This window comes from Nesoenas mayeri, assembly GCF_963082525.1.
Source record: "Nesoenas mayeri genome assembly, chromosome: 1".
In the NCBI taxonomy this organism is placed as follows: domain Eukaryota; kingdom Metazoa; phylum Chordata; class Aves; order Columbiformes; family Columbidae; genus Nesoenas; species Nesoenas mayeri.
The window spans coordinates 57,176,063-57,248,151 of NC_137541.1; the positions used below are offsets into that span (position 1 = coordinate 57,176,063).

Below are 72,089 nucleotides of genomic sequence, written 5' to 3' on the forward strand. Positions count from 1 at the left end.
TTTCATTTTGGGAGGAAGGGAAAAACAACAGCAGCTCTGCTGATGATAAAATTCAATTAGAGTTGAACTACCATTGATTGTTTTGATTTCATTTGTGTTTATCTTTTAATTAAGCTGTCTTCATCTGATTTTTATTTTTTTTTTTAAATGATTTTTTTAGTCCTCTTTCTTTACATGTGATTCAGGACCAGGTGTTCTGTGAGCCTGAATGGAAAGGTGGAGTGCTGCACGCCTCGCATACCATTCTGGATGGTGAAAGCAGCCTTCTAAGAAGTTAAGTATTGTTAAGAGATATATGTTACATTGAGGATGATATCCAGATCATGCATGAGATAGGCATGGCAGAGCCAGAGGCGTAGGTTCGTGGCCATGTCTGGGCTTCTTGAATAAGATATTTAGTCTCCCTATATACTCTATGGAGAGATTTAGGTGTGCTTTGAAGACCAAAAGCCTCTGCATTAATCATAGAACCATAGAATGCTTTTGGTAGGAAGGACCTTAGAGATCACTGAATGCCAACCACTGCCATGGGCAGGGACACCTTCCACTGGACCAGGTTGCTCAAAGCCCACCCACCCTGGCCTTGAACACTTTCAGGGATGGGGCATCCACAGCTTATCTGGGCAACCTGTTCCAGTGTCTCACCAACCTCACAGTGAAGAATTTCTTCCTAATATCTAATCTAAATCTACCCTTTCAGTTTAAAACTGTTACCCCTTGTCCTATCACTACACTCTCTAATAAAGAGTCCCTCCTCATCTTTCCTGTAGGATCCCTTTAAATACTGGATGGCCACTATGGGGTCTCCCTGAAGCCTTCTCTTCTCCAGGCTAAACAACTCCAACTCTCTCAGCCTGTCCTCACAGGCGAGGTGCTCCAGCCCTCTGATCATCTTCGTGGCCTCCTCTGGACTCATTCATGGCCAGACCTCAGACCTATTGGTTACAGCATTTATTCACCAGGGTGTGAGCCGTAAGTTTCCTCTGCTTGGAGGAAGATGGGATGCACAGCTCTGATATGGGGTAAGAGGGTAATCCCTTTACAGGCTGAATCATGGTCCAGGCAGAAATGCAAAGGCTGTGGGACCAGAAGGAAAGTCAATGTGAAAGACCCTGACCAGGACCTAGGTAGTGGTCAGGGTGATCTTCTGGGAGAAGCGGAACCAGGGTTTTCCTCCCTGATCAGCATCCTCTCCATGGAAAATGAAGACACAAGATTAATTTTGTTTCTAGTAAATACTTATATTGAGTAAGAACTAGTTATTGCATAACAGCATGATAATACATTTCCTCGGCTAGTGTGTGCTGCAACAGATCCGACAAGAGCTGCGAAGACTTGGCTTCCCAGGAGGAACTAATTTTCATAGCTCCTTCAGCACCATGGTTCACTGTAACATGAGTACAGATTTAACTTTATTAAAGCAGCGTATCTAAGGTAGCTCAGCTAAACACAGAAAATACGAGACACCACTACACGCTGTTGTTTTCATGAGGACAGAAGCTTTAATATTGGAGAGCAATAAATTGCCTGGAACGACATTATGTCCTGGAATGCTGTGCTGATGCTGATCTGCACTTGAGTAACTCCCAGTGCAACATCAGCGGGCCTCCAGCTGTAGTTTTTTTCAGTGAATAAGTGTTAAAGTTTTTTTCCAGCATACACCGATCTGGCTCTGCCAAAGGCAATGGATTTGGTTTCCTGTTTTGCTGCTGGTAACAACAGAGATTGAACCAGGCTCTCACAGCTACTCATCGTCCTTCCAGATCTATCCCTAGCACCCAGTTGAAAAAAGCTGAACAGCAGATTTTTACAAGGTCCAGATCAGAAGGCAGTGTTTGCCGCAGAGCACCCTAATTGCTTTGTGACTGGTCTTAAGAAATTATTTGGTTTTTGTGTAGTTCATGGGTTTCAAGAGTCAGCAAAGGCTCTTGATGTCTGAGGAGCATTTTGGATATTTGGGGGTTGAAAATGGATCTGCTTTTTGCATAAGACAGATTGTATCCACCTCAGACTTCAGTCAGTCCTCAAAGAGTCTGGGTGAAAAGTGGGGGGATTGCGACTACCCAGGGGGGCAAGTGTTTCTGCAGGATGAGGATTTATTCTGATTTTTTGTTCTGAAATAGGCATAGGGAGGAGGCTGTGACTGAAGCCTTTGCACAGAGGAGGAAAAGGATAATGAAGGTCATGGAGGGTTCTGGTGCCCAGGGAGACATCAGAACTAGGAGATGATGCCAAGGACAGAGAGATTGCCATTGAGAAATGACAGCCTGTAGGGTTGTTTGTATGAGCTGGAAGAATGCACACAACACAATGTGGAGCAGCACATGCTGAAATCATCCAGTGCTGATCATCTGAGCATTCACTGGTACTGGGCTGGGTGTTCATTTGGGGTTTGATCCAGTGTGGGCAGTTTTGTGTTATTTTGCTCCCAGTTTCTACAAAATAAGCAGTATTATCAGCTGAATTTATCTTTTGGCCCAGTAGACTCTAAAAAGTTTAATTCAAGAAATACACATGTACATATACACCCACATTTGAAAACACACCTACACTCATCAGATATAGCTATGTATACATTATTCTCTTGCTGCCTTTTAGTAACACATAATATAATTAGATAATCAAATACATCCTAGTCTGATCAAGTTCTTTCCATCAGTCAATGAGGGTTCATAGCTCTCTGCTCTGCACGGCATGAAGGATTCTCCTCACCACTCACCCCCTCACCACTGATGCTCCACACAACACCACAGGCAAAAGCTGAATAAAGAAAAAGCTATCAAGGTAGCTAAATTGGACACTGAAAAGGATAGAAAGCCCCAAGAGGGTGGAGTGAATCCTCAGCTTTGCTCCCTTTAGTGCTAGCATTGTGACAAGAGTCCTTAATTAAATGATTGCACAATGCTTTTTTTCCCTGCGGGATCAGACTTCATTGAATGCACAGGATGGAAGGGCTTACTGAAAAACAGGCCTTAGGTAAGACTTGTTTTATTCTCTTTATTATTAACTGTGAGCTTTCAGGCCTTAGCTGCTGCCTGCTCTGGTGTTAGAAGCATTCTCAGCCCACTCGGCTCTCTGCAGTGCTCCACGTTGCTGGTGTCTGGGCCCCACATACTCGTGTATTGCAGGGGTGTGCAATCCCTATATTGCAGACAGGAACTGGGGCACAGGCTGGCAAAGGCTTGGAGCACTCCTGATCTTGGCATGCCACTGTCAGATTTTGGGGATCTCATTTTTGCAGGCAGGCAGTGTCAAATAGTGTTGCACTGTGATCCAGCTGAGGCAGGCATGAGGAAAAGGAGCCTTGCATGAGAGAAACCTGCAGTTCAAGCCACCAGCTGAACATCCCATATAAAAAGGTAGAGCCAAACCTGCCCCTCAGCCTGCCTCAGATCTGCTCTTTGTGCAGTCCACTGCTCTTGTGCAGTCCACTGCTCCTCACCCATCCTGTCTCCATGAACTCACTGGTGTCACCTCTTGTCACACCTCCCTCGCTCCCCAGCAACATCTCCTCAACTAGCCAGCCCATTCTGCCTCTGCCAGTCCTTGTCCTATTTTCCCTCTCCAGCCACAACGTCTCCCTGCCACCCTACCTTCTCTGGGGAATTTGGTCCTGCTACTAGGCTTGGGGAGGTTGCTCCACCATCCTGATCCTGTCATTGAGGTGGTGGAGCATTCAGAAACCAGGGGAAGAGGGCTCTGGTAGCTGTCATGAGAGTCAGGGCCATGTGTTCTTCACAGCAAGCCAAGAACTGGACTTGTGGGGGAAACTGTGCTGAACCATGAGGCATTACTAGGGAGCATTGACTCCACAAGGAATGGAATTGCTATAAGCTGAAGGACGCAGAATAAGAATAAACTTGTGCAAATCAATACTTTTCAAAGACTTATACTTTGGCCAGACAACAGTAGTTGGTGACAATGATGACAAAGAGCAGAATTAATGGAAAAGGCCACCTCCATGCAAGATTTCAAGCTCCTGCTCCAAGTGCTGTTCACAGAATCACAGAACGTTAGGGATTGAAAGGGACCTTGAAAGATCATCTAGTCCAATCCCCCTGCTGGAGCAGGAACACTTAGATGAGGCTACACAGGAATGTGTCCAGGTGGGTTTTGTTCTCAAAAGGGTACCAGAATTTCGTCACCATGAGCAAAAAAGCACACTTCCCCCAGCCTCAAGGCTGAATTGCTTGGATTTAAGACATCGGCCTGAGGCAGACAGATAACACAGAAAAGTGTTAAGATTTGAAAGTTAAAATTCGGTAACATTCAAAGTGTCTGAGTGCAGGGGAATTGCCCTCAGGAGTACTGTAAAATGCCATAAATGAAAGATTGCCCAAACACAGGCTGAGATTTAAGATGCCTTGGTGGGGACCTGCTTTTCCTCAACTATGAGAAGGATTACCCTGGGAATCATATGGCAGACTGTGAACACCCAATGCCTATTTATTCCTCCTCTGGGCAAATGAAGGAGAAAGACTCTCCTGAGTAGCTCCCTACACCAGCAACCATTTCATGGCAGTGAGGGGGTGATTTGCACCATCTGTGAAGACTCCTCAACTATTCCTGCCTGGGAAATCCTGGCAGCATTGTATTGGACAGCGTTAAATTCAGAGCAGCAAAGAGATTAGTGTTTTTTTCTGTTAATGCATGGGGGAGACAAAGGAGAGGGTGAATAGCAAGGCTTCAGAGAGTGGAAAATTAGTGGCAGGCAAGGCTGATATTGCTGAGAGCCCTAAACGTTTTCCTAGCTCCAGCAGACACAAACAAAGCAAAAGGTACCGTCCCAGAGTCAGGAACATGCTTCCTGCAGAGAAAGAAAGAAGTGTTCAATTGGCTTTTCCTGTTGTTGAGGAGCAGACAAAATGGCTCTTTTCTGCTATTGGAAGCATTCGAAACCATTAAAAGCTGACAAGGACTGGGGTCTGCAAGGCTGTAAATAGCAGCATCTATATTTAATCAAAAATGATGAAGGATTCAGTGAATTTCTGTCCCATAAGCTTGACATCAGCTGTGTGACAAAGACAGGGAATGCAATGGCAGAAAATGTGACTATGGGAGTTTTGAAATGCAGAAAAAGGGGCAGCTGCTATGAATTCCTGGCACGCAGTTCCTGGCTGGTACTCTTTAATTCTTTAACAGCCTGCAGATTGTTCAGGTGGCCAACACGTACCACTCGATGTGCTGGTCCCAGTAAGGGTTATAGCGTCAACGTGAGCTACTCCATAAGGGGACATCCTCTCCCTGAAATGCCTATGAAAATGGCTGTCTAAATAATGAATCGTTTGCTACTTTAAGACATAGATTTTTTTTTTCTTTGAGCTGATTAATAAAAAATCTGTTTGGGTTTACTTTTAAAGCATTTAATCTAAACCCCCCTTGTGGCTTTGACACCAGGTTCATCTTTAATCAAACTCTGGAGTCCTTTCAGAAGCTCCAGATCTGAAGAGCTGGAATGAAAGGCACTTTGCCTTCCCACCCTCTCCACTCTTCTGAGGTTCAGGGGCTCAGTTTTTATTGCTAGCCACTTGAAAATAAAATTAATCTGTACAGGTATCTTTGCATAGACACTGTAAATGATGGATTTCAGCAAAAGCAAGAACATGTCATGGAATGGCATAAAAACTGGCCCAGGAACAGAGCAGGTTTTCATGAAGACACAAGCAAGGAGGAAGTTCCACAAGAGGCCTTCTAGGAAGAGCCAAGATTTCCTGGTTAGATAAAAGCCCACCTGAATTATTTCACCAACCATTATATTTTGAATTAAGCCCTTATTTACACCCAGTCTTGGTTGATCTCCCTGAGAAGCACCAGATGTGGGCTCATTTGGTCCCTGAGCTAGAAGTGATAGTACTTTCTCATAACACAAAAATACACCAAGCTCAAAAGGGCAAAAAACAGAGCAAGAAAATAGAAGGCGGCATTTACATGAGACCTGTAGTCCAGGCTAAGGGGAGATGTGAGGTAGCAGAGGAAGGATACTTTGCAGTTGCTTTGCAAAGTCAGGTCAGAGCACAGAGTGGGAAAATGATGGAGAACATGGTCAACAAGCATGAAGAACCAGATGTTTGGCTGCTTTAAATCACAGCTTTTTTTGACCCAAGGTCTAGTGCATACCTGTTTGGAATTGCAGAGCAGGCAGCAACGTCTCTGCATGCTCTCCTTCTGACTGTGATCAGAGCACATGGTAATCGCAGGGGAAAAAAAAAAAAAAGAAAAAAGGAACCTTTTAAAGTAAACAACCCCCTCCAAAGCCCAGCTCTCTTTTCTAGCCTCCCCTACAAAACAACAGCAGCAACAATAACAGAAAAGCTTTCTAGAAGCCCCTGGGCTCTCTTACTGTGATACAGTTAAAAGACATCCAATCTGGAAACTCCAAATAAGATTAAAAAATACCCCCCATATGAGCTTTTGATCAGAAGAGCAATCATTGCACATGTGTCTTCTTGCTCAGCCCACTGGTATGCACTTCAGTCTGATACGTAGCAAATTTTCTGCAATAAATTGTCTAAATAAGAGTCAGACAGCCTCATATCCATTTTTTATGGATACCCTTTTCTAAAGCTCAGATTTCCTCCTGTCATGCCCTCCTCCCCTTCAGTAGGCTCCTTCTCCCAGGTAGCTGATATGTGGACAAAGCTGTTCCCAACCCTGCCAACTTGCCACCCTCTCCATTGCCATCTCTTTGGACTTTGTCTCAGTCTCCGCCCTCTTGATTGGTGCTAATTTATGTCGGTTCTCGGACCTTGGTCATCCATCTAATTGTTTTGAATCCAATTGAGAATTTTGCCCTCAATATCTATCTCCCAGAGGGATTTACAAGGAAAGATTAAGGACATCAGATAGGAAGGTGAGCTAAAGGACAAGCCAAGGAAGTCTGAGGGCTCAGAGGTTTCTGTGGTGTACAAACACCATCATCAGGATTGTGTCTCCCTCGTGTTGAAGAGGACTAATTTCCCTGAAATTGATGGCGTGGCTCACTGATAAAAGTCAGTGTGAAAATGGAAATCAGGGCCATGAACCAGGGGGAGGAATTGTTCAGGTTACAATGGGTTTTATGGGAGATTAAAAGATGAAATTGCCATATGGAAAATGCAAGTGGAACATCATGGAGATCTGTGAGACTGCAGAGGGGTCTCTTCTGAGAGGTCTGTAAGCCCTGTGGTTTAAGTCACTTAAAATTAGGTGACGCAACACCTCTATCTACCATAAAAAATGGCTCTTCATTTTTGTCATGGAATAAGACAGGGGGTCTCCTGACACTCATTTCTGAGATTCTATTAGGCTAATGTGATCTGATCCAGCACACTGTGGCAACAGCCCTCCAGGATGTCCATCGATGGGGACCATGTAGCTCCATGCTGTCACCTCTCATTGTTGCTGCCTTGGAGAAGTGACTCAGGTCCACTAAGGGAGCTAAATGCTATCAAGACAGGATTTGAGGCTGAGCTCTCTGTCAGTTCTTTTGAATAGAGATGACAACCACACATTTGCATTTGAGAAGTGGGATGAGTCTGCTGAGAGGTGGTCAGGGTGTTTCTGGCTGGGACAAGTGTAGCTTGTATGCCGGGATATCTCATGGACTGGTTCTCTCTGAGGCAGCACAGCCAGAGCCATACGCTGGTTGTGAGAAATCTGATTCCTTTTTTCCCCAGCCACTTACTCATGGGATACCGTGAACACCGTAGATAATTCCTGTTGTTTTTAATCAATTAGGTGCTTAAAGCCCTTTGCTGGAGCTGAAATTTAGTCCTGTATCTGACCAGAATGTCCTTCAGATGACAGATAAGATGACAGGGATGAAGAGGATATAAAAGCCCAAGCAGCTGTAGTGAAAAGGTCTTGTGTAAGACCTATAGCAGGAAGAACACGGTATATCTGCCTTCTGCTGAACAGTTATACAATCATAGAATTATAAATAGTCCTGAGTTGGAAGGGACCCACAAGGATCATCGAGTCCAACTCCTGCACCTGCACAGGACAACCCCACAGTTCACACCATGTGTCTGAGGGCTTGTCCAGTCTCTTCTTGAACACTGTCAGGCTTGGTGCCATGACACCTCCCTGGGGAGCCTGTTCCAGTGCTCCACCACCCTCTGGGTGAAGAACCTTTTCCTAATGTCCAACCTAAACCTCTCCTGGCACATCTTCCTGCCATTCCCTCTGGTTCTGTCTTTGGTTACTAAAGAGTTCGGTGCCTACCCTTCCTCCTCCCCTTGTGAGGTACCTGTAGACCACAATGAGCTCTCCCCTCAGTCTCCTTTTCTCCAGGCTGAACAAACCAAGTGACTTTATTTGTGGCCTGGAGAAATGAAACCCATATAGGGTAGAATTTATCTTTTCCCCTACAGTAACCAGCTACTCCCTGGCTTACAGGTCTCCCAAACATGAAGTACATGGAAAGCTGGTATCAGCCAGACAACAAGACAGCTATTGACTCGCTGCAATCTATTATGTAACTAACAATTAGCAGCTAGAAGAAGTCTGAAGTCCTGGCAGCTGCAGTCTGGCCAGAGGGATTTCTTAAGTAAGCAACCTGTTCAGAGTCATTAACCTACCTGCACTCCCATGTGCACAGGACAGCCTCCCCAGCAAGCCTTTGGGTCACTATTTCCTTTAATTTTGGACTCTGTCATGAATGGCCACCCTTGTAAGTGATATGCCTGGGAGGGAGAGCACATTTTAATGGTTTAGCTCAGTGGCTTCCCTTGTCAGTGTGCAGTATGTGCTGTGGCTGCAAGACAGTGCAACCCTTTAAACAGTGCTTTCCAACATTGCTTCTCATGAAAGTCAGGGGAAACATTAATGGAAGCAGAACTGGACCCTGAATAAGCATGAAAAAAAAAGCACCATATGTCAGAAGGAGATGAATATTATGTAAACAATGAGGCATACAGACATTTTGTAAGTGGGCAAGTGGATCTCATTATTGATCTACAATTAAACTAAACTGTGGGGTCATACCATCCTATTATCTCTTGCAGATTAAACTCAGGCTGTCTCTTTTCATTATTGTTTCTGGTGGGGTTTTTGAGTGTTCTTAATTCAGGTCAAAAAATGAGAGGCTTCCTCATAAGCATTTTAATTAACCAGATGAAGAATTCTCTTTCCCCCAGAGACTCATGATACCAAATCCAGGACTCAGCACTGCTACCCCTTTCAGACTGTTGTATTTCAGCTCAAATTGTATTTGTGCCCCTTTATTCAACTCAAAACCACAGACAACAGATCAAACCCAACCCCCTCCTTCATTGACTACTTGGGAAAAAAAGTATCTTCAAAGTTTAATTTTTTTGACCTAAACATGTGCTTTGCACCCCGCAGCACATGAGGACCAGAATGTATGAGGAAAGCGACCTAAACCTGCAGAGGAAAGACCTTTTTGGCTGTACCTTGGAGCTACACACACCTCATTGCAGGCATTTTGCCTGCCCCAAGCCACCAGCTCAATAGGGTCATCCAGCGTTGCCTCAGGGCTAAGAAAAACCGTAGTCCTTTTTCAGGGCTGTTGGGTGCTCCATCCTCCCAGGGAGAGGATCTTAGTTGATCGGTTGGGTTTCTACAGAGCACGCTGCTCCTTGGGCAGATGGAGAGCTCCTTCCTGGTCCATGGTGACTCTTGCCCATGTTTGCCAGGCTGCGGTGACTTGTGGTGGCACTCCTGCAGCAAGCTGACCTCACACCACAGACCACCCATCCTCCCAGGAGGCTTGTTTGAGGAGAGGAACTGCACACGCCCAAAATACTCACGAGTGAGAAAAACATGCCCCCAAAGTCTCCCACTCCCCCATATCCTCCTCTATGTGGAGCTGGCGCAGATACTGCTCCTTTCCAAATTGTGGGGTAGTGGTGTGCCGTAAGAGGGGAGGACATTGAAGAGCAAGTACGGTTTTGGGAGAGGCAGCAGCTCCAAGTGGTGGGGGACGAAGGAGAACGTGCTGGGGAGCCAGGCAGTTGTCAGCTGCCCTTGCAGCGGTGAGCAGTATCCCACGGCAGGGATGGTAGCAGTGAGCTTTCTTGGCATCAAGCTAGGAGCCTTTCAAGAATAAAAATGAAGTCTCAGGTGAATCAATACAGACTTTTAGTTAGATACAATTTACGACCAACCTTGTTTGTTTCCCTGGTGCTCGGTAATTAAGAAGGAGAGTTTAGAATAGACTCCCTAAAACCTGGTGATGTGCTGTCACCCAGGAAGCAGGGTGAAATACCTTTTGTTTTAGCCATGGAAAAACTCCTGACAGGGAAGAGTCTGTGTGCCAGATAACATTAACTGTCCTAGACTTAGCAAGGACATGGATCAAGGGCAAAAAGCACTGGTCAGCCTGGCAAGGCTGGACATTGTAAAGAAATACTGGCTGTCTATAAAGAAGCATGGCTTTATAGTTGCAAATGTGATATTTCTTCCCGTTTAGGAAATTTCTGGTGGTAAAGATTTTGATCCAAAGTGTGATTCATGGTAAAATGGGGAAGGATCATCTGCAATAGAAACCTCATGTCATATTCGTAGAACAGGTTTCATTTCACGAGAAACACTTATTCCTAAAAGTGTGTTATTTGACTTCATTTTCTGTGATTTATCTTCATCGTATTGCCATTTTTCTCTTTTTCCAGTCCTCCTCCTCTGGCATAGTCCCATGTGAAGAGGTGACCTGATGCAGGATAATGCTCTCTCCCTCAGTGCCTTTATATGTAGCTTCTGATACTCACTGTGATATCTGACTTGGGAGCAGGAATGAAGTCAGCTTCTGTCAGACACTGAAGGCCACCAAAGTTGCCAAATTTTTCATGTTTCCTCCACTTTGCTCGCTGGTTCTGGAACCAGATCTGGATACAGGCAAGAAAGAAAAGGCCCAGAAATGAACAGGAGATGAAGGAGGAACCACTCACATCCAGCTACCTTCCCTACTGCCTAAGTGAGCATCAGAAAACATTGACCTCCAGTTCAGCAGAGCCAGGGACTGAACCTGAAGGGAAACATTGGGTTCAACACAGCACCTTTGCATAGCTTGTGGGATCTCTGCACTATCATGACAGCCTCTTTTCTCTCGCAGCTCCCGGAGAAGCTAGGATCTCCTTGTTCAAGGAAAGACAGTGGGATGGGGTGCAGCAGGTCTTCCAGGGCTCTCCTGGGAAAGCAGACCCTTTTGTGGTCAAAGCTTTGCAGCAGTCAAGGCACATGACATTCTGCTTTCCATAGGAAGTGTGATTTGTTGCAAGATAGGACTCTCTCAACCTGTTTCCCAAGACTGGGAAAAGACCCACCTAGATGTTTTGCATCATTCATGGAAATGTAGTAACAGGATTCTTCCTATATTTAGCTGGTAACATTTTGAAATCCATGTGAGGAATCTAAGCAAAAGACTCATGGAGATGCCACCTTCTAAATCACTCAGTAGTCTGAATATGTTATCTGCCATCTCTTTTCCACTGGAAAACACATAACTAATTTTCTCAAGGGAGTTTCTTTCATATGGCAGCTGATTTGACCTGTCTGGTTTCTGGGTGAGGCGCTCAAGTATTTATTGTACAGCCACAGTAGTGCATCTTGTTGCACTGTTGTGAAAAGTTGAATCCCCCTTTCATTGTAGTTTTTAGCTGGCTTCAGAACTTACTGTTTGAATGTAAAAATTTCTTTCTAGGCAAGTGATTCACATGAGCACAAGGTGTTATTGATCAAAACCAGCTGCTGCTGGATGTAAATATGTATGTATCTTAAACCCAGTAATGAGCAGCTCAATTATTTCTTCAACTCTTGCCTAGGAAGTAATGGGAATGTCAGGAGCTCTCTGTTATATTGCTGGTAGTTAGCAGTATCTGAGGTTACTGAAAGGACAGTCCTGTTTATCTGGCTTTGCATGTGTTTGAGAACTGCTTAATCTGTATGAACTGCTCCATTCCCTTTCTACCATGCAGAGTGAAACAGCAGCATAAAAATGACTCTTTAACACCAACGAAGTGATTGAGGGCAGAGGGGGGACTGAAGCCAAAATTCAGCCTCTGAAGTGCATCTTCCAAAGTCTGCACATGGAACAAGTCCTCACTTCAGGGATTTATTTTATTTATTTATTTATTTATTTTTAATAAAGGAAAAGCTGTGTTCACAGACCAAAATGCTCTTTTTTTCTCAATCAGATCTCCAGCACCCTTACCCCTAAAATGATTTCTCGATGCCCACTCTGAATTTCTTTTACTAGGATTTAAAACTATTCCTCCATGCTCTGTCTACCACAGATAACAGGGTACTGATATACTTTATTGTCTGCATGCTACTAATCTCCATTTTTCCAGTGTTCCTGAGCTATGGCACTGAGACAGAGCACAGTATTCCAACATGTGTTCATGAAAGTCACACCACTACTTAAGCCAGGGACAAGTGCTTGCTTAATCCTTCCTGAGATTTCACAAAGGCTCCTTTGTCCTCCCAGTAGTCAGCAGGTTGTCCAAGGAAACAAGAACTAAAACAGAGTGCAGAGGGAGGCTGGTGTGCCCCATGTTGTAGGAACTGCCACCATTTTTCACTCTGTAAGATTGCCCCTTTGCTGTTCTCTTGCAGACACATGACCAATGATCTGGAACTTGCTGTACTAAAGAGTCAGCCTTTTAGTTCTTTTCCAGTCCCATAATCTTCTTACCATTTCATTGCACTATCATTAAAGATTTTACTGATTATATAGTCCAAATTCACCTTTGTGTCAGTAAATGGTTCCTGTGAGACATCACTTTTGAAATGTCCTCAGTTGCAGTTGGACACCTGTTGCAGGCCTAGCATTTTGTCTGCTAGCATGTGCCATCTTGATCTGCTCTGTTTTCTTGATCCAAGGCAAGGTCCTTACAGTCACATGCCATGGATGTTATTACTTTTGTCATCCAAATACACAGGAACATAGAACTATAGAATCATGAAATGATGTGGGCTAGAAGGGACCTTTTATAGATTGTGTTCAAAGCTCTGTGTAACCTGACCTTAAACACTTCCAGTGACGGGACATCCACAACTTCTCTGGGTAACCTGTTGCAGTGTCTTGCCACCCTCATTGTAAAGAATTTCTTCCTCATAATCAATCCAAATCTATCCTTTTTCAGTTTAAAGCTGTCGCCAATAATCTCATCACAAAAACATGAGTTTAACGACATCTATTTTCCATACACCAGTGTTGATAAGAATTAAATGTATTACCCTTTATTTAATTATTTGTTAAGTGAGACTCATATCAACTTTATCACTGCTTTGCCATGTTTGGCTGACAGGCCAGTCATTATCTGGTCATCCTGTTTACCCTTTAAATACTGACATAATACTAACTTTCTTCAAGGCCCCTGGAACTTCTCTTGTGCTCCAGGACTATTAAATAGCAACAGTGATGACCCAAAGTGCTTCTCAAGTAGCTTTTTAACAACTACTAGAAGCAAGTCACCTAGATGTCTGGGTTTAAATATACCTGTCTGTAGCAGCTGCTGTTCAACATTGTCCTTATGGAAAGTGTTTCATCATCACCATCTGATACTACCACCTTACCTGACATATTTCCAGGGATAGAGCAGAAATTACGACTGAACATCTCTGCCATTTCTACATTATCCTTGACAGTCTTACTGTTTCTATAAAGTAACAGATATATATATATAATTGTTCACTTTTTTTGGTTTGTTCTTAATGGACTTTTATTGAGTTTCTGATGATCCTTAATTTTTCTTACCAAAGCTTTGACCTGTATCCTGCTGCTTTGCTTACTCATTTTTTATATATATATTTCTTTTCCTAACATTTACTCATTCATCTTTCTTCATTTTGTGTTGCATGTAGGGATGCACACATGCAGGGATATAATTCCATCTACCCACTTAAACTATTTCACAGCAATCATAGCTTTCTTTCTTGATTGGAGGACATAACCTTTTTGCACAGTGAAACATTTCACTTGGGTTGCCCAAGGGCTGCTCACTTGTTTTTTTTTTCTCGGTTAAATTATCTCTCTGAAGTAATTTGACTTATACTGCTTTTTGCTTTGTCAAAACTATTATTTCAAAGTACAAAGAGCATATACAAATTCTCTGCACTCTGTTTCATTTATATTTGAAAAATGCAATCAATTAAAATACAAAAAATTGCAACTTGTACCATAGCCACTATTAATTTTTAGTTCTGTGGTCAGTTTATCAGCCAAGATGAGGTCAAATGCAGAATTTCCTATGTCGTGCGTAACACTGTCTGAATTGGGTATTTGCCATCTGCAATTCATACACAAGGTGCTTTTAACTTCCTTTGTGTATATCTGAGGTTGATGTTTCCCATGATAACTCTTTTTCTCCCCCCTCCCCCGACTTCAGATCATAAAATACTTTTTCAACAGAAGATTGTCCTTGTCCTGTTCTTTCATGTGGTTTGCTGTTCTCTTTGGAACTCTGACTGATAATCCAGACTGTGCTTTATATAATTGGAAATGCATTGTGGGTGCACTGATATCACTAATGGGCATATTATGGGTATGCTGTTCCAGTTTTCCCTGTCACCTAAGTATGACGCAATATCACCATGGTTAGTCAATTGACCCAGGCATGTCATAGTCAATAAACTGCTCTATGTTGAACTTTGATTGTTTGAGTGGGATATGTGCATTGAAGTACATCGATGACTAGCATTATGGCAAGTATAGAAACAGCCTTGTGCAAAAATAATCACAATAGTGCCTAGTAAACAATACCAAGTCCCAATACACAGTTATATATATCTATATATCTATATTTATAGAGATATATAGATATGTCAATGTAGCAGATTTCTTATGTGATGAACATTTGGGGCCAATTTTGAGCTCAGTCAGCAAGACTGCGTTACAGCTGGGGGGAACTGAATAAGTTTTCATGTACTGAAATTACAGCCAGGGCATTTATAGTCTGTGATATCAAAATACAGAACAGTAAGCAAACATCTTCATTTGGACAGTTATTTTCACCTTTTTTGAGACCCTGTAGAAGATAGATGTGGATGACAGTTTGTACTGGATGTACATTAGTCTATAAAAGGTTGATAAACGATTAAGAATATATTCATAAATGGCCGCTCTGTCACTACAGAGTCCAACAGGTTGCTCATAGCCATCTGTAACTCATATTTTCTCTGCATTTAGTATGCTTAGAGCTCCTGTTAACCCTTTGATGGATCCCATTTGACTAGTTCCAGCTGGGTGACAAATACTTTTTTCCCTATGTGTAAAAGGAGAGCGGTGATACTGACTCCTGTAAGGTAACAGAGAGGTCATGTATTTCATTACCATTGTCACGAAGGCATAAACCGTTAAGAGTGTACTCTGAATGAAGAATTGGTATAGTAAGCATTTGCAGACACAATGTACCTGAACTCTGGCTTCTGGGAGGTTTATCTTTGCAGCCAGTTGATTGCGAACATGGATATCTGGGTAGTGAGTCACCTGGAAAATCTTCTCCAGTTCCTGGAGCTGCTCTGCTGTGAATGTTGTCCGAATTCTCCGTTTCCCTTTCCTTTCAACTGTGGAAACAAGGAAAGGTGTATCACATTTTTTAGGAAAAGGCCACAGGGCCACAAGAAGGTTCAGATATCCAGCATTTTCTCTAAATTGCTATGCAGCTGGAATGGCACCTCCAACGCTTTCTAGAAATCTACTTAACATAGGTGACTGTCTCCTGACCCAGAAGTGAATGTGAATTAACTCCTCTATCATTCAATGTGTGAGCCAAAAGTGCCCATTTGCCCCATTAATCCGCTGTGTGTCAACAGCTATGAAACCCACACTAGCAATGGGTTTGTCGTCAAAGTCTTTTAGCGTTGGACCAATCATTGACCCCTTTTTGCTCTTGTCTGTCACATGTACACATCTGTTGTTATTTATAATCCCTTATTAACTATTTGTGAAGAAACCCTTAGTGTAAATGAAATGAAAGAGAAGATACTCCATTCTGTCTTGGTGCTGTTCTCATGCCTATAACGAATCACCATTTTTATTCAGCTCATAAATTTTCCATCCCTATCTTTTCATGTCACACTGTTCTTACTAAGCTTTCCTCAAGCTCTAAGGTATTATCATATTCCATTGTCACTCTATTGATTTTGACAAATTTACTCCTCCTCTATGCCAGCAAGATCAAAGAGTACCCGAAACATGTGAACGCTGTGAAGTGAAGCCAACCATTCCAGCCTGACTGACTGCTGCTCTCTTCCCATACCTTCCTTTGACAGTATTTAGGGGTAGCCAGCAGTTTCACTGCAGTGTGACAATGGCATTAAAAATGTTACCTTACAAAGAAAAGTCATGGTACTCCCCTGACTGCACCGTTGTGGTGTAGTGATTTTCTAAACAAGCTTAACCTTAAAAGCTACAAGGCCTTAAAACCTATGGAGCAGAATATGGGGAACTTTGGGTGCTGTGAATTACTAAGGGGGGTCTTAGATTGCTCCATTCTTTCACCTACTGTGAAGCAGAATACAGTCTTCCTTCAGCACTCCTACACTGTTTTGAAAATGCCGTCCTAGACCAGGGTATTTTATTTAGATCCTGAACTCTTTATGCCACTTGGTGTAAGTTAAAATAAGGTCTAGGTTGCTCTGAAATGATGCTGAAGGGCTGATGTCTTGCAGGAAGGAGAAAGGAACAGCAGAAGTGGCAGCTGTGATAGCTGATCTGCAGAACATGGAGTTCAGCCTTGTCCCAAGGCTGAAATCCTCTCTGGTGCACATATGGAGTATCTGCCAGCTGACACTGAACGACCAGTGCAAAAAAGCCATGGCCCAAGCATTGTGAGTCACAGGGTTTTTTTCTACTGGCTTGGAAAACTGCAGTCTGATCGGAGCACAAAAATTCTAATATCAGTAATGACTAGGATAAGCTTGCTTCTCAGTGACCTGAAGTAATTGGCAATGACATGATGTTGCTCAAGGAAATGACCTTTTGATCTTCACGGTCTGATGACAACTACCAGTTCATAGTATGTAACTAGATGCATACACTTCCTAATAGGAACAGTTAACAAGAAGTTAGCTTAGCCCCTCAAAGAGACTTGCTACTTTTTCCCCACCTTTTGTTCAACCATTAGCATAAACTTTTCCGTTTGGGGGCTGAATCAGTGAAAAAAAGTAACTAAACACCTTGCCCAGTATAAATTGGGCTCTTTGCCAACCAGAAAATGACATTTTTCATTCTGTAATCAAAACCTCATTGTGATTCTGTTGACACAGAAAATGAGGACTAAAAAGCTCTGTCCACTGTCTTGGTAGGAAGATGCCTAGGACAAAATATCTGGGGACCAGTAAGTGAATATATTCCATTGTGAATATCTCATCTTTTCTAAACCTTGCTAGTACTTTGAAATGAAACCAGCCATGCAAGAATAACTGGGGAACGTCATTTATCGTAAACACTGTCAATACTCCCATACCTCAGAAACAGCCTAATAAAGATGATGTCCAACACAGTTAAATCCATGCCATTAAACTCCTCACCAGCTTATCAAAGTACTACTCATTAGACTGCAGCACCAGCTTCAGCCCCAAAGGAAAAATGTTATTTACATTGAGTCTTGCTGGCACTACTGGGGCAGAGAGCTGAAATGAGAAATATTTTTGTGTGTTTATGCTGAAGATAGCAATGGACATTCTCTCCTAAGAAGCCATGATTTCAAAATTGCATCTACTTGAACATTCCCAAAAGATGACTCTAAGGGGGATTTATTGTTACATGGATTAAGAGGGAAATATCAGTGCTGAGAATATGAATCTCAGAACAATACATCCCCTGTAGATATGGTAAAGCTAATGGTTCATAATGGTGTCTCTTGTCTTGAATATTTTACCCTCACACCTTTCTGTGGAGGCTGGCCTCCATATCTTCCTGGGAGATGCTGCAGACAGGTGAGATTGAGTACCAAGGTGATATCTTGTTGAGCACATCATGTTCTGTCATACATTAATGAATCTCTCTGCTATATTTGTATCATTGCAACAGATGGCATTTATATTTCTCTAACACAGGGTAATTCATATAGCAGATCGCAATAACAAGTGAAGTTTGACCTGACTTTGTCACACTCTCAGAAAAAGGAGGCCTCCCTGAGATATTCTGTCTCCCTGAACACTGAGCTGAGCTCTTGCTTCGATCTAGGGTAGAAGACCAGCTCCACAAACCTGAGAGAAGGTGCAGTCCACCTCCAAAATTTCCTGAGTGGAGCAAGAGATCCAAGCTCAAACCATGACCACATCCCTGTTCCTGTAGTCCTAACTGTATATCAACACTTGGGATGCCGTCAGGGTTCTTTTCCTGCCATGTTTTGTATGCCCAGGCAGTTTGTGTACCTTCTAGCAATCAGAAAGCCACCAGGAGAAAGAGAACAAACCTGCCTACCTCCTGGAAGATTTCTGAATTAGCAAAAAATGCCCCATAGATTTTCTAAAATGGATTACATTACTGAACTGAAATATAGTTTCATGACTATGCAAAGGAAGAAAGAAACTGTTCACATTTTAAAACCTCAGATGTCCCATCAGAGATTTTTTTTTAAAAGTGTATTTTAGTATTCTATCAGAGTATAGCAAATAATGATTTAGCTCAGTATAAACTCTTCTGTCTCATACATTATATAGACTCTAGAGAAATGGTATGACTGAAGTGGACCATGATGGGATTGAAGTGAATGCCAAAGACCAACCGTATCAGATGTCATTGCAGTAGGCACCATACAAACAGCGATCATTAAGTTCTTGCCTGTGAGCACAGAAGATGACAGCTTCATAATGTGGAATCAAAGCCAAAGCCAAGACTTTTAGTGCCTAAACCAGAGAATACTACCTGGGTTAGAAAGGAGTGGTTTGAATTATTAGGTCATATTAGCTGCAGGACTTCTCCATAGACAATGTGTTCATACATACTGGAAACACAGACGACACGGTGAGTATCTGTCCTTGGCTACCAGCTTAACTAGTTGTGGGTGCTGGCAGGACACTTAGTGCAGAGTCCATTGGATTAGTCAGCCTAGATAGACTGAAGAAATCAGCTGTTAGAAACCATGCAATACCATCTACAGGGCCAAAGTGTGGTACACCTTCAGTAGCCAAGATCATGAGTCTAGAAAGAGCTGCATTGTCTGTCCTACAAAGAACAAAGCTGGTGTAAGTTTGGGAAGAAAGTTTTAGTTGAGCTGGGTCATCTTATGGTACCTCTGAGCCAGATCCATTGCCAGGCTCACTTGTGCTAGAGATGGGATGGGGACTGGGTCTGCCAGATCTTACTGTACTGTGTCCACTGGCAGCTAAGAAATGTCCAGGATTAGAGAGCATGGCTTCAGAGAAAATAGGCTTGTGAGGTTCTGGTGTCTCATACCAGCTTCTTCGGTATGAAAATGACCCAGAAAACTCGATGATGGGCAAAATAAACTCATTTTCAGTTCACTCTTACATCCTTCACGTTTTTCCTTCTTGAGAGGTGAACTATTTTATAGACAAAACTCTTATGTAAGGGAAGGATCTACACAGTGCTCAGAAGTGTCAATCTTACTGAAACCAGATTTTTCAAAGCTGAAACTCATCAGATTAAACAAAATATAACAACATGAGGTCAGCTATGGGCCAGTAGAGACTGAAGGACAGGCTTTGATTTCAACTGGAATGAAATTAAATTGCTAACAAAATAGACTCCTGTGACCTAATCAAGGCTTTGCCAGTAGGAAATGTAAAAGAGCACATATATTTTTTTTTTTTCTGTAAGTAATGAGTAACTCTATTTTTTTTCCCCAAAAAAAATCTATGAAAAAATACAAAAAATCTAGGGCTGTATGTTAACATTTTCTCTTGCAAGATGAAACTTTCTCTGACTGTAGCTTTGATACTTCCCTTTGCCTTGGGACCTTAGCTTAGAGATCCCATAGCAAACAACAGCATTCAGAATTGCAGTCTAATAAAGAATGTGGGTGGAAGATATAAGGCTAGAAAGTGTTGGAAGTGTAACATTGGCTTTACAAACGTGGCTCTATAGTCTCTGGGGAAATAAGACTCTGTCTGAGTTTCTTGAGCTATTTTCTATGTAAAAGCTGGGGATATTCAAGTGTGCTTTTATGCTCTGTGGAAGTCATTTGCAGGTTAGCTGACTGCTGAAACCAAGCCTGAAAATACCAGGCAGCTAAATATGTTAGCATTTGCAGATGCTTAGAGATACAGCTGTCTATACATTGCCTTACTGTTGGCATTGGAAGGGCCAGATTCTTCATGTTGATAAGGCAGTATAGCTCCTTTAAATTCAGTAACAGGTTCCATTTGTCCTCTGCAGATCTAGCTTTATTACTAGGTCAGACTTGGAGAAAGTTGAAACACTGGAACTTTGTAGAAATACAGATTCTTCTTGAAGGTGTGAAGTGAAAGGATGAGATCGATGGTTACAAGTTGCAGTAAGGAAAACTCTGATTACATAATAGGAAAAAAAGTTTTCACCATGAAGGTAGTCTGACTTGGGCCTGGAGAGGCTAAGTCTCCATTCTTGATATTCTAAACTTGACAGGACAAAGGCCTAAGCAACATGATTTAAGTTGGCCTGGCTTAGAGTTGGGGTTGCACAAGACGATCTCCAGAGGTCTCCCCTAACTTACTTTATTATGTGATCTCTAACCTCCAAATATCTGCATGGTCTGAAAGTCCCTCATAATTCCTTTCCTAAAAAGGGAATTTAAGCTCGGGGACCTTGATTTTCAATTGCTTATTTACACAGTTTTAGCTTAGTATATTAAAACTTATTTCCACTGTCCAATATAACACAATCACAAGATATTAGAGGAATGAGCAAATCAATATCGAAGACTACTGCTTGTACCTGAGTTTGCTATGTAAAACATACCCAGCTTCAGCAATGCCATACTTGGGCAAATTAATTCTGGACTGTAGTCTGTTGTAGTCAAACAATAAAATCATAGAATCCTTTTGGTTGGAAAAGACCTTTAAGATCATCAAGTCCAACTGTTAACCTGACATTGTCAAGTCCACCTCTAAACCATGTCTCTAAAAACCTCATCTACATGTCTTTTAAACACCTCCAGGGATGGTGCCTCAACCACTTCCCTAGGCAGCCTGTTCCAATGCCTCACAACCCTTTCTGTGAAGAAATTTTTCCTAATATCCAGTCTGAACCTTCCCTGGCACAACGTGAGGCCATTTCCCCTTGTCCTATCACTTGCTACTCAGGAGAAGAGACCAACACCCTCCACGCTACAACCTCCTTTCAGATAGTGGTGGAGAGTGAGAAGGTCTCTCCTCAGCCTCCTTTTCTCCAGGCTAAATAGCCTATGGTACACCTTGCAGGGTTGTTTTTCAGCTGCCCCCTGTACTTGAACCAGTAGACAAATGCTACCTTGGTGAGATCTCTGCAATTGCATCTCCCATTTGCACTTTTGTCAGGCTAAGACTCTATCAAGCCCGCTTGGTGTCTCTGCAAATGTGCATACACTGGAGGAATAAGGAACTAAAAACCCAAGAGAAGGGCTGGAAGTCAGTGCTGGCACATATTTGCTTTGGAGTATGTAATCTAGGTAGTTGAAAACTAGTGGGATAAGTTTACCTTGCTGCAATCCTCTGTCATTTCTGCGCAGACACCCTCTCATGGTATGCGATAACTAGATCCAAAGATTTTGCTTCTTCTTTGACAAGAAGAGAGAATGCAGTCATCTAAGCAAGTGGCTTTAGCTACATAACCTCAGAAATATATTTTTCTCTGTGTAACAAAGTTGACTGTACCATTTGTTTCTCAGAAAGAAATTCACGGAAATTGAAAAAGAGCCTCATTATATCTGGTTAAGTTCTGTTTTTCCCTTTTAGCCCCTTTAAAAGAAGTTCCTCTCCCCTTTTTAATGCAACAAATTACAGGTATGTGGGCATCCCAGGCAGTTCCTTCCCGTGGCTTTTTTGAATATTATTCTGTAGTGGTGATATTCTGATTGTGGCAGCCAAGCCCACAGCAAAAACAATTGCAACTTTATAAAAGAATTATTATAGAGTGCTGATGGCATTAGGACAAAACATGCTTGTCTGTATACAGAGATGTGCCCATGAAAGTCCCTCTCATAATTAAAGAGATGGCTCCCAGTTTGCAAAAGAGCTTCTGCTTCAGTATTTAGGTGGGAATGTGGTGGTGTGGCTAATCTTTATTGAAGTGCTTTTCCAGCCTTTGTTAAGAAGGACTGGCATAACCAGCAAGACTGATCCTGCTTGGATGGGTACAGTGTGCTCTGGATAGAGCCTCCTGCTAGCCTAATGCAGCATTTAGCATCCAGCTGCTGGCCATTCAGGCATTGTAGAAGTTAAGACAGAGCGGCATGACTCAAAGTTTTAAAGGCTTGACTTCCATCCCTTCAGTCCAAAACTCCTTGATGGAGAGTTGCTTCCACCCTGGTGCAGAGTTTAGTGCCTCATTGCTTGACAGCAAGGCTGAAATGCAGAGAGCCACAGACTTGAGGCAGTGTGAGCAGGCATGCTAAGAATATCAGGCCAGAAACCTGTTAAAACAAGCTGTGTGGCAGTGGCCAGGGGAATTTCTTAGTCTGCTTGTCAGAGGAATCGTCAAGGAGTAGATGGTATGTATGAAACCATTCATGTGGACAGTTCGTTGCGGAGGAGGGTGCTCACCATCAATGTGAGCCCCTGATGAATTTGACCCTTCCTAACTGCCAAGAGAAAGATAACAGTTTTTGCAAACAGTGCTGCTCTGAAATGGTGGTGTGCATAACTCTGGCACAGCCAGTGGTCTGTAAAATATCTGGAGGAAGAAGCATGAAGGGCATGGTTTGAGGGACCCCAACTGACATGGGCCTGTGTTAGTCTCCATCACCCGATATCTGATCCGTACTCAGGCTAAATGACCTGCACCTTCATGAACTCCTTCAGGTCAAAGTGCATTTGGTGTAGGTCTATGTGTAGTTTCCCCATTCAGCTAAATCTCATGCTCGAAACTTACTGTCTGTGAATGTTCATCCACTGCCCAACTTCACCTTAAACATGAGAGACTAGTGACCAGCCTAATCCAATAACAGTTTACACTGAAGAAAAGAGGGTCCCCACCACTCTCCACATGCTCTCTAGTCAACCAGCTTTGTCGAAAAACAGCCATTTGCCTGTGGAGAAAGCTGAGATTATTGCAGGTTGCACAGACAGCTTGTTTTCTACTTAATTCCTGCTCTTTGTGGTTATTTGTTCCTGCAAACCTCTAGACATCAATCAGGCGTGCTTGTTTACATCCCTGGCTCAGAGTCTGTGCTCCCTCCAAGAAAGCATAATTCCATAACTACTTTAGTGTGTAGTCTCTGCTATTTCCCATTTCAGCGTAAAGTGCTTGCTAATACAGTAGGTAAAAGGTCTGCCCTCAATTTTAAAGAACAGTAATCAAAAGTATCAAATCTCAGGGGTGTAATGAAAGTTCTCAGACAATTTAGGAGAAGCCAATAAGTACTTGGAAGACCTTTGAAATAAGCTTATCAAGACATGCCATCAACTTTACAAGTGGTCACATTACACAGATTTGACTAGCAGGAACAAACTAACCTCTGGGTTCTGTGTAATTTACCCTTTGGATCCAAAATTCCTGGGAAAGAAGGGGCTGCTGGAAGAAAGCATTGAATGCTAATATTTGCTTTTAAAATATAAAAAATGAAGAAGCAACAGAAACAGAATTTATGATAGTTCCCTCCAACTGCTGACAGCTTTGCTTTCTTCAGTGCTTACATCAGTGAGACTTTGTGTGAACATAGTCTGAAGGGTGGGAGTAAAGGAAGTGGGTTTCATGCTTTTCATTTCATATCCAGGGTGTAATTATAAGCAGACATTCTTCAAAGGAGGAAAACAAAGAACCAGCCTTCAACAATGCCCCAGATAAACCCACCAAAACAAGGTCAATGGTCTGCTGCATTTCTAAATGTATATAGCAATACTGCACTTCAGAGACAGAGGGCTGCAGGGACTATTCACACTGACAAACAGAAGACTGCTAAGACAGCTAATGGCAGCAAAATTATATATATATGCATTTATTTTTTCCTCCCACTTTCTCTTTTCATTTATTATTGCTTCCTTTTGTTATGCAGGACAATGGGATGCTTGTGCCCTTTCTCTCAGTCCCACTAGCATATTCTTGGCAGCCGATATTTATCTGGGACTGTGAGCTTCATTGTCTCTTGAGTGTTTTATAAATGCATTAAAGTAAGTCAGCATATTGGGGAAAAGACTGGTCTGCAAGAGATAAACCATTCTGTTTCACAGGGATATATGGATTTGACCATATTGTCTGCAAATGAACAGTACAAATGAATTTATGGCTTCAGAGAAAACATAAACACTAAGCTAAATATGCCTGCAACTGGCATCAATACACAGGGGACATGACTTATACTGGAAATTCTCCAGGACTGAGACGATCTCTGTATTTCCTTTTGTCTTCATGATAATTGCCACCAGAATTTGTTAATATGCTTTGGGATCAAAGATGCTATAATAATTATAAAACTATTAGATTAATAACAAGATTCTCGAGCTCTCAGTCAGCAATGTGCAGAGGATTTCTGCTATGGAAATATTTGGATGATGTTAACTCATTATGGCAGCCTCCTATACAGTGAATAATGGAGATATGAACTTCAAGAAATAACATTGTCCAGCTGTTTCTATGGCCTGAAAACCCCAGTTTCTAGTGGAATTACTAGCCAGCTCCATTTATGGAATCCTGATCTACCTTGCACTTGAATTACTGTCCAGAGAAGAAATCCCACAAGACGTGGCATCTGCTGGTGTCTTAAGGTGATGCTGCTATCTGGCTTCTCCAGGGCACTGACTGCTGGAGCAAGGGACTGGAACCATGACCCATGTGCAATGCTGGGCATACTTATCCACTGCTTTTAGATGTAAATCATTACAGTGCACACACACAAATGTGTACAATCAAACTCAGCTTGTGTAAAATACACTGCAAAAGAATTGCCCATGAGGTCTGAAGTAGGCTGGGATCTTGTACATGGCAGTCTCCAGCCGGAGCTGCTGTAGGTCAGGCAGGCATGGGGACATGTAGCCCTTTCAGGCTCCAGTGCTCAGCTCTCGTGAACTGGTCAAGTCCCAAGGGCATCACACAGAACGGAGAGAAGGAATTAAAAAGAAAGTGAGAGTTGAGTACTTAATTTGCAGGTTTACATGGATGTGTTACCGTGATGTCAGTAGTGGGTCCAGTCTTGTTTAACCTATTTATCAATGACCTGGATGAAGAGACTGAGTGTATCACCAGCAAGTTCGCTGATGATACGAAACTGGGAGAAGTGGTTGATACAGCAGAAGGCTGTGCTGCCATTCAGCATAATCCGGACAGGCTGGAGGGCTGGGCAGAGAAGAACCTGATGAAATTCAACAAGGGCAAGCGTAGGGTCTTGCACCTAGGGAGGAATAAGCCCAGGCACCAGCACAGCTTAGGAGTTGACCTGCTGGAAAGCAGCATTGCTGAGGTTCTGGTTGACAACAGGTTGACCATGAGTAAGCAATGTGCCCTGTGGCCAAGAAGGCAAATGGTATCCTAGGGTGCACTAGGAAAAGTGTGACTAGCAGGTCAAGGGAGTTTATCCTGCCCCTCTACTCTGCCCTGGTGAGGTGGCATCTGAAGTACGGCATCCAGTTTTGGGCTCCCCAGTTTAAGACGGACAAGGAACTACCAGAGTGTCCAGCAGAGGGCTGCAAAGGTGAGTAGGGGTCTGGAGCATCTTTCTTATGAGGAGAGACTGAGAGAACTGGGTCTGTTCAGCCTGGAGAAGAGAAGGTTGAGAGGGGATCTCATCAATGTTTATAAATATCTCAAGGGTGGGTGTCAAGAGGATGGGACCAGACTCCTTTCAGTGGTGCCCAGTGATAGGATGAGGGGCAACAGGCACAGGCTGAAGCACAGGAGGTTCCATCTAAGCGTGAGGAAAAACTTCTTTACTTTGAGGGTGCCAGAGCACTGGAACAGGCTGCCCAGAGAGGCTGTGGAGTCTCCTTCCCTGTAGACATTCAAAACCCACCTGGACATGGGCTGGGGGCATGGGCTTACACTCTGCCACGGGAAATTTAGGCTGGATATTGGAAAGAAATTCTTTACAGAGAGAGTGGTCAGGCATTGGAATGGCCTGCCCAGGGATGTGGTTGACTCACCGTCCCTGGAGGTTTTTAAACTGAGATTGGACATGGCACTTAGTGCCATGATCTAGTAAACAGACTGGAGTTGGACCAAGGGTTGGACTTGATGATCTCTGAGGTCTTTTCCAACGCAGTCAATTCTGTGATTCTGTGACACATTCCTGTGTGATCTGCTCTGGGTGAACCAGCTTTAGCAGGTGGGTTGTACTCGATGATCTCCAGAAAGCACCCAACATTCAGAACAAAGACTTTGAAATTCAAATGGGGGCTTAGCAAAATTAAATGTTACTTTCAGCATATCTCTAGGGCTTTTTTTTTTTCTTTTTGCTTACAATGCAGCCTATAAGTTCAAAGTGCAAGAGGCATTGCTTCCTATAAATGATTTGTGATAAGGGCATAAATCTGTTTAGTTTAAATGACACTACATTTCTAAACTGCTTAGTCACAGAAGCTGATTTGTGGGAAAATCAAGCTTTTAGGAGCACTACAGTGTTACTGGCTTGCCTGGAAATATGCTCCAAATAGACACTCAGAGTCACAGTCAGGTGCTCTTAGTATCTCAATATGCCCATGAAGGGCATACTGTCATGGCCTCTTTATCATCTTTCTGCTCCTATCCAAAAAAGCACAAGACAAACCCCAGCCCTCCTGCCTTCAAGGTGATTGCATAGCACGCTTGATTTCTTCTGCTCCCTGACAACTATACAGATGTGTATGCTTAGTCAGAGCCCTTCCTCACAAATTATGTAGGTGTTTTAGATAGATGGAGGAAGTCTGTGAGAAAGGGATGAGGAGCTCTCTCAAAGCTGAGGTTTGTGTCATTTCCCTGGGTGCATGTTGAAGGCATCCTCAGTGTGGGCCTGAGGGAGGTCTTGGGGTCACCTCCATGGCAAATGCTGTGGGCATTTGGGACTGCCCGGGTGCCTTGTTAGAGAACCCACAACTGTCCCATAGCCATCATGCAGAAAGTACCTCTGAAGCACTGCAGAGTTGATGGACATGGAAACGTAAGTTCATTTGCTACCAGCTTGAGCTCTAAGGTTTACAGACTGCTCCCAAGGATGGTGCCAGTCTACCTCTCCTGCAGGCACTGCTGCCAGCCTTGTCCTGGGAAGGTGACACCAGCCACAGCCAGAGGCAGGAGAAAAAGAGATGCCAGCTCTTCCCCTCTAACACAAAGTGGAAGAAGAAAGCTGAAGCTTATGATGTTGGAAAGGATTTTAAACCCAGGCCTCTCGCTTTCTGCTAAGAATGACACAGTGCATGAACAGGATCTGAAACATCATTGTTTGTGCACTGTGGGGAAAATGCCAGTCCAGTGCTTTAGGATCCTCCCCCCTCCTTCAGCCAGTTTCTATCAAAGGCTCAGTGACTGCGGGAACCAGTAGCCTAGAAAATGGCAGATCATTAAACCTCTGCTTGGTTTCAAAACCCCACTGCCACCATGGAACAGAGGGATTTTGTTTAAAATGCCTTTAAAATATAAGTTGTCATTGAAAGCACCTGCTCGGCTTGGCTCAGTTTTGTGCAGATAATTACGTTTCCTCCCCTGCTTTGCTGATGAGGCTGGTATCGACCACTGTGCTGGTCAATGAGGCTAAGTGCTGAGTTGGGACAACCACCTCCCTCCTCTGTCACCCTGGGAAAGCCACCTCCCATCTCTGGTGCAATCTCTGGTGTGACTCCCTCCTACATGAAATATATTCCTTTTTAGCACTCACAGGCTACCAGATACATACTGCCCTGGCTCTTCTGCAAGGAGGCACTGTGATACTGCCCAGCTGCCATCAGCTGCCTGCAGCTTACAGGGCAGAGATAGGCTAAAATGTACAGTTATCTTACAAGGCTTCTCTCTGCATCAAGACAGAAATAATCTCCTGCAGGAGAAGGTGGCAGCAGCCTGTTACAAGGCTCATGTATACTGTAGCAGCAGCAGGAACAAGGCTTTTGTTTCAAATATATTTCCTTTGCCAACTTGCAGAGTATGGGCCAAGTTAGAGGTGTGGATCACAGTGAAACCAGCTGAGTAACCCTGCATCTGTGGTCTCATGAGCCCATTAGGACTCTTCAATGGACTTAATTGAAATAGCTTTTTCTTTTTTTTTTCAGAATGAAGTAAATAATAACAAAGTATGCAGGAAACACCTTACTGCCGCTGCTGAGAACCTGTTTTCTGGAGTGTAGTACAATCGTCTCAGTATCACAGTATCACAGTATGTTTGGGATTGGAAGGGACCTCAAAAGATCATCTAGTCCAATCTCCCTGCTGGACCAGGAACGCCTAGGTGGGGTAGCATAGGAACATGTCCAGGTGGGTCTTGAATGTCTCCAGAGAAGGAGACTCCACAACAGCCTGTTCCAGTGCTCTGTCACCCTTACTGAGAAGAAGTTTTTTCTCAAATTTAAGTGGAACCTATTGTGTTCCAGCTTAATCCCATTACCCCTTGTCCTATCATTGTTTGCCACCGAGAAGAGCCTGGCTCCATCCTCATGGCACTCACCCTTTATATATTTATAAACATTAATAAGGTCACCTCTCAGTCTCCTCTTCTCCAAACTAAAGAGACCCAGCTCCCTCAGCCTTTCCTCATAAGGGAGTCTCTATTAGCCTTTCCTAAAACTCAAAGTACTTAATGCAGTTTTTGTCACATGCTACTAATAAATTGCAGTCTGTCTATTAGGAACTTGTCTTATTCAGGTACCATACATCCTTCTTAGCTCAAAGTCTCTGTGCAACATATTGGCAAAGTATGTTTATATTGTCCCTTGCTTTGGCTAAGCAATAGACTGCTGTTTATTGGTGCTCATGACTAATGAAATTAGCAGACCTATTAACATGGCCAGGCTTGAAAATTGTGCCTGATGCATCCTGCGTGCCAGACCTACTGTACTTCAACAGTTTGCCTGTGCGCATGCTCATGACCTCTTCATCACCTGTGCAGTGGGTCCAAGGGGTACTGAACACATTGAGCTGATTTGGCATGTTCAGCAGCCTCACTGCCCAGGTTGTGCAATGTCCATTTCCTGGTAAATCGGCATTGCACAACACAGGGACCAAGGCTGCTGAACATGTCAACTCCATAGATTGCCACCCCAAGTAGCAGGGCAATAAACACCCAAAGCAGTCTCTGTCACTAAAATCGGTAGAGTTGGCAGGGCCGAGCTAGATCTTTGGCTCAAAGAGTGGGTCTCCATGTTTTTGACGATGGGACTGAAGAACCATCCCTGTAACTCAGCTAGGAGCTTAGCAGTAGAAATATGTGTGATGTCTGCTGGTAGGTATCGCCACGTACACCACTATAAGATACCAGCTGTGTTTTTTGATACTCTGGGACACAGAGGCACTCACCGTGAGGTGGATGGTCCACTGGGAAACTGCACAGCTGATCTTCCTCTTCCTCATGTTTTCTTTTGCCTTCCAAGTGTTTATGTCCTGTGTCCTCACTTAGGAGGGAAGCTGAGCTGTCACTAGGTCTCCTGTAGTGAGCTGCCTGCCCTTTCTTTGCCCTGACCGTGGGTGTAGCACACATGGCAGGGAGAAGCATCTTGGCTGAAGGTAACTCACAGTCTAACTGACTCCTGCTGCTGGAATCTGCAAAGGACACAGCACAAGACAGCTTTGGATAAAGCAACTGTTGTTTAGCACACCTTTCATTTTGTGTGAAAAAAGAAGCACGGGTGTAGTCTAGACACTTTACCATTTAAACCTGATCATATGTAAAATGGCCTTAAATCTTCTGTGCTGTGCATCAATGCCAGGATGACCCCATATTGCAGGGGCAAGATCCCCAAAATCTAGCCTGTTCTCTGCTTCATTCCACCGTAAAACTTTGAATAGTCCTTGTGGGAGATTTTCAAAAAAGGACCATAGAAGTAAGGAGACACAATCAAATGACCAAGAAAGCTCAACTTCTCTGTCAGTATCCGAATTGGTGGCTGCCTTTTCTGAAGAACTCAGAAGGATAGTAGATGTGGAGCTGCTCTGAAAATCTGTGGTAAGATCACTGTGGAATTTGCTGGATCCCAAATGCTTTTAAAAATCTGTTTCTTTCTTAAATATCCCTGTAGGTACATCTATCCTATAGGAAGATAGGCCAGAGAATAGGCTAAAGGTCAGTGTCTTCTCCGATTCAGGTCTATTTGTTTTTCTACATCTGCACTGCCTGATGCTCAGATTTAGACATTAGATAATTTTAAAGGCAGCCTTTTCCTAGGCTGTCAATACCTCCCATCTGCCTTTGTGACAGGTGACATTGGTGATATCTAGGAGCGTACTGACAGCCAACTCATCTTCATGAAATCACCTGCACACTCTTGTTGACAGGACAAACATAAGACAAGTGCATATTGGCCCATTTTAATGAAGTGCAGCCATAACATTAGTTTATATTTGAGCATGGGCATTATAAACCATCTCATTGGGAGCTGAAGGTCACCTTAGCAGTAACCAGTGGTGACATGTGCTAGGACACCTGGCCCTGTCTGGTGATGAAATTGGTCACAGAAGCCTTGGCCACTCTTCTGCCATGCTTATTACTAACACCATCATCTCTATGTGTAGCAGGGGCATCAAAAAGATTTTTCAGATTAGTTTTATGCCCTCATTAATATAGTGTGAGTCCTTATTCTTCCTTATAAAGGCAAGCAGACCTTGTGAAGACATTTACTGAGGTATAACATGCTGGGAAGCCTCATGGTTTAAGGCAGTGGGTTGTCTGTGGCTCTTCGCATCCCAGGAGAGGTATACCAAATACTCCATTTCTCCTACCCACTCTTTTCTACATAAGCCCCAATCCTTAGTGCTTTATGCTCTGCCTTTGGTAGATGCAATCAAGCCTCAGGCTTGATTCTTCAGAGACAAGATAATTGGGTCTATGCTGCTTCAATGGCACACCTGGAATTCGATCTAGTTTTCTTTCATGCCTGGATTTCTTTACTTGGAAAGGTAGAGTAAGAGGCAACACATAAGCATAATCAGCCCACTGGGGAATTTAGGTTCCATGGTTAGCATTACCCCGAAGAAAATGTAACAGCACAGGTTTCTCTGCTATTGTGACCAAAGAAGATGAGAATCTTAATGCAAGAATGGACTGCACTCCTGAGCAGTCACCCACATTTAGGCTCTGGGATTTGCAGCACCTGTGGCTGCCGCCATTTCCCCTCTCTTCTCTAAATAGCAGCAGGTGTGAACCCCAACAGGTTGTAGTGAAAGACACTCCATTTTTTTAACATATATTTTACTTCCGGTGCAGTATCTAGAATTGGCAAAGCATTTAACATTTTAGGGTTGCCAGAGTTTTATTTTCTGAAGAAATAACAAGTTCTATTTGTAAACAGCCTTGGAGCAATGATAATTACAACATCTGGAGATAAAGTGCACTATTATGCCCTCAGTAAAAGCCCACACAACAGGATTTTTATGGAGGGTTGACACTGACATCAAGAAAATGCATCTATGAAAGCTCTGGAAATTAGCCAAAGCCTCATGCCAATAAAAGATGGTTGTTCAAGTGTTATCTTTTCAAATTATCACCAATCATTGTGTAAACTTTTAAACACAATTGCATGTGTCCAGCCATGCTGAGCTTAAAAAAACCTGGTATGAGGTCTACCTCTGTGTTTGAGGCATATTGTGCAAAATGAAACACATTTAATTTCTTTAGGATCAACTGGGTTTGAGTTTTCTGGTGGGAAAGCAGGTGAGGTTTTGAACAACATTTGTGGGCTAAAGGAGGAGGACAGACAGAATGGTCACTAGCATGGGGCTGGGGTTAAATGATTTGCTCAAGAACTCAGAGGGTACCAGTTTTAGTGTAGGTTCTGAACCCGGGATTTCTATCTCAATCCTCCATCTGTAAATTAAGGACTAGTTGCGCTGCCTTGTTAGATGGGATCCTGCGAAGATGAATATGTTGTAGAACTGATGGTGCTTATATCCTGAAGTCATGTTTGCATTGCAGCCTGCTCTATTGGTTGCTGTCCTGAACAAGCAAGGAGACCATCTGAAGTGGTAGTTCTTTAGGCCAGCCATTTTTTTTGGTGCATATCCATGTGACTCTAGCAGAGAGCTCAAAAAAATACCTATGAATTGCCATCTGGTAAAGTTTCCTCCAGGGAATGCAGGGGTTTTTTTTTGTTTTGTTTTCAGGGGTGGCAATGACATTTCAGCCTGGCACAACATGAGATATTTGTTACTATTGTGCATAGAAATGACTTTGGCTTGTGGCTCAAAATGGTCTTTTTGGCTTGACCTTCAATTGTATAGGAAAGCATGGGAAGTTTCAGGCAAGATAGGAAAATTTCTTTTTGGAAGCAAGAGGTTATTTGAAATGACCTAAGTTCCATTTAAGCCTTTTTGTGCAATCACTGGAGAGAGACAGACCTATTGTAGGCATAAGGCTTATGATTTTTAGGGTATTACTAAGGCTGTGAACAGAATCTGTCACTGTGAAGTGCAAACAGCTTTTTATTGTGCTGTTTTTCCCTTGCTTCCCTATATATATATATATATAATTTTTTTTAAGGTGGGTTGTTTTCCATTGTAATAGGTGGGGTAAATTGGTGATATCAGCCAGGTGGTATCTGTTCAGTTATATTCTTTCAGCTGTTTCCTCTTTTGCAATAAAGCTGGGTGGGGTGTTGCTAAAGGTGAAGTAAACAATCACCATATCAACATTTGTGTGTGAAGCAGCAGTTATATTCCTATTAATTTGCATACCCTTAACATAATGGAGCATAACACAGGCAGAATGATAAAATGTCTGTATCTGTTACTGCTTTTGCTATTAATTTCCCAGGTGTAACTTCCTCATCCCAAGCTCTTCTTGACTTGATAAAGGACCTCCTGTTGGTGGAACCTCACTGGCAGAAACTGGGGGAGTAATGAACAATTATTTCAGATGTACTTTCAAGCACATTAAAATCAAGTTCCCAGGGATTTCAGAAGAAGTATTTCTTCTGAAATAGGGTTGCTAGTCTTCTCTGTTTAAAATGAAAGAGTTGGCACTAGGGAGATCAGCACTTGCTGGGTGTTTATTTGTGTCCCTTGTAAAGGCCATGGTTACCCTTTCTAGGGACTGTGACAAAAAGAAGAGAGGAGAAAGCATAGACTGAATACTAATATGTCTTCTTGTTCAGTATTCTTTTTTTTTTAACTTGGTAAGAGTCTTTCAAAAACTCAGAAACTTCAGTAGACTTCAGATAAACAGCTCTAGTTCCAAGTCCTCTGGTAGTTGTGTTTGTGCAGTAAATTCACAAATGGCTAATGCTGCAACTGTGAAGTTGCACACTCCTAAGAAGACTGCACACTCCTATTCCAAGTCCCACTGGAATTACGCTCGCAAAAACCTGTGGCCTTAGGAATCAGACCCAGAAATCTTTTCATACACGATCAAGTCCTGCTTCAGTTTCTGTGAAAGGCTAGCACTGTACACAACATTTTTTTTGGTTGGTTTGTTTGTTTTTGTTAAAGAGTCATAAAATAATGTAGGTTAGAAGCAACTTCTAGAAGTTATTTGATCCAGCATCCCTGGGTTTTCTTGGGAAAGGACTGCAGGCTAAGTTTTGTCTCTGTCCCTCATTTCTGATAATCTGCATCTTCTGGATCTCTGGTCCTACCCATCACCTCAGCATTAAATGGCTAGATTTAGACTTCAGGACAATCATGATCTTGGTATATAGACTGCCTAGATCAGTAGATGAGCTGGATGATAATTTCTGGCCTGGGTATTCAACTTATGGTAGTCACGAGTATGTATGAGGTACCAGGTCTTGCTCTCATGTGGATCACAGCTAGGCTCAGATACATACCATATTGGATGTGGAAAATGTTCTTAAAATCCATAGTAAGATATAACTCAACCTTGACCTGTAGTACTTCCTTCTTTGGTGCTGCTGAACTGTTCTGGGAAAGAAGATGAATTTGTGGCCCATCCTGGAATTTCCAACAAGTTCCCGAGCTCATTTCCGTTCACTGACTGAGCCAAATTAGATATGGCTGACTATTTACTCAACTTGTTTAATGCCAGTGTTATATGGCATGAAGTTGCATGACTTTGATGAAATGCAGCAATTATCCCAAGATGTACAGCATACGGTATTGCACTTCTGAAATAAATAAACCTTATCTGTAAAAATTGGCAGTTCTGCTGAGAAAGTAAAGGGTAATAAACTTAGGTATCTCTTTGGTGTTAGTAAGAACCCAACAGCAAAAAATCTTCATTTTCATTCTCTTGTTTAAACATTCTTGGTCAATGGCAAAAGCAACACACAACGACATTTTGGAGTATTTCTATGGCTTTCCTGTTCTCCCAGCTCTACTGACAGTTCGGTGATTCTCCATACTATTTTCATTAGTTAACATTTTACATTGTCTTAAGTATATTAATCCAACTTTGCTTTCTAGCAGGGGAGAGAAGAGTCACTATAATCCCTTGCTACAGCTACAGTTCTCTCTCTGGCTAGGTGATGAAGTCAAAGGCAAGGCTTGGCTGTTCTGCCTGCATCACTTTCAAGGTGAAAAACTGACTGTACTCTCAGGTGGAGCAATTTGGGATGAGACAGCACTAGCAGTGCAGTAATGCAATCCTAGGAACCTGCCACATCTTGCATTCAGATTTGTCAGGCCTTGTTCTTGGAGCAGCATGCTTAGCTGAGACACGCAGTGAAACAGGGCTTCAACATATTGATCGCAGAACAGACTTAATATAAATAGGTCCTATCTCTGCCACGCTTCTCTGTTGCCGGAGAAGAGACTCCTGTTGTTAAAATGCAGCTCTATGGTCCATGATATGAACAACACTGACTTCATTTTCAGTGGTGTTATCTGTCTCACTTTGGATCCAGTGGCACAAAATAACTGCTGTGAGCTCTCTGAAAAGGACTTTCAGCTCACAAAAGCTCACTCCCATGGAGCTCACACCAGCATTTTCCCCCCTTGGCAACCTGGCACCTGGGCTCCATTGGCATATGGGCCCTATTATGCTTGCACCAGTATCAGCTGTGTCCTTGTCTGCCTCTACAAACTACCAAGCTCTCACTTGTTTCAGGACTGTATTCAAAACATGGCTTGGGTCTGCTGTTCAGGTGTGATCTGCAGTGGCAGCTTTAGGAAACCTCTAAATGCTGCAGTCCTCCAATAGTACCAGGGGTGAAAGAGCCAAACACGACTGGCTGTGGCTTTCAGCAACATTGGCTATCATTGAAACTGCCCTTTCTTTGAGCAATGGGCTGGACTTCCAGATGACCTCGAGAGGTCCCATCCAACCTCAGTTATCCTATGTTTCTGTGAAAATTCATCATCACCCTGTCCCTTTTCCTCATACACGTTTCTGTGCAAAGTCACAGGTACTGGCACAAAGGCAGTGCTTGCATGCTCAGCCCCAATGCTTGGGGCTCCCACAGTTGTGAGATGTGCTGTGGGCTGATTCTGCCCCATGGTCAGGAAACAAGCTCTCTACAGAGCAACTGAAGTTACTCTGCACCCGATGTGAACAAGCAAGTGCAAATGTCTTGCAAAGTATGGCTGAGAGGCAGCATTAGAGGGACAGGGCTCAGGCCCAGCTGGTGACTAATGTTATACTGGTGAGTGTGGTGCTCACTTCACTGTAGTTTCCTGACCAGTTTAGGTTTTGCTTCTCAGACCAGGTTAGTATCCAGTTTGGACATAAAAAGACCTGAAACTATCCAAATAAACAATGGTTACTTGTACTGCCAGGTTTTTGGAAAAAGGCTCTCTCCCTTACTACTGGATGGTTCATCCAGTCTGCTGGGAAATGGGGTCCTGATCTACGAAAACATGTCTCTGTGCTACAAAAAATAAAGTGTAGCATTAAACTTTGTTAAAAGCAGTTGAGTGAGAGGTAAGGGAAAATTTTCTGTCAAAACTACAGGTCATTTTTCAGTTAAGTGGATGTGTTTACATACATAAACCACCCAATTTTTCATGAAAGATATAGATTAAAAAAGAAGAAATACTAGATTTGGAAAATTTTGGCTATTGGTCTTTGTTTAACGAAAAACAGAGACAATTTCTGTGAAGGTAAAAGTTCACTCAGGGCCGAAGTAACTAAATTGAGGAAACTGAAGTCAAAAAGGCTAATGTACTTATTGGTTTGCTAAGACTGAAGATATGCTAGTTTTCTACTAGCTGGTTTTATTTAGTTCATGAAAGGACCTAGTGTCCCTGATGATAAGGAGAAATGATTAAACACAAATGCTTTCTCTTTTCTTGTTCCAGCAATTGAGTTCTAATGCTCCTTAGCTACCTTTACCCTTACAGACCATTTCTCCTGCTTAAGGATGAGTGGTAGAATTTATCAGAAAATGGTAGTGATATCACTGTAATTCCAGACAACGGTCAGCTCTTGATATAAGTGAAACTGCAACAACTTCATTATGTTGCAGCAGTTTTAGAACTGCTTCCTGAATTTGAATGCCTGTCCTTCCTTCTTATGACGGGTTGTTGTTGTTGTTGTTATTATTATTATTATTATTAAATAATGAGAGTATTGTTTTTAAAAGGGAAAGACACCAGGATGTTGATATGTTTACAGTATGCACTTCTCACTGTTACTGCAATAACATTTCAGGTTGCATACCCACAGCTCCAATGACACTGGGGCTTCGTAATGTACAAAATGCCACCAAAGGCTGGCAGCAGAGTCCAGCCTACTGTGAGGTTGAAAGCAAATTATTTGTAAAGATTATTTCTGTAGATATAATGACTGATTTGTACCTGCTAAGGGAAATCCCAGGTTTTTACAAAAGTTGAAGTCTAAAAATTCTACATAATCATGTGGGATAGCTTTAGGAGTTAAAAAGAAAGGAGCATTTTAACTAAGTGTTATAACTGGTACTTACCAAAGGCCAGTGGTGACCCTGCTTTTAGGGCTGGAGGTCTTTCAGCGTGGTTACTTCTGTTCCTGGTTTCACTGCTCAGGGCAGTGCTGGCAGAAGGTTTCTTTAAGATTTCCTCAATGGAAAAGGACAGGCTGGGCTTCCCCTGGCCAGCACATGCCTGAGGGTCTGTCATCTTCCTGCCAAAGTGGCCACGGGGCCGACAGTCCTGTGCTCCTGCTCTCCTGGCTCTTGGTGCACCCCAAGAAACATGCAGCTGGGAAAGTGCGCGTCTCTCCCCACCCGTGCCCGGTTGACCTGCAGGAGCACCAGGAGGAGAAACAAAGGCAATCCACAAGTGAGCACACAGGTCTGCTCCCCTCTGCTGATCAAGACCTGTGCTCCCGTGTCTAGGGAAGGCAGCACTAGAAGTGGGGGTGAAAAGTCCTATCAACCCCACCCACTGCCAAACATCCCCCAGCCAGCGCAGATTTGCGGAGCTCTGAACAATCACATGGCCATCCCAGGAGGAGGTGTGCTCTTCACAGACCCAAGTGAAAAATGCCCTGGGAAAGGCTGCTTCTTGTTGGCAAATCCTGTTTGTGGGGCAGTTATCCTCCTTTTCTGCTGTCAGGGTGAAATCTGTGGCAAGCCCTCTGGATTTGTACTATTATGGAGTTAAGAAAATAATTGGCAGGATGAATACTTGTCCCTCATGCCATTTACTAGCAAGAGAGACACCCTGTAAACTTCTCTTGCATACAAAGAGGTGTCATACATGGAAACCTCCCTCAGCAGCAATTACCCAGTTATTCTTCAGCCATCCTCTCCAGCCATCAGCTTTGATTCAGATTCAGATTCTCTTTTCTTCTACTTTGGAAACCCTCTGAATTTTCCAAACAGGTGCTTTTCAACATCATCCCATCTTATCAGTCACAAGAGAAAAAGAGATGACCCTTGCAACATACTTAGGAATAGGAATTAGTGCCCTCTACCCCCCACCTATCCTCCTAAAGATAAAACATTTTCTTTCTCTCCTGAGCTATGAGGCAAGCTAGCTTGATAATCATCCCACCAGTCACTGCAGGGGGACATGATTTCCTGCATAATGTGGATGAATACCAGTGATTCCTCTCCTGAGCCACTTTTATCTTCTCGTTAATTTTTATTTTGGGAAGAATGTGTGGTTAGATACGCTCCCGTTTCTTCCCTCTCCCTGCCCCCACTGGCACTTCTTGCCTTCTTCTGGGATTGCCCCATACCTTTTAAATTGCTATGGTTGTGTCTCCCTCTCCTGCTGGTTCTGCTCTGCGCCTTCCTTATTGGGCTCTCATTATTGTATTGGCAGGCCCTGCCTTATTTGTCCAATGAACTGACAATTCTTGAGCTGATATCCCATCATATGACCTCTTCATGGACCGGAGACCAAAATTACTGTGTAACCAGGGTGCAATAAACCACACCTGATAAGATGAAAGGCTTTCGGCATTTTCTGAGTTTGAGATACTGGAAAAGTGGTGGGGGTGGTGGAGGAAAGAACAATGAAAAAGGTAAGAAATAGTGCAGCCAGTTGTAATGAAGAATATTTAATTCCCTGATTTTATTAATCAAGCTTCTCCCCAGGTGACAGGGTAGACAAGTGAGTGTCTTTCACACTGATGAAATGCATGGGGTAGAGAGTGGGAAGCACTTTTCTTTGTTCCCTTTGCATCCCTCTGCCCAGTGGCTCAATGGAGCCCTTTGTGTAAGGGAGGATCTCATGCCTTCCTGATTGTGTGATGAGGCGGCAGCTGTTGTGTGGGTGCAGAAGGTCTTGTAGACCTCTCCATAAACAGAGGACAGCTTGCCGTTTCAATCAATATATGCAGAGGGATGCCGCTCTGGCCAAGCCGCCCTCTCCTGCTTTGCTGTCAGTGCCTGTAATTCCGTCTGTGCACACTGAGAGGGATGTCCTCTCCTTTTCTTAGGCAGGAGAGAGCTGGTATTTTACAGATTGAGAAGAAGTGTGTCATCTGTATGCGAAGGGAAGGGAAGGGAAAGTTGTTCTGAATCTACACCCTTAGTGAAATCTGCCTATTTAATAACAACACTCGTCTTTTTGCTTGTGATTTTTTGATTCAAAAACCAGTTTTGAATTTCATGGAAGATGATGAAAAAGCAAAAGGACAAACCTGGTGCATTCTCTTACAAACACCTTACTTTGCCTACTCAGCTTGCCCAAGGCACTAAAAAAGGGTCCACTTTTCTTGCTTTTACTGGCTTTTTTTTTTTTTTTTACTTGCTCACTTCTCAGATGTCATGAGTTGACATGAGTTGAATGTGCTTGATCCAGCCTCCGGTGTTACAATTTAGCAGATATGACAATGTCTGGACTCTATATTTACTGTGCTACCTTTTATGTGAAAGCTTTAAGGCACAGGGTAACCAGCTCTAGGGACCGGGAGCCTCTATATTTTAACCCTCTCTGCTGTCCAGTTTTCCAAAGGCTCTGTATAAGTGCAGGAGTGAAGTCCATGGATTTATTTGCTTCAGTGTTCAAGTGTAGCCTAAGAGAGAACACATTTTTCCTTTGCTGTGGAAAGCTTTAGCCTCTTTGTGTTCGAGCAACTAAGTTCTTGCTGTGGAGGGAGGAGATGGATTTCATGGGAAAGTCTGATGCATCCCAACACTCCTTATGAGAGGACTCCTATCTTTTGTGGGCAGTGGCTGGGTAAGTTAGCCTAGAGACTCTCAGGGGAAAAAATACACCTCTTATCCCTCCTCTGCTCCAGCTCCATTTTTGCTGAGTTATGCACTGTTCTGAAAGGAAGAAATGTAGACTCCTGGCAGTTATGTCTCTATGAACATTCACATCAGCTCCCAAAGAAAGCCATGTGCCTCCACATTATGATTTTTCTGAAGAGAGCTGAGGCAGGCATGCTCTAAGTTGTCATCTTGGTGAAAAACCTTTATTCAGCGACCGCGTTGACAACACGTACCAAGCGAAACCAGAGCATCTCTGCCTTCAGAGGGTATGCGCTACCTGTCTTCGCTGCCACCAACTTTGCTCTGGGTAGACACCTGCTGAGACGATGCTGTAGTCCCATGTCACAAAATCAAACAGTGCATGTTTGTATAACTATTCTGCCTTTGTGACTTTAAACCTTCCTGCTGCTCGCAGGGACAAGTTGATTTTCTGTGTGTGTTTAAATGAGATGTGCACATGGAAATTTACAACTTGAAAGCTTCCTTGAGAAGGCTTTATTTTTGTTCTGTCTTGTTGTATTGTACTTTTTATTAAAACTGAAGGCAATGCCAACTGAGAAATATATTTTTGTTCTTCTACACAGAAAAACACAACAAGCACTAAAATAGGAAATAGGATGAATAAGTGACAACTCTTGAAAGGGAATTAGAAAGCAGAAGTGTAATGATGCATAAATCTCATGTTTTGCATACAAAAGTTTCTTCAGAAAAAATCTAGATTTGATATTAGAATGTTTAAGTAATACCAAAAGACTTGAACATTTTAATATTTTTTTAAAAAATACAATATAATACATAATACACTATTTCACTAACTAAAAAAATTAAATACTTTCCTTAGAATGACTGCTAGCTTGGAATTTCTTTGCTTTGTATTATGTTAAAATAAAGATGAGTGACAAAAAAATAGAAGCATAGAAGCTTGAAATGCAAATAAACATTTTGCAAATTAAAGTAGTTCAGTTGACCCCCTTTTTCAAATGATTGACTTGCTGAAATGTAACAAATTATTTATGTTCAAAACAAGAAATGCTTTACTTCTAAATTACCACAGAATGAAGAAGTTATTTTTCTGCCAGGTTCTAAAATGATGGCTTTTGTAGGGTAGTTTTGGGGATATTTTTACATTTCTGCTTGACCTGGAAATGCAGATGACTCTCATTTGTTACAATTATTGTCCTACCTGTCTAATTTAGTCTATAAATTCCCCGAGGCAGGAAACACATCTTCCCTTGGGGTTGCTGAGCTCTGAAGGCAACTCTTTATACCAGAAGGCAGCTGTCTAGCACACAATCATGCCATGTTGATTTTCTCAACTCGATCTGCCTGTGCCAGGCAACTCTAGTGGTCCACAAAGCCTGTGAGGTTTTTAAAATACAGTGTGCTTTCAGAAAGTAAAAAACGCTGGACTTGAAATCAACTTGGGATCAATACTTGGGAGTTTTTTGTCCTATATTGCCTGTCTTGAAGAGGAAGAAGAATTGTATTGATGCTGTCAGTCGGGAAGTTCCTGCCCCACTGGTCTCTTCCTCCAAATAAAGATGATAAGGGGATGATATTCCACCCAATGTCTCTGAAACATCTCCTTTAAGCTCCCACTTTCATATGAGACTCAGTGTCAGAGCTCTCCAGTGTTTATGCACAGGCTGGATGCTGCAGCTCTCAACACCTCATCTCCAAGGGCTTGTGCTTTCCCAGATATTCTGAGCAAGTCTATGTGCTCAGGCAGTCAGAGACACCAGTACGTAGGTGCACCAGCTGCCGCCAGTGATGGTGCAGCTGCAAATTGCCCACATCACCCCTGGAGCTTCATGTCCTTGTACATTGTCTTCTTTCCTTTCCGCCTTACTGGACTGTGACAATGTCCCCAGTGACAGCTGAGCTGCTCTGATCTTCTGAAAGTTCAACAGCTGGCAATGATCTAACAGAACATCCATGCAGCCTGCCTTCTGGAGTCCTTTTAACCTCAGATTTATTAGCCCTGTTTTCTCTGCAGATTTCACAAGAACCTCATAAATTAGAAATATTAATAAAAGGGACACTGTAGGTTTAAACTGATAACATTTATTATGGGTTTTTTATGGCACAATTATTATCAATTGACATTTAAAATGGCATCATAATCCATCAAGGTGAAATGGACTCAGAAATATATTTCTCACAGGCCAAAAATAATAACAACAGCAGCAGCAGGACTGCAAGAGAGAAAGCACACAAACAGGTCACTGATTAGATAGTTTGGAGGTGGTTTTTAGCAACTTCACCCTCTGTTTAATCCATTCTTGTATTTCATAATGCTTCTTTTCCCCCGCCAGGCCCCTAAAGCCCTTTGTAGGGATTTTTCTATCAAAAATCTTTAGTTAATCCATGATGAGGAGCCATGGGGAGCTTCAAATGGAGCAGAAGCTGTTATAGGTGGGAAGGGCTTGAGAGATGAAAGGTTGCCCTTTTCATAGCAATTCAGGCATCTGAGCAGCAATTGCCATGGAGAACTGTTCAGCATGGCTATAAACTGGCTTTGATCCATCTGCTATTTGTCTGATGGAAAGTTAAAAATAAAGAAGGAATGTGCTTAGTGTAGCCCATCCTGCAAATATGGGAAAAACAATTCTCTCCCCACCTGCTGAAAAAGGCTACAGAGGCTACATGTACATAAGTAAAAACAATCATCTAGGGAAAAAAAAAATAAAATAAAGAGCTCCAGGAATCAATAACAGAGTAAAACAGAAAGTCCACGACCCCTAGCTCATTGTTTCAAACTGGTCATAGTTTGGTAGTGAATAAATGTCCATAGTGATGCATGAAAATGAACATCCTGTATCCCAGAATGGTTCTTCATCACCCGGATGTGGAGAAGGCATGAAATCCTCCCATGAATCACTAGCACTATGCTGGACTGCTGGTGTTTTGTAGTGGTATGTGCAATTAAAGCATTAGCTGTTTACTGCATTTTCCATTATGGAGACACCCAGCAGAAGATAATTTTTTAAGCAGTACCATCATAAGCAGTCTCATTTGCCAGCTGGGAGGAGATTGGCAATATGAAATGGGCAATTCAAAGTGTTCCTAACCTCCTTCAGGAGGCACTTATTTCTCCACATTTTCAAGAGGGAAAGGCTCAAGAAGTAGTTTAGGTTCATTACCATAGCTAGCTGCCTAGAGTATGGCAAGCTCCCCCGCCCTTCAAATCAACCATGCAATGCAGATATTGGGAATGTGAGGCTGACCTTTTTTGTCCTGTGTTCTTAACCATGTGTGCACCGGACTGTTTTGTTTTGGTAGACAGCTTTTTCTCAATATGCTCATGTGAAATACAGTGCACATGAATAAAGTGGGACTTGCAGTAGAGAGAAGTCAGTGAGGTTGAGCTGATCATCAATGCCTTGGCTGTACAGGAGAAGTTTATGCTATACTAATGCAATGGAGGTGCCAGCTATTGTCTCATTCCTGAGAAGAGTGGTCTAACATCATTCACCACCTGGATACAGTTTCATAGGAAGTAGCCTTCTCATGCTGGGAGTATTTTGAGATTTCAAGAGATGCTCCTACACTAAATCAGAACAAAAAGTCAAACTCTCAAGGACTCAAAAAAAAAAAAATCAGTTCATTAGCCCCAGCTCAATAAAAACATTACATTTTGATCACAGTAAAATTGTGTTGTCTTGCTGTTGAATTTCCAATTATCTTTTTAATCAGAATTAATTTATTTTCAAATAAAGAAGTAATCTCAAACATAGAAAAACAACCTTTAAAAACCGTTGGAACAACATATTTCAAGAATTTGAAAAAGTTATCAGAATTATTTATTTGGAATAACAGGTGAATCCAAACAACACCAGGCTGGTGGTGTAGTGCACTGTGTGTGCAGAGCAAATGCATGTGTTTGCTGCTGACCCAGTTTCCCAGTCTCCTGAATGCAACTGGAAAATCAGTAGTTTTCCAAAAAACATTCAGGAAAAGTGATGTTATGTATGCTTTTTCCTAAGTCTGCTGTCTGTCCTGATTAACAGGAAGCATAGTTAACTACCTAGTCATATTATATTATTCAACCCACTTTTTTCAAAGGCTTTTTCTCAACTTCCATAGCTATTTTTTCTCAAATCCAGCAGCCCAGCCTGTGAAATATCCTGTAAAACAGTTACTGCATAAATAATTTCTGTGGGAATAAAGAAATTCTATAGTGCATGCATAACAAGGCTTTCATCTGTCTGGGATGGTCCAAGATTTCAGTGTGTACAAATTTTCCAACCTTACCTTTCTCTAAATCTGCTTTGATTTCCACAAGAAAAAAGCATAACTGTGTCATAAAGTTCCCAGCTGGCTCTGACACCCTGCATGGATTTCAACCAGTCAACACCTTTCACATGACAGTCTTTACAAACAGTATTATGAAGCAGCGCTTTAGTTACCAGTAATTAATTCTACATTAGGGCTGACAGAAGCCAGTATTAGGTGATCACTGTTTCAACCATTTCTGCTTCTCAAAGCCAAGGACAAGAGGGCAGTGTGTCCTGTGGGGCAGCACACTGGGGCTGCAACAGCCCAGGTGGGGAAGTGAAAATTGACTTAGACTCTTGCCTTCCACTTTGAGTCATCTCCATGGTGAAAAGATGTCACAGAATGTGAAGTGATACTCTTAGCCAACTGATTTCCATGCAAAGATTCCCCTGAAGTTACTTGGCACAGAAGACCCCATGATTTACAAGCCAAGAGCAATCTTGATTTTTTTGCATATCTGGGCTTCTACAGCTCTGCAAGGTGGGAAAGAATTACAGAAATGAACTGAACTGAACGGAATGGAACGGAACAGAACAGAACAGAACAGAATAGAATAGAATAGAATAGAATAGAATAGAATAGAATACAATACAATACAATACAATACAATACAATACAATACAATACAATACAATAATTTCAGTTGGAAGGGACCTACAACAATCATTTAGTCCAATAGCCTGACCACTTCAAGGCTGACCAAAAGTTAAAGCATTGTCCAAATGCCTCTTAAATACTAACAGGCTTTGGACATTGATCACCTCTCTAGGAAGCCTGTTCCAGAGTTTAACCACCCTCTCAATAAATAAATGTTCCCTAATGTGCAGTCTAAACCTCTCTGGCTCAGCTTTGAACCATTCCCATGCATCCTATCACTGGATACCAGGGAGAAGATCAGCACCCCCCTCTCCACTTCCCCTCCTCAGGAAGCTGTAGAGGGCATACAATATCTGTAAAGAAAGCCAATAAATTCAAACCAGTTAAAGGATGGTCACTGAGGCCCTTTTCTTATTCTAGAAAGCACAAGAGAAGCTGGTGGTTGTCCTGTCTTTAAACTTCAGACTTCCTGGTACCTAGACATGCAATTTTAAAGAAATTAATAATAGGAAAACTGAAAATTGTTTAATTCTTTTTTCCTGCCAAACACCCCAAGCCCTACTTATCCTACAAAGTGTAGGGAGTGGACTGGTTGCGATCCAGGCCATGCTGGGCCAAACAGCGTCTTGCCTGACAAGACCTTAAGTACAATTTCAGTGTGAGCTGGCAGCTGGGGTGGTTTGTATTATTGAATTTCTCTGTAGCTCCTGAACAGGAATGGCAGGAGGGCGTGAAAATGTGTCCTCAGAGCCATACAAAGGAAGTCCCAAGAGGAGAATAAACTCTTCGTTGACAGAGAATTGGGTATGAGCAAGACACATCAGCAGAGCGGACTGGGAGATATTATCCTTGCAACCTGTCCTGTCAACACATCATCTTTGTCAGTGCTAAAATTCAGGTCAAACTCCATGAAGAGAGAGTAAAAGAGATCGCACAGTAGTGATTCATTAGTTATGCTTAGAAAACCTGGGGAAAATGTCAGTTCCAAATTTAGACAATACATCAAAAATTCAACCTCTGCCAGGGACAGTCATGTCACGCTGGCCAGATGGCAGAATGGCAAAACAAGCAAACTGTCCACTGAGGGCCTGCAAAACCTTGGGAGAGCACAAGATATTTGTGTACGGACTAGAGAAGAAAAAATATCACCTGCAGGCACACAAAGGAGATGTTCATCCACTTACTGAGGAGATATGAGCCCCTCTCTCCTGGCAGTGCCCTCCCCTTCTGAGCCAGCCCTCTCCCAAGCCCCTTACCTCCACTTCAGTAACATTGCAACTTTCCCCATCCTCTCCCTGGGGATCCTGAGAAAATGATGAAGTACACAATATTCCTAGGCTTTCAGCATTTTGTTTTGTTTAATGGGCTCCAGTGGGAGCTCCTATTAATCCACTCTAGAGAGAAGAGCTTTTTTTGTTGTTGTTGCTGCTGTAGTTGTTTGCCCTCTTCTGCCTGAGGCAGGTCATGAATTATGTGCCTGATATTCTTCCTCACTCCTGGACTTCCCTGTGATGTCCCGTGGGGGCCCATTAAGAGCTTCCTTGTTGCATCCCTCCAGAAAAAGGCCAAATGCTGAAGAAAGAGGCTCTTGTGGCTCCGGGAATTACAGGATCTTTGGAAGGGAGCAGCAAGTCACCATTACGGTTTGAATGAGGGCAGGGACATCTCAAAAGCCATATGGGCGTGGGGGGGCCTACTGGGGGGTCGAGTTGCATACTAGAATAAATTGTCCGATTACAGGGCAAAAGTATAGTTTGGGTGTTTTTCCTTCTTAAGTTGCCCTCTGAGTTGTAGTATTTCCATTCATAGAGTGGCATGAGAACTTCAGGGAAATGGACATTTCTGACCTGCAGCTGGCTGCAGGTCCCTGTGGTCTGGTCCACAAGCTACACATGTTTGAGCCAAAGGTTCGCTCCAGCTGCTAAAGCTTCCTATGCCTTTGGGGCAGAAAAGCCCTAGTTTATTTCCTCTAGGTGACACCTAACATGCATGCTTTCATGCATTTCAAATAAATTTCCTGTAAGAAGCCATACTGTGTTTTTATAACCACAGACATTTTAAACATATTTCTGTATTTTCTGATGTGCCACTGACACAGGCTATAAGGACTCTTTGGACTATATAGTAATTTTTTTTTTCCCTTGCAGTTTGTAGTTGGAAAGAAACTTTTCTGTAGTTGTGTGCCAACCTGGCTGCTCTTCAAGTGCACTGTCTGCTTTTTATCCATAAAATCACGTACCGGAACATCCATCTAAAGAACATCATTAGCTGAGGCTGCAGAGTCAAGTACTGGAAAGCTAAGGCAATGCCAGGCTTCACATTGCTTCTGCTCATACATTAAGAAACAGATGCATTAGGACATACTAAAAGCTTTTCTAGATGGTCAGACTCCTGAAAAAGGTGTGAGGATCTGTCTCACAGCCAGGATGGACGAATTACCTGAAAAGTGACCCATTTGCATGAACTCTCCCTCAACCATGGTCCCCAGCCCCCTTCCCTCTAATGATTTTGGTCCATTGTCTGTGTCCTCCACAACTTCCAGTAGGTACTAAAACCACGGTGGCTGTGGCACATGCCATGGCATTCTGCTGCAAACAGGGGGAGAGGAGGAGGAGGAGGCAGAGGAGCATTGCCTGGCTCAGACAACCTCTGAGAGGGATGAAAGGGCGTTTTTCAGTCTAGAATGCAAAGGAAGGGTTTTGAGGCTAATACTTGTATCCAGGGTCTGCTAGGTGTATCGCTTCTCTCTGTGGTTTGTTCCTGGCTCATTCAGCTTCCTTTGGTGATGAGCTGTCAGTCACTGCTGGCCAGGCACTGAAAAAGGGATACAAAATAGTGTTGTTTTCTGATTCAGTAAATTTTTATGAAATTCAAGAAAATGGCATTTTTAAAATGAAAAATATTTTCTGTATTCTTTATTTATTTAAGGAAAAAAAAAGTCCCTGTTATTTCACTTTAGCTTTAGGTACAGCCCTTCCCTCTGCTGGATGCTGACAGCAGATTCAAGCAGATGTTGCTCTACTCGTGACATGCAGGTCACCATTTCCAGCTTTCCTTAATGGCCAGGAGGGCTAAAAGCATTTCTCAATAATGAAAACAGAGTTGTTGTTGTTCTCAAAGCAGAGCTAGAGCCCCAGACATGTGTCTGTGCATTAATCTGTCCTGGGCATCATGTACATTTGTTCCTCTGCCTCTGCAAAAGCAGGTACAGCCTTGTATATGTGCTTTATCCACAGGGACTCCCTGCAGACACCATATACTAATTGCCATCCTTATACTGTTGACATAACTGGGTGAATACACAAGAAAGTCACTGTCAGCTTTAGTGGTTTTTTTGTAAATACTTTTCTAAATTTCATTTATGTGTTAGTACACTAATGGTAGAGGTGAAATGAGGTTAAGAATCAGTTTGTAATTACCCATCAGTTCCTATTTTAAATAACAAGTTCATTTTACTCTTTTGAGGAGCTATGAAGAATATGGGGTGGTAACTCACACTGTTTTTACATCTCCAAATCTATCACCTTTAAATCAGTGCTCAGCTAACAATACATGTAATATGTCACTTGACTAACAATAGTGGCACAGGAAGTATGTCTAGATCCCATTTCAGTATTCTAGTATTGGTTATTTAGAACTTGTACTAAATAAACAAAACTCTACTGCCAAGGAATCTGAATGCCACATTCAAGCATCCTCCTGCTTACATTATAGCTGAAGGTCTAGAATTTTGCTTAAACATTTTAAAAAAGAAGAAACGTGTTTTTGGAGCCCAACTTGGTTCCCATAAAATAAAATAAAAAGTTCATTTGAGTGAAATGGTGGCTAGATCAAGCTTGCAACATGTCTGTGCTTTTTCATTAACACACAAGTGTTAGAACTACTAAATGCATCTGAAATGTTAATTTTCTGAGACTGTATTTTAAATTCAACAGTTCTGAAGATGCACATTTTGGAGTCGGAGCTTATAGTTTATAATAGAAATATCACATTCCAATAAAAATCCACCTCAGGCATAACAAGCTAAATTGCTAAATATTCAGGTGGCTCCACCTTAATACATGACAGCTACACAGCAGTAAAAAAATTGCCCATGCACACATAAACACACAGTCATACGTAGCTAAGGACTGTTTTCTTTTGATAATGCAAGGTAATAGTGATAGAGATGGTATAACACAATTCGCAAAAAGCAGTAAGACAGCTGGTACTGAAAACATTTGAAATAGTGTAGAGAACATACAGGGAGGATGCAATAGAGAAAAGGATGCGGTGAGAGACCATCTCAGTGCTCACACATTCAAGTCAATGTCCAGCAGACACAATGTCCCACTTGGGACCGTAAGCACCACACCGATGTCCTCTTTGGATGTGGAAATAGCATAGGTGTTCATATGGAGCATCCACAGGTGAATCTGCACAGTTACTATCCAGTCGGGATAATGGTCATACAGAGAACCAAGAAGCACTGCAGCATAATCTTATTTCCTGATTTACCCTCAAAAAGACAGTTCCTTTCCATTAAGAACGTTTCACCATGTGTAACTGAACTAATAAAATCCTGGATACTTCATCCCAAAGAGAGTGCAAGGGTCTTTAGTAGACCCTGCCAGACTCCACTCTTTTTATAGCAGATTAATCCGGCTTGTGTATCCCTTCTATTTGCAGCTGGAGCGGGGACAAAGATGGGGAAACATCTTAAACCTCATGTACAAGCTGGTTGCAGTTGCACTTTAGTCCTAATGGTCAGTTTCTCCTCCCCCTTTTTTCTCCACAGTGAATTGCTGAAAAATCTTCCTATTGACCTTTTAAACAACTGAATACATAGAGAGTGTCTTAAATACAGAGAGAGAGAGGGAGAGAGTGCATAGGCTTGTGTCTGTGATGAGGAAGCTGTGATGAGTGCAGCTCAGGAGTATATTTTTATTTGCTTCCCATGAGAGAAAGGGAATGACAACAAGCATTTTCTTAGCCACCTTCTGCATGACAAAACATGACCAACAAATGATCTGTGTACTTTTTATGATCTGCACAGTGTTGATTCTTGCCTAGGTTGCTGGCTGAGTATCCCTGGACCACAGCTCAAGTACTAGACTTCAAATGCCCTAGAGACCTTTACCTGTGGAGGAGATAAGGTTAATGCACTAGGTTGTCAAGCACTGGAACAGGCTGCCCAGGGAAGTGATTGAGTCACCATCTCTAGAGGTGTTTAAAAGACACATAGATGAGGTTCTTAGGGACATAGTTTAGTATCAGAGTTAGGTTATTGTTGGACTCAATGATCTTTAAGGTCTGTTCCAACAAAAATGAATCTATGATTCTGTGATTCTATGAACCTGCATTGCTCATATAGGCTTAGTTCATGGTTGAGAGAAGCACTAGGGTTTGGCTCACACTAATACAGTGCAGTGGGAGCATTTGGAGGAACACAGACAAAAGGAGTGAAGCCATTTGCAATTTGTGCAATATACCTGATTCACATGTTGGCTGGCTTAGAATATTGATCAGATGAGGTTTTGTTTCTTGGCTTACAATTACGAATATTGCAAAGCTTTCTGACTGAAGATGATTTAATGCTTCATTTGGCACCTGAAGTTTCACCCAGACTGAATAGTGTGAGTACTAAGAGGAAAAGGGAATGGTTCTGTGTCTTCACAGGTCCTCCTTCACATCATGGCTGCATTCAGTCTGGCAGTGGATCCTCTCCATGCAGAGTCCAAGCATGTAGCCTTCAGATCAGTGGTCTGAAGTCATAAATAAAGATTGGGCTTGAAAACATGTTACAAACTGATGCCATTTTCTACTAATGTGGGGATCGTAGTCATATTATTCACTGAGCTTGCCATCTGTGTTCATTTAATTCTCAAAAATGTAGCTTCCACCTGGACTTTTCAAGGCACTAGACTGAGTTTATAGCTCACCTCTCTTTTAGGACCTAGGAACCTCCTTGTTCTAGGTGCTGGAAAAGTATAGAAAAAGCAGATGCTTCTGTGTGCAAGATGAGAGGTGCCCAATTAATGCAGTGATCTAATGAAAACAAAAATGCTACAAAAATCTTATGTCTTCATGCTGCCCTCGATAGAAAGGGTTGTAGTGAGAAGAACTAAACCATGGCTGTTGTTGAAGCATTTGTATTTGAACTTCCTTCTAGGTGCAACACCACGCAATGCAGAGATGTACAGGCTAGTTTCAAACATGCTGGTTACTCCAGGTGGGATTGTGCTGAACTTTGCTGTACGGAGATGATGTTTCTAAGACCCATGGTACTATCTCAATTAAGAGAGAATCCCAAATAGGCTATTTAGTCCTGTTCCATGGCATGAGCCTGATGAAGCAGTTATCTTTTACAGCACTGGCTTTTGCATTTACACACAGTGCTGTCCAGAATGATAGAGATGAACACTTTATTCTCAGTGCCCTCTCTCTGAGCAAGCAAAGAATTAACTACAAAACTCTTCTTTCTTAGCTTTTCTCAGTCTGCACTGCACAGCACAGACAGCTGGTGTGCCAGTAGCTAGCAGCATGCTAACAAAAACACTGAACTCTGAGTTATGGCGGGTAAATTCCTGGGTGAAAAGTACTACCCCGGCAAGGTCCTGGGCTCCCTTTTCATTAGTTATTCCTCTTCAAGAGCTTCAGTTTATTTTTCTTATCTCATCTGCCTTTGGGCAAGATGTGAACAGACCAGAAAGAGGATTTTTTTCCCTGTAAAAGCATTCGTCTTTCACTGTTGCTGGGACCCACATAAATTCTGAAGTGCTGTGACAGTGCTATGGCTTGGGAAGGACTATGGCAGTGAGCGCAGCAGGGAATGACTGACACTGCTAGCAGGGAACAGGGACTGTAGCACTAACAAACTCCTCTCCAAAAGCTTCAAACTTCTGGAGTGCTGCCTGCTCTTCCGGTGGAACCTTGGAAATTATAATGTGGTACCTCTTAGCGACAGGCCTGGCAGTCTCCCTGCCTCCTTCCTGCCGAGTGCTCTTGTTCCCTGCTCGCTCCGTAAGTGACGCCGAGACGCGGCGGCACTGCCCGTGCCGATCCGGCCGAGGGTCGCGCCGGGAAGCCATGCGGGCCGGCGGCCGCCAGAGGGAGCCGTGCGCACGGCCGGCCGGGGCGCTGCCGATGGGCTGCTCGACGCCACGCCGCGCCGGCCAAGGGCCCGAGGGGCTCGGCAGGGACGGGGAGCTGCGCCCGTGCCGGGGGAAGGATGAACTTCTTCGGGGAGCCTCGAAGGGAAGCAAACTGCGGCTATGTTCGTCGTCTCTCCCCGCAGAGCTGGGACTAGGAGGCCTGGTTCTGGGAATGAACAAAGGGAGTCTTAATATGGGAAGAAGCTGTAGATGAGCATGGCTCTCTAGAAGGCAGAGGGGAAAGCCACCTGGCCTGGGTACCCCCTGAGATACAGAGCAGTTTGGAGACCTTGGAAGGTACAGGCAGAAGAGGGAGGTTGTTGGTGCTGCTCCACAGGCCCGGCACAACTCTAAATTCTCTGTTTGGAATAGAGGTGAATAGAGAAATGGCACAGCCAGCTGCTGACATCACATTATTTACAGCAGTCAAAGTTAAAATTGTTTGTGAAGGCTTTCAGAAGGAGCTGGAGAAACTGAGTGATTGGGTAATAAAATGGCAGATGAAATTCACTGTCAATAAATGCAAAGTAATGCACATGGAGGAAAACAACCTTAACTATACGTTCACAATGATGGACTCTAGATGAGCAATTACCACTTAGAAGACAGATTTGGGAATCATTACACATAATTCTTCAAAAACACCAGCTCAAAGCTGGCAGTGGTCAAAAAGACAAATGGAATGTTAGAAGAAGGAAATAGAGAACGTGATAAAATCACATTTTTTGTTACCATGCAAACTTATGCTGTGCTCACAGCTTGAATGCTATCTGCAGTTCCAGTCTTCTGGTGGAATGAAAAAGAAAAAAAAGTATGAGGTAGATATGGAAAATATAGTACTAGAAACTTCATGAAGAAGAGGACAGGGTTCACTGGAGGGAGGGTGCAATTTATTAGACAGCAGGTTTAAAAGAAGAACCATAAGAAGTCAAGATAGAATGGCACTGTGGAACTCATTGCCACAGGAAATCTCGAGAGCTGAAATGTAATGAAACTAAAACAATAACACTTAAATAAAGCTGTTGGCACTAGGCCAAAGATGGTATTTTTTTGAGTTATGTAGACACAGCTACGATCTCATGAAATAACAGTTTTTAGCTGCTGGAAAGGCATATGGGGATGGGGATAATCACTCTATCCCAGCTTTGCTTCTAACACTCTTTTTGTTTAAAATCTGTTGGGCTGCACAGACCTTTGCTTTCAACCAGCAAGGCCATACTCATATCGTTATGCTAAAAATAAAGAAATATTTTGATCCTAAGGAAAATCAGTGGCAGAATTCATTGATTTAAAGAACAGGGAAATCAGTTCTGCCTCTAGCTAGGTCATGTCTCACTGTGCGAGGTGTTGCATTGATTGAAGCAAGACTGCTGGCGCAGCATGAGCAGCTTATAACAGGTAGCTTTGAGCTTACCAGAAAGTAGCAGTGACTACAAGTGGGATTCATTTCAGCTAACTTTAGCGGGTGTTGAGAACTAGCTGCTTATTCTTCAGGCAACTGAGGTACTTCTTACTGTCACAGTGTTGCCACAGTACCAGGTTTGCCAGAGGAAACAAGGACAAAATACATATCGTGTTCCCAGAAAAAAAAAATAAAATAAGGCAACTAAAACATCAGGGGCATAAGTCACCTTGCCTACTTCTCAGCACCTGAAATAGGAAGTGGAGATGATGGTTTTTGGACACCTTGAGGTAAAGACATGAGTTGAGAACTAAATTTCCCTGAGGAAAATAAGTGTGATACTGTTTGTCTTTGGAACGTAGCAGAATACCCATACTTTTCAGGTATCTCAGCAACAGAACGAATGAGCAAAACGCAGAAACTGTATTTGCATCAGAAGCATAAATATTTCTGTTTGGTGCAGGATTATTGAATAGGCATCCCACATTAAGCCATTAGTGAACTGCTGCAGAGCTCTAACTGCTTTGTCTAGTCAAGGTTTCATCCCTTTCTATCAGAGAAAGATCTGCCAGTAAGGAAGTATCACGCTTCAGAACTGGTCCTGTCTACTGGTGCAAGCATGTTTTAGATTAATAGGCAAAACCAGAGCAGAATACTGCAGAAGGCAATACAAATGAATGAATAATTTAAGCTGTATATGTTAGGAAGGCAAGAAGAAGAGGACTAGGTTTGGAGCAATCTGTTCCAGGGATACAGATTATCTCTCTCCTTTCCCCCCCCCCCCCCCCCTTTAATTGCTTCTGTAGCAGCTGATCCCCTTGCACTGAGTGTTTTTCTGTTTTCAAGAGAAAAGCTTAATGGATCAGAGACTTGACCAGTAATGAAAACCTAGCATGTTTGCTCCAGAAATAATTTTAAAAATGGAAGACACCATTTTAAAAGCCTGAAAATTTTGTGGGTTAGGATGCATTCTCTCCATTCTCTCCAGATGTCAAGCCTTACAGATCTTATTTTGTAAATGGTCAATCACCAACATTTTTCTGTGGAAAAGAAATATGTATATGCACTCATGTATGTATTTATAAGCAGAGAGAAAAATAAAGGGCTAATCATCTTTTCAGAAGTGGCTACATTGGGCCTGCCAGTCAGCTGGTGTCTTTGGTATATACCATTAATTCATATTAATTATCATGTATTGCAGTGATGCTTAGCAGCTGCCACTGAAACTGAAGCTCCCCTGTGCTGTATCTGCACAAATACTAGGGAAGAGTCCCAGCCTTGAAGCCATCAGTGCTTAACTAGACAAGAGAAGCCATGGCAAGAAAGAGATGTCTCTCCTGTTTAATTGCTCTTCCTATCCTCATCATTTCTAAAGGAACATTTACCCAAAGCAGTGTTTGATTAGAGATCCCTGACCAAGCTAGTGCCTTGAGATGTCCCAGGACAGGAATGTGCAGAGATCCTAGAACAAACCCCAGGTCCAGAAAAGACTCATGGATGGGGTTCTGTGCCTGTACCAGAGTCCTTCCTCTGACCCAGCTTGGTGTGGGAGAGCTGACAGCCTGGTGTGGCGTCCACCTCCCCAGCAAGTCTGGGAAGCATTGGCAGAAGAGGCATCACTCATCTTGCCTTCAATGACAAATGCACCTAAAGTGACTTAGCTGAGGTAACATAGAGAGGCAGCTCTAGAATAAATTGCAGACCTGCCTAAATCTTCCAAATGAAGAGCTCCTGGTCCAGCAAACCATATCCACAAGTGTGATCACATCTAATTCCATGCTCTTTACTATACTGTGCATGGCACATCATCTCTGGGAAGAAATAATAGGTTTTCGCAATGTGCGTCAGTTTTGGTTACACCTACTGTTTCAATATATTTTCTGGGTAATGCCTTGCTTTTTATTTGTAAAGAAAAATAAATTAAAAAATAGTTGCCATTAGCTCTCAGTGCTATTTCAATATGATGGCAACATGTACATTAAAAATGCATAGGTAGATTAGCTATTTAACATTCAGTTGGAGTTCTGGCACAGTCTGAGGGCATGAACTGTGGCCAAGGATATATGGATTCTTAAAACTGTTTCCTGTGCTAAATCTCAGCATCAGCCTGTCCATAAGTAATGAGGAGAAAGATGATGTAAAATAATGGTATTGCTAAAATACTGTCACCTCTCCCTCCCCCACATTTTTTAAAGAAATATATTGCAAAAAATTCATAATGCACCTGGCCATATTTCTCATGTCTTTCTTTCTTCCTCATCCTGATGGAATCAGTGCTTTATATTACTCTTTAGATTCAAGAGATTATGGCAATCTTCTCTGTTTTTCCTTAGTTGAGCTGATTCTATGCAAAAGCTGTTTAAGATTCATGAGTGATTTTGCCTCTGCAAAGAACAGGAATGCAGCTGAGGAAAAAAAACACAAAAGGAGAGGTTTCCAACATTCTAGTCTGACCATAGGATACTGATGCAAAATATGCACACAATTAACTTGAAATAAAACACAAAAACCTCTTCTTTCAAGACTGCCCCCACAAAAGGAGGTATGCCTATCTTACTGCATCCAAACTACTTGCATCCTCCCTCTTGTGCAGACTGACGTTGCAAAGGCATGCTCCTGCTTTACCGTGTCTCTGCAGAGCCATAAACTCCCAACAGTTATCAAAGATTTTCCTTAATCTGGGAACCTTGAGGTCTGTGGTTTCTGTGGTCAGACCCCATTGCTTCAGATCAGTGTTATTTTCTCACACCAGAAGGCTTGCAGATGGGGCAAATCAGATTCTGTTGGTCATTCTTCTTGAGAAATTGGGGAGAGACAAATTCCCTCTCTGCCCACAGACCAGCTGCAGAAGCCATCGTGGTTGGTGCCTGTTGCATGGGTGCCTGAGCAACCCGCCAGACCATGACAAAGGGTGAACTTGGGCTTAGATAATTCCTAGGCTCCACAGCTGCCTGTAGTTGCCACTTCACACCTCTCAGTGGATGCAGGGATCATTTAGACTGAGTAATTTTAGGCTAATTGTCATAGATCTCACAGGAAGATAAGCAGAACTACCCTGTTTCCCCAAAAATAAGACACAGTTTTATGTTAAATTTTGCTCCAAAAGATGCTAACTTTTTTACATGTATAGCTGCCTAGACACTATTTAAATTGACTTTTAAAATGAACTGTAACTAGGGCTTATTTTTGGAGTAGGTCTTATTTTTGGGGAAACAGGGTAGTAACAGGTCCCTTGTTCCTGTTGTTTCTATCATGCTTGGAGGTGCCAGTCAGAGTATTCCAACGTAGTGCAGTCCAGTGCAATGGCTTTGTGCCTCCCAATCCTCCAGACAACTAAGGAGACTCATGAATAATTTGCGTACCCTGGATCTGCTTAGGAGACCAGCACTTCAGGCGCTGAGTGATGTCAGCTCTTCCATACCGGGATCTGTTTGTCAAATGTATTTGCAAAAACCCCCTGTTTCCCTTCCTGGCTTTCCCAACCTGTTTCTGCAAGGTACTTGGAGCAGGAGGATGGTGTTGAACATGAGAAAGTCTGAAGAATTACCTTCAGGCTCATGTTTAGACACACGTGCTTCATTATTTTCTTGGATCAGGGCCTTAGCACCCTGCAGCCACCAAGTGAACAACCCTAATGTGAAGCCAGTGCCAACTTTGAGTGGCTAAGAAACAGAACTGGCACACTGTATTGATTCTATCTTCTTCATTAAGAAAGATGATTCAAATATCATTATTTCTTGAAAAGCATCCAGCCTGTGAAAAGATTCAGACACTGTTGATCAAGTTACCATGGATTTCTTTTGAGACACTGAAGCTATTAAGAGCAGAAGTGTTTTGTCTGAAATGCTCTACTGAAACCTACTGATAGAAATAATCACTTGCTAGTTGTTACCTTTCTTCTTTTGTACATGGGTAGAAGTTTACTATGTTCCTAATTACAGTGAATTGGATGAATTTGTCCTAGAAAATCAGGCTGTTCAGAGTGTGAACATTTTCTTGAAAGGAAAGAGCAAAAAAGACTTCAAACAATGAGTCCAGAAAAGGTTGTGGAGATGGGCAGCCATGAGTCATAAGGAGGGATACTTTGGGTGACCTTCGTACCTCTGCTTAATGTTTTTTTATTCTTGCACCAAGGAAATCAGTAGCATTGTACACAGACAGCTGAACATCTTTAGTTGAAGATTTAATTTATTTGAGCTTATAAAGAACCATATAATTTCGTATTATGGGGACAGAAGCCTTCAAGGCACTCTGGAACATGTGGGATCTATTCACCACAAGAAGATGATTTCTGCTTTATAATCCCTCTCTAGAAATTTTTCAAGATGAAATCTGTAACACAACTGTGAACATAGATTATTATTTTTTTTTTTTTTCTACCAGAGGGACAGATCTGAAAAAAATGTATATGGCCTTTTGTTCTCATTTACAGAAAGGTCTTTTTACGAATTTTGGTAGAGTTGAGTGAAATATGACCACAATCTAAGAAAGTGGGAAAAGAGGAGCAGCCACTCCCCAGCCTGTGGCTAAGAATATGCATGGCATCCAGTACATGCTATAAGCAGAGCTACAGCCCCATCACCCCTTCTCCATATAAATCTATCCCTGATGGAAGGAAAAAATTGTGCAAAAATAATGTTTACTTTCAACTTAAGGTCCCACACCATTGTAAAGGTAGTGGAAATAAGAATCAGTGTCTCTATACATGAAAGTGCTACTTGTTACCAGAAGGCTTTGCCCTGTCTTCCTCAGGGTTACAAGGAATAGCTATGCCTGGTAACACAATTGCAGAATCTGTCTCTGAAGCTGTCTGAGGTTTCAAATTGTTTAAATCCTTCTCCAGTGTATGAGAAAAGTTAACACAAATAACTCCTCTTTAATTTTTAATCCAGAAGACACTGAAACTGAGAGAAGCCCAGATTTCACTCACCTCTCTCAATGCAGCTAGCTCTGGGGCAAGATACAGTCACTTTTTAACAGCCTCTATCACAACCACATAATTGGTTGGGGCAGGACAGGAGGTGATCGAAAATGTAAGACAAGCTCCTTGGTGGATGCTCCCTCCTCCTCTGTGTGCTGGGGAAGAATCTATAAGTTCACTGCAATTCCTTGGGAATCAAACAACTGCAGAGGACAAGCTGTGAAGGAGAAAGGTGTGACGTTACTGTACCTCACAAAGGAGACTTTGAAATTCATTATTTAAGCTCTTATGTTCCCGCTGGGACTCGGGAAAGATTATGACCTGTCCTCACTGAGAGCAAGGTGACTTCAGTTAATCCTTTCGTGATTTCTTATGGACTACACTCCCTCCAACACCCCAGCTCTCCCGCTTGATCTGCTGGTTTGGGATTCCCAACTTCTCTGCAGCTGAGCTTCACTTGAGGAGAAAGTTGCTGGGATGCTTCATGTATCACTAGGCAAAGCTTCCCAAAGATGAGGGTGAGGAGATTGGGCTGTGTCTCGCATGGGTGCTACTATTTTGTCATGCTACCATTTTGGCACATTAGTATTATTAGCAAACACCGCATGGCAGCATCTTCAAACAGCTGGGGTTGGGCAAAAGGGGGAAAGTCAGGCTGAATCATCTCCTAAGTGAGAAGGGCTACAAGATTCGCTGTTCAGAGTCACTGACTGAAAGATGTGTTGCAAGTGCAAATGCTGCATCCCCAAGCATAGTACCACCAGTGCTTTATGGGACCAGTCAAGCTTTCTGGGTTATGTGGTCCATCCAGGTAATGCTGCCACATTTATCATCGGGGTTTCCTCACCACATGTCAGGAGCTAGAAACTCCCTGGCTGCATCACAGCTGCTAAGTGTGAATCTCGAAGGCAGCAAATCCACTTCTTTCTGGACTGATTGTGTTAAGCAATGATACTTGACTAGCAATGTTTGTCTGAATCCCTGAAAAATATTAAATAAACAAGGATCTCAAAGGTCACTGGTAAAGAATTTACAGGCAGAGGAATACAATATGTGCTCCAGGTACTATGGATAGATGGCAGCCATACTTGAACAGTGTATTTCCATTCATGGCAGGTGAGATACCTCAGAACATGGGAGAATCCGGAAAACCAGATATACAGCATGGCATGAGATCAGAAGGTTCAACCTATGGGAGTGAACAGTGCATATAGTCCAACTTTTTTTTTTTCCCCTTTTGTCTTTCACCAGCACCACTAAAGGATTAATTTGGTCTGAACTGGTACTTTACCTTTGTTCTGCACCTGAGTTTCTTTGTTCTCTTCATCAGCTCCCAGGCTGCTGCCCACTGGCCATTCATCCTTTCCTTACTGCCCAAAGACTGGTGCCTATCAGGGCTACAGTCACCACTGCCACCTCCTATTTAAACCAATTAAATTAGCCTGGATGAATTTACTTGTCACAAACAGAGGAATGCTGACACAAACTGCTGTGCAGGCTGGTTCAAAAGGGTGCTTAGCACTAGGGGAGGGAAGGGGTGGGAAGTGAAGGACAGGGGGTGCCACAGATGAGCAGCTACAGTAGGAACATCCAGCAGCACAGGTGGATCTGAAGGAGGATGTTTGTCCACAGCCTCTGAAAGCAATTAGATTGGAGCCTTGGGTGGTCTGGTACATCTGAGAATAAGTGCTACTTATTTTGTTAACTAAATAGGGATTTTGATGTTTGTCCTTATTTCTAGATTGTAATATTCATGGGCTTGTGTGTACTGTACAAGTGTTGAAGATTTGGCTGCTTTAATTACTGGTAGCAGCCCCTCCATTAAATGCTGTGTATTACATGAGAGGATTATGATGCTGATTTCTAAGGTGAAGTAGGGGGAAGGGTAGTTCTGCTGCAAATTCCATCAGTCCACAGGGTGCCTTTTATTCCAAATCAGGCTGTTTAAACTCAAGATGACAAAAAAATTCTGAATAATTAGTCTTTGGAATGTGCTTTTTTTCTGGTTTCTTCATTATCCTTGCTTTCCTAAGGTGCCTTGTGACTGCTGCGTTCAAGAATACGCATGTCAGGGCATCCTGGGACTGTGTGAAGCTCAGTAGCCTAAGATAGTGGTCCTTCAAACAGTTCTGTACCATTGAACTGTACTATGATGAATTGCTTCTTCATTATCTATGATACGAAGTTCATAGTCCCTTCACCACGTTTGTTAACTTTTTGTTATTTTGTTTTTATACTATTTCCTTTAGGGAAATGCAAACATTTGGAAAATACTGCTTAGGACTGGAGAATATTAATTTTGTTGTCTTTTAGAAAGCAATAATTTACCAAAATCAAAGTATTTTTTTTAGGATGCATCAATTTAATCTACATCACTTTGTGTGAAATTATCTCAGTCAGCACAATGGAAACATTTTGGCTAAGCATTATCAAAAGAGATTTTAGCTCTAATCTCATAGCTAAGTTACAGCACTTTGGCTTTTAATATTGTAAGTTCATCTCACCTTGCCATACAAAATTGAAATAATATGGCCAAAATGGCACTATTTATATATAAATATTTTCTTCTTCCAGTTTACCTGCAGATGTGGTTACACTGTCCAAGGTGGATCTGGGCACACTTTTTGCAGGAGGGAACACATAAAATAACTGCTCCGGCTGAACATCCTGCCACTGTTTTGAATTCTGATGTCATATTCTGACCAATGGATCACATCTGAAATATACAGAACCAAGATAGTTGCAGTTTCCTTAATACCCTTGAAAAGGGGATATTAATTTCCTGTTGGTCAATGCAAACAGGTCTGCTGTTTCTCCAAAGCTGCCCTCTATGATATTTTCAATGTGGTGTCTGGTCCCACCAAGATCCAGTTCTTCCACAGCTTCAGGCATGGTGAAGCAGGCAGCCTTTACTCATCCCTGCAGGCACTCATGGGAAGCTTTATTGGAAAAAGCGAAGGCAGTCTATTCTTTACCAGTAGTTAAGCAGTCTTCTTACAGCTTGGAGCAAGACTCGCTGGAGGTCTGTGGAGAGCTCAGCCTTGCACAAAAACCTGTCTTCCCACTGCCTGCAATGCCTGATGACCATGTCTGTCTTACCCCAAACACAAGACCGAAGGTCCAATGCTATAAATCCCTTGTAAAATTAAAAATGGGCAATATTATCTATAATTGTAACATTCTGGGCCATTTTTATAATTTACAATGCAGTAATGGTAAATGATTTGATTGTGTAGCACCTCTTTGCCCCTCACAGCAAGCACATAACACTTATTAGCTTCAATAGTAGTTATGTGCGCATAACTATGCAAGAAATGAATATATCCCTTTGATTACAATAAGGTTATAAGCAGCAGGAGTCCATTATGATTAGTAGTAAAACAAGGCATTTTTCATAAATCATAAATGTTACTTCATAATTTCCATTTCTGCTTATCCTTTTTCTCTATGTGTGACTGCAAAGTAATATTTTGTCCTAATTCAGGCACTTTGCAATTGTCCCAAAAAGCTGTTATTGCTTATAACTCAAAATGAATTTGCCGAATCTTTCTTTTTTTAATTTCCAAAGGATCAATTATACCAACAAGAAAGTAAAAAAAAAATAAAATACTTAGAACAACAAATGTATTAAAATCACTCAATAATATTTGCCTGAATTGATTTTCTGCTTCTCTACCCTAGGGCTAAATGACTTGAATGTCACTTTGCATCCTTGCAAAGTCTGACACATCCCGAAATCTTCATACTCCCAAATGTCAACAGAGGAGCCACTAATATCGCCTTAGCCACTCCAAAGCAGTACAAGGTCTAGCAGGGAGGAAGAAAATGCAACTGTACTGTTACGGCTACTACCACGGTATCTGCCTAAGGTGGTACAGTGTCACATTTTTTCTTTGGGTTGTGAAGCTCTGTTCTGAAAAGGTATTTTCCTGCTGTCCTGTCACCTAGCAGTGGTTCTAGGAGGCCATGGTTTGTGTAACTGTCCCGGTTTTGTTAAAAAACAAGTTTCTCTTTTAGTGAATTTGCCTGTCAGCTGAAGCCTTCATATTAGCTGCATTTTCCTGGAGAACCAGACACATGTTTTGGTAAACGTAGCAATGGAATGAAAACTTATTGATAAGCATGGATGGACATCTCACAAGAGGGGCAATGAGAAACCGGTGACCAAGAAACTGACCAACTGTGTATAACATTCCATTCACGTGAATACTTCATATAAAAGTGGGAGATCACGAGAATCTCATCCCTTTCTCCTTCTTTTTCATCCTTTTTGCTTATGGCCGACATTAGGAGAGGACCTTGCTAGTCGTCCCTGTGAACTGAGGCCTAGTGACAGACTGAATCCAGCTCCGGTTGGCTGCAGAGTCCAATCCAGGACTTTGGTTGCCGGCTCTGCAGTTGCTGAGACTTTCAAGATTGGTTTTGTGTATTTTGTATTATTTTCTCTATTCTTATTTGTAGCATTAGTAAAACATTTTTAATTTTTCCAACTCTCTTCTCTCTGTCCTTCTCTTCCTCCCAATCACCTGTCCTGAGTGGGAAGGGGAGAGAGGGAGGGTCAAAAGGGGGTAAGCAGGGGCGGGAGGAGGTTAACAATACATCTGTCAGGGTTTTATTGTCACCCCGCGATCTAAACCCTCGACAGTAACATAAGTGAGGGATGCAGGGATGCAGCTCTCGTGCAGGCAGGTTGTGAGATCCCTGGTACCCATGAAAGCTTTGACGCAGCATTGGAAGAAAGATGCAATGGTTCTGAGGTGAGGGTGGGACTGAGGATTTCTCTTTAGATATGAGTGTGTATCCATAGCTGTTGGAGGCAGGACAGTGGGCTGGGCAGACTGCAGCTCTGCTGTGTCAACTCCTCTATTTCACACATCTCTGCATGAAATTGAATTCAGGCCAGTGCATATGCTGTGCAAATGGCCAAGAATTACATCATCCTTTGACATTACAGAAGACATTTATGCTGAGAGAACAGGGAATCAAAAATCAACAGAGAAAATCTTTGCACTTCAGGTGGGGTTACATATCTCAACAAAGACGGTAGCATTTCTCTCCTGACATGCAATGCAAATGAAGGCAAGTTGTGATTTTTAGGAGCAGATTTAAAATTATATCCTCTGGTACTGTGTACTGATCAGTCATTAGAAAGGACTGTTATGCTTGTTGCCATTTCTGTTGTTTTTCCATAGCTGCTTTGGTCCTGGCTGAGAAACTTTATCTGGCAGAAGCTGGAGCTTGTGTGTGGTTCTGGAATGTGGCCATCCCGTGTTTGCAAAAGACCAAGCTTTCCTATGGAGCAGATCTGCTGCCACAAGGAATCACGCTGTACCTTCCATTAAAAATTAAAAAGGAATTCCTACAAAATGCAGTATGGGTTCATAGGAAGTACCCTGTTTCCCTGAAAATAAGACAGGGTCTTATATTGATTTTTGCTCCAAAACTTATTACTTTTTTACTGGTATAGCTGCCTGGACACTATTTAAATTGACTTTTAAAATGAACTGTAACTAGAGCTTATTTTTGGAGTAGGGCTTATATTTCAAGCATCCTCAAAAATCATGAAAAATCGTACTAGGGCTTATTTTCAGGGTAGGTCTTATTCTTGGGGAAACAGTGTTGCAGGCACAACATGAACTTGAAATAAGGGAACTATCATGACCAGAGGGCTAAAAGCCATGTTGAGCTACATGTATACAGACATACATATATAACCTCAGCATCCCACAGTGAGCAAAATCTTGCTGTGATTAACTGTGGCTGTGACGTGTGTAACCAACGTATCTGTCCATGCATTGCTGCTATTTTGCACTATTTATTGTATCAGCCCAAGTGCTCTCTGTAAGACTGACCACTTCCCATTCAGTTGGTAGGCAGCTTTCCACTGACTTCAGCAGGCGTTAATTAAGTCTTGTGAGGAAAGTAAATAATTAGCTGTAACACTGCAGCATGGAAAAAAAAATATAATTCAATTTGAGCACTACCCAGATGGAGCTTGCTGTGAGGATGAATATTTGCTTTCTGTGGTGGTGGGGGCTTCTTTTTGAGAGGTGGAATGGTAGCTTTCCTTCTGGAGTTTAAGGCACTGGATTTTTGCTTTGGTGTTAGAGTTCATTTTCTGAAGAAGCTTTTGCTACAAAACAGAAACCTGTCCCCAAGTTGGAGAATATGGTTTATGATGATGTGGTCTCTTGTTTAGTGTAGGAAAAAGCACAAGAAACTCCTTTACATTTATCACTTTAAAATTCTTGCAAGATTATAGCAGAATGATCCCACTGTAAAAGCAAGTAAGCCAATACCTTATTGGTTCTTCCAGCACCTGCTAACACTAATACCTTTACGCTTCTTGTGCTTCAGAAGTGAATAGAAGAAACACCTTGAATTTTTATCATGTTCCTTCATATTTGGTTAGTTTTTCCTTCCTAGCAGCCTTAAAAGCCTAGAATCAACCTACCAGATGCAAAATGTTATGTTATTAGTACATTTATAAAACCATATTACCAGGTATTAAAGTGACAAGTGTATATTTAAGATGGGAAAATGGTTTTCGTTATAAAACTGTATTTTCCAATAGTTGTAGCTTGTGAAACATCCATCTCCTAGGCTAAAATTTGCCATGCTTAGTGGATAGTTTTAAAAAGTTTACAGAGAAAGTATTCAGATGGTTTCCAAATGAGTATGAGAAGCAGAATATATTTCTCCTGCTGTATTTTGTGACCCTTTTCAACAGCTCTTATGGGCAAAATGGCTGACAGTTGAAAATTGTGATTTGCCATGGAAATAGCTATAACTAAGCTGTAATGCCCAGCCTTATTGTGAAATAATTTGATTTTTATTTAACTGAGATATGAAGGTTTGAAAATCTCATACCAACCATGCACTGTAAGCACTTCCCCCACCTCCCCACCCCCTGCCCCTTTCTCTGATTTGGCCTTTCAACCCTAATCTTGGAAAGATTTACACAAGTGCTTAGCTTTTCTTGTTCTTGTTCCCTTAGCTCCAACAGAATGACCACAATGCATACAGCCTGTGTGGGGAGCAGGTCTTTACAAAATAGGATTACATGCTTATTTTTTTTATTACTGACATAAACTGTAGCTAATCTCAATGCACAACGACCTGATTATATTTCAAATGCTTTTACAACTTAAAACAGATTTGAAGGACCCAGACTCCCAGCAAAAGAAGCACTCTTCTTAGGGTGTACATACTTCTCTCCTGTTGCTGGGATCTATAGGAAATATACACAGGGCAGGGAAGAAAAATACTCCTGAATATTATTCTGATCTTTTTCTTTGTGATGGGACTTCATATCTTCCTGTAATATAAGGCCTCTGTTTGCTGCACTCTGAACAAGGGTGCAATCTAAAATGCGGGAGCTGGGAAGCTGTAGTTCAGGTTGCAGGTTGGCTTCACTAAGCAGCCATCCCTCTCCTTGTTTCTGAAGAAGAAATTGGCAGTTGATCAAGAGATGAACATTTGCAATTCCTAGGCTGAAGCTGGAACAGTGAGCTTTTGGCAAGCCTGGTTAAAACACTAATGAAAAGAGGTCCCATCCAACAGCTATTAAAGGTGACAGGGAAACTGCTTACTGCAGGAAAAAGCCTGGGAAACTTTCTACTGGGCATTGCTTTCCAGTCTCTGAGCAACTCTTGCAGGCACCTACAAGAGGAGGTGGACACAAGAGACAATACGTTAGCAACAGACATTGAAAGGTAGGTGTTAGGCAAGGATTTGCTTAACAGAGCACAGCTGAAGAGCTTAGTACATATTTTTCAGAACAGCCTTATGAAGCAGGTATCAGAGCGTCTATCAGAGCACTGCCGCTCACTCAGGGAATCTGAGCAAAGGAAAAGCATGTATGGTTTCCATACATGCTCTGTCTTCTGCTGTTGTATGTCGCTTCCCATAACAAAGATAGACTTGCCTAGAGGCATCAGAGCCAGCCACTTGCCATCTGGGCATCTCCACAATGCAGCAGCACACTGCGATGCAAGCTCCAGTTTGAAGGCATTTGAGTCATATTAATGTGACCAAGCTAATAAGCTCTGCCTCAGGAAACTGTTACTTAATGTTTCGACAACTGTTTAGGGTAAAATGCCAAACCCAGATATTCTCCCTACCCAGGCAAATGCTCTGATCAGTGGAGTAGAGAGCAACAGTCCCTTGTACGTTCTTGCTGTCTGACCTGATGACAGACCATTCCTACCTGCCTTGTGGCTCATATTGGATGAGGGTTGGGAAAGCCTAGAAGATGGGCAGGTTGTTAAGCAACTCAAATGTTGAGAAAGGTAGATATCACAGAATGGTTATAATCACAGAATGTTTAGGGTTGGAAGGGGCCTCTGGAGATCACCTAGTCCAACCCACTCAGCAAACTTGCTGAGAGTGCACTCGGTCTCTTCATCCAGGTCATTGATGAACAGGTTGAACAGGACTGGACCTAATACTGACCCCTGGGAAACCCCACAAACTATAGGCCTCTGACCAGACTCTGCATCATTGATCACAGTCCTCTGAGCTCTGCCATGCAGCCAGTTCATGACCCATCTTACTGTGCATTCATCCAGCCTGCACTTCTGCACAGGAGTATGTCTTTACTAGGCAGGGAAGTAAACTTAGGTTTTCCACCAGAAAGAGAATGCCTCAAACCTACCACTGGATAAGGGCAAACCTTCTACTCTCCATCCTTGCAAAGAGGGAATGGGAACATCTCCCTGTAGTGCTGGGTAGAGCACTTCTATTCTCTCAAAAGACAGGAAACCCCAAGTGATAAACCCTGCTAAGCTACGTGCTCACTACATTGCTCAGTGCCAGATTCAGGCTGTTCTGACATAGCCACCGCATCTTCTTATGAGCCATAGGGTTTGTGGACCCTTACCACAGGCTTTGCATGCCAGTCTGAGGATACCAGCCCAAAAATTTGGTTCTGCAGCTGCCAAGACCTCTCCCAGTTCTGGCCTGCAGGGACACCAGATCTCCATGGCAGAGCTGAGCATAGAGAGCCATGTGTTAGCTATCCCATCCCTGACTCACATCACAGCTCCTAGGAAGGCAAGGAGGAAGGGAGATAGGTGAAGATCTGTGAAGATGGAGTAGGTGTATGATAGGACCATAACGGGCACAAATAAGACACATTTTTCATGACTTGCAAATGGCCGTTTGTGATCCATCTCTCAGCACTTAAGTGGAAGGAAAAAAGTGGTTGCATTACAGCATGTTGGCTCTCAGCTTGCAGTGGGGGCGAGTATCAAACTGATTGCTCCTTATTACAGGCAGTCAGGGGGCTCATGGGCAACAAAACCAGCCTCTCTAAACAAAGAGGCAATGGTGTATTGCACACATATCATCTTATCCAGGGGCTATGATGACTCAAGCTTCCTTTCTTGCAGCTGATGGCATCATTAGAAGGTTTCTGCTCTGAATTAGAACAGAAACCCTTGAAGGAATAATAGCTTCATGATTCATAGCCTCCCATTATTTATTTGCTCTATAAATTTCTTAATCCCATGGTAGACAGCTGAGGCTGGGTGTAGTGTAGGGGCCATGAACAAATGTTAAAGCCTGGGATGGTGGAATGGCAGGGGCTCAGGCATGAACACATGGGGGATTGACTCCTTGGGGCAAACTTTAAGCAGGGTGACAGCTTTGTTTAGTGCTGGGGAACTTATTACACACACCTCTTACTGGTGGACATTTCCCACCAACTTTAAGAATGGTGAGATCAGTTGGCCTCACTCCCCTAGAATTTAATCACTCATAGCTCCTCTAATATTTCCTAGGCTCAGTGGGTTGTAGAAAACTGTCATTAAACATGCAAAAGCAACACTGATGTCTACTCTGCAAGGAAGGAGAGAACATATGGAGTGAGCCCACACTTCGTGCATGGCAGCACTTCAGAGACTGGATTAGCATCTCTTTTTTCAGTTGCTAGCCTGGCTTGGAAGGTTTGTTAATTGACTAGCATTGTTAGCATGATGAAAACATCAGTGTATTGTCCTGGATGTGGCTGCAAGCATGATCCTAATGTAATTTAATAACTTCTAATGATTGATTTGTAGTAACTTTCAGTAGATTATCACCAATATTTGGCTGCTGACATCACAAGTGAGATCACACCTGTTACCAAGATGGTTTGATGATTCTTTTTCGGTATCACTCAGTTTTTCATCACGACAGCCTTCCCTTGCTCCCCACCAGTGCTCAGTGATTGAGAGATAAAGAGTGTTTGGTTTTGTGGCCTTACTCCATGCCATATAATGGCAGTCAAGAGAAATAAAATACACAAAGTCTCCAGAAATAATAGATTTTTTTCACTGGAAATTCAGTGAAAATTTATAATAGAATTCACAGCTATAAATGCTTCTAGAGATGACATTCTGAGCAAAATGGGAGTACCTTTCTTTAACCCTGGCCCTTCTATGTTTCCAGTTTGATATTTCCTATTTGAAGTGAGAATGTAAACAGTAAAGAATGATTGTCTGCCAGAGGGAATTACTGCAATGAGTATTTTGGAATTGGAGCTTAAGGCCTATTTTACACTATAAATGGAAAAAGATGGAAGGGGGAAAAAGTCAGTTGTAATTGGCTCATGGATTTTGCAGTTTCTTAGCTCTCTTTTCCCCGCTCTCTTTATAAATATATACATACATGCATTTATATTTAATGTACTGAATTACTGCTCCTCCATGGTTCCCCTTACCACTCCCAACTCTAGAGGGAAAAAAAAGAGTTGTAAGCTCAGGCATCTTGATGTTAGACAAGACACAGGAGAATCTCAGGCTTGCACCTGAACTCTCCAGTTGCAACATCTTGCATAGCTCTTCCCGGAACAATGGAAATGATGCAGGTACAGTGACAGCACTTTTGGAGGGAGCTCTGGAACCGTGTTTGATGTTAGATTTAAGTTGGAGTTGAGTGGGTTAGACTTCATCTGCACCTATAAGCTGCACTCCTAATCTGTTTAATTCCCTTATTCAGCACTCATTTTCAGGGTGCAAGAAATGATTGTTATTTCTTTGACTGCTAACCTAGAAACTCAGGGTCAAGTTCTTTGTAGAATTTCGTATTGAATCCATTACTGCAATCTCCAAGCACTTTTTCATGGGAAAAAAAGGCCCTAAATCCCACGTGGAGTTCATGTGGCCTCTGGCAGTTTCCTTTTTTGGGGTCAGCACTCTGCATGCATGGCTGCTCTCTTTGGAAGGAATGAGGGCATGAGTTGGAATAAAGGTTGTTGTATTGTTAGTGTCAGTCATGGCAGTAAAGTTGTCTCCAAGGAAAGCCTAGTGACATCCTTCAGAGACTCCCATGCTTGGGAGTATGCTTGCTCCCCTGCTTGAATAATTTCCACAGAGGATTCCCTTTGATCAGAGCTGTGTTGTTGTCAGTTCTCAGAGGCATTGCTTCAGAGGAGCCCAGCTGTCAATAGGGGTCACAGACTGAAATCTGGTCCTTCATGGAGCAGGGATTCAATCCTTTGTCTTTGAAAAATGAGACTTTGAATGGATGTCAGAGGCTATCTGTGGCTAGGGAAGGGACCAGAGCAGAAGCTTTGCATGCGTGCGACAGCTTCAACCCTTCAGAAGGCAACATTTTGTACCAGCTGGAATTGAATGGCAACCTTAATCTGTGGTCTAGATATGTTTGCTTCTAATAATCTATGCCGATGCTGATAAATGCATAGTTGTGCTAACCATGTCTCACCCTGGGAGGAAGAGATAAAGTTGCCTTGCAAGCTGAAGATGAAAAAAAGCATTTTTAGAAATTAATGTGAGTTGGTTGCCCAGGCTTAGTGAGGATCCTGGTGGGACTCTGAAGCTTTGCACCATTCTGGACAAATGGGCTTCACCAATGGAGCTACCCTCAAAGCACATTTGGCCCTGAAATGCCAGCAGTCGGGTCATTTTATTAAAAAAGCTGTATCAATTCAGTGAAACCTTCTGTCTCCAGACTGACACAGACTCTGCAGGTTACAAATGCTCCAACTGTGGCATTGAATACATTTCTGGAGAAGCTGTGTGTGTAGGTTGGATATAAAAAGGGGAAAAACTACTTTGGTAAATAAAGAATGGAAGTGGTGGTGACACTGACTCCTGTGCCTTGGGTCAGACTGCTGGAGTGGGAAGGGGGAGGCAAAGCAGAGACAGAGCAGACACTTGCCTAAGGCCAAACGCTGTAAGGTGTGTGGTACCACCAGTGGAACTCTGATTGGGCAGCCCTTTCTGGATCTATGTGTCCCTCAGAGGGTAGCTGCCACTGCAGAAAGGACGGTCTCATGATGGAAGCATGGGGGGCCTGCAGGTGGGACCAGATAGTGACAGGTTAGCACTGGCCATGGAAGAAGCAGCAGAAAAAGTGGCAAGCTTAAGATGAGAAAGTGGTGGTGTTGGTGTGGGGTCAAGAGTGTCTGTGCAGAAGAGATGCTGAGGGATAGTGATGTGAGAGAAGAGTCCAAAACTGCTCTGGTGCAACACAGGCTGTAGGTTTTCACTGGGAGTGTCCTTATTGAGTCTGGCATCTCGTACTGAAAGCAGGTCTTAGAGAAAGCCATTCAACCTGACTACAGAGATGGAGAACCCACCATTTCCCTGGGTATTTTGTTCCAGTGATTAATCATCTGTGCTCCTATGAAGTTGTGCCCCATTGCTACATTGGATTTGCTGGGCTTCACCTTCTGGTAATTAGTTCTTGTTATGTGTCTCTCTGCTAGATTAAAGATCCCTTTTGTAGCCGGTATTTTCTCCCCATGTGGGTAATTATACTCTGTAGCCAAACCGCTTCTCAATCTTATTTTTGATTAACAAAACCAGATTGAACTCCTTAAGTCTTTCCCTGAAAGGCAGCAGGCTCTTTTGTTCTTTCCTCACCCCCTGTCTTTGAATTACATTTTGTTACACTCCTCTCCCTCCTGCCCAGTTTTGAGATACCTTTCTGTAAAACGGGTAATTCAGTGTTCTGTCTGCAATGCTCTTAGTGTGTTATCAACCATGCCAGAACTTTTAATTTTAGTATTTGTATAATAAATGGTATGCCTTTTTTTTTTTTTTTTTTTTTAAACAAACAAATAGAAAATAAATACCAAAAAATCACACCAAACAACTCTCTGGACACCAAACTCCTGCAGATACTCAGATATCACCAATTACCTGCTCCAGGCTGGATTCTGGTTTCTTCTGAGCTCTTGTTGGTGTGGGGCAGAACTGACTTGAAAGCTGCTGTGCCATCAGGCAAGGACTTGCTGCAGCATATGGCACCCTGCTCCTCAGTGCCTCCAGGGCTCAGCAAGGGGCATGGTGCTGCCTGCTTCACCTGGAGTGAGCGTGAGCTCTGCATTTCACAGAATCACAGAATGGTTGGGGTTGGAAGGGACCTATGGAGATCATCTGGTCCAACTCCCTTGCTAAAGCAGGTTCACCTAGAGTAGATAGCACAGGAATGTGTCCAGGTGGATTTTGAATGTCTCCAGAGGAGACTCCACAGCTTCTCTGGGCAGCCTGTTCCAGGTCCACCCTCAAAGTAAGGAAGTTTCTCCTCATATCGAGATAGAACCTCCTGTGTTTCAGTCTATGCCTGTTGTCTCTCATCCTATCATTGGGTACCACTGAAAAAAAATTCCTTCCCCAAGAGAAAAAAATATTCTCCCCAGGGAGAGGCAAGGGCTTCCACATGCAGAACATACATCTGCCTCAGGTCTCCTAGTTTGTTACCTGTGCACAGGAGATAAAGCCTTTTCAATACATTATTCCCTCTTCCTTTCCAGTTACACCCCAAAACTGCATTAGCTCTGTTGGCCCCAAACACCTCAAGTTCAGCTCTCTGTCTGCTATGAATCTTACTACTTTTGGAGGTTTGTTCTTCATCTGACACAGACTTTGTATGCTTCACAGACAAATGGGTCCAGTTCTTTTAGTGTTTGTTTTTGTTTATAATAGTCCAGAAAACCAGATTATTATTTTGTTAACTGTCAATAATTTATTCTTCAGGTTGTGATATGGAATTATTCAAGCATCAGACATAAATTAAGTTTATT

General features: G+C 42.6%; 1 protein-coding gene across 1 annotated transcript; it reads right to left on the reverse strand.

The window, feature by feature from the left end:
- Positions 1-9,798: 9,798 nt before the first annotated feature.
- ISX (intestine specific homeobox) lies at positions 9,799-37,177 on the reverse strand (the record flags this gene model as incomplete). The annotated part of the gene is made up of 5 exons (XM_080346099.1): positions 9,799-10,035; positions 10,707-10,823; positions 15,353-15,504; positions 29,495-29,737; positions 37,006-37,177. The coding sequence occupies 5 exons, from the start codon at positions 37,175-37,177 to the stop codon at positions 9,799-9,801; spliced, it is 921 nt and encodes a 306-aa protein (XP_080202225.1).
- Between the last annotated feature and the right edge of the window lie 34,912 nt (positions 37,178-72,089).